The following is a 72089-nucleotide window of genomic DNA, read 5'->3' on the forward strand; positions in this document are numbered from 1 at the left end:
AAGTAAGAGAACTTCCCGGACAACTTTCCAGAAGCATAACTTGCTGCTCCGGTCACCAAATGGCACACCGTAAAGTATGGTTTGGAGCCCATCACCTCCGCTATTTCTAGAAATTTCAAATCTCAGCATCTCTAATTCAAATCATCAAGTTGGCCCAATTGCCTTTGGTGCACGCATCTGCAATCACTTTCTAAGTGGAGACCGTCCACTTTGGACGCACATAACTCATGATGTACAAGTCCGATTCACGATCTATAAAGCATGGCTGAAAATATTTATTGGAAAACATGTCTTGGAGACTTGAAAAACCTAAAACACTAGTACACAAGCCCGGAAAAACCAAACTTTATACATGAATTTCTATATGGTCACTCTCAAGACTCTGCAAGACTATGTACACATATATACATGAGGCTAGTTAGCAAGATTCTTGGCACAATACAATGGCTTTATGCTCATCAAAAAAATGCCTGACATAGCTTGACAACCCCCCCTAAGCTGCTTGATCATTCATGACAAGCAGAGGTTTCTAGGGTGAACAACTACTATAGCTCATTCCCAAAAACCTCATTTACATTTTCACATGTCTTTACATTGTCTTCCTCCATTGATAACATCTAATTTGTCACAATTTTCATCAAACGTGATAGATATTTCTTCAATCTATAGCCATTAACACGGTATTTATGTTGTGCACCACCCAAATCTGTCAACAACTGATATGTGCCATTGTCAAACTTGTTCACAACAGTAAAAGGACCTTCCCACTTAATTTGAAACTTTTTTTGAAAGGTATTGTCCAACTTACTATTGTATCACAACACAAGATCACCATTTTCAATTCCCTTATCTTTTACACACTCATTAGCCTTTATCTGAGATTTCTTTGACACTTCCTCATAGTAGCTCAAAGCCAAAACTCTGTCCAATTGCATTGTAAATCCAACAACCTTTTATGCCAAGTATCTCTTTGCTCTTCATCTCCCAATGACAACAATTTGAGTGCAAGAATCTCCAATTCAATTGGCAATAATGCTTCCTTGCCATAGACCAAGTGGTAAGGAGAAAACCCTGTCCTCGTTTTGATAGCAATTCTATAGGCCCATAATGCACAAGGAAACTCTAAATCCCAAGTTTTCCCATGTGGCTGGGTCATGTTTGTCAATATTTTCACCAACTCTCCATTGAACCTCTTATTGAGACCATTGCTTTGTGGATAATAAGGAGAAATTGTACAGGTGCTGTATATTGAGCTTTTTTGCATAAGAAATCAAATAGCTCTCCTCTAAATCTGGTTCCTCTATCAGAAAGTAGTTCTAGTGGCACACCAAATTTGCAACATATATGTTCATAGAAAAACTTTCCCATTCCTTACTCGTAATCTGTTTGACAACTTTAGCTTCTACCCAACGTGACAAATAATCCACTACTGTCAAGATGTAAGCATTCCTTTTACTAGTCATGGGAAAGGGTCCAATAGCATCAAGACCCCATTCTTCAAACACATCAAAATCTAGAATTGTCTTTCATAATTCAAGCTTCAAAATTCTCTTCCCCATTTTCTGACAAGATAAACAAGACTTGCACCAATGGTTAACATCCCGTTGAATACTTGGCCACACAAAGCCTTCTTGAAAAGTCTTATGCAACATGATCTTCATGGCACAATGGCCTCCACAAGAAACCTCATATTTTCTTCTGAATCTTGTAGATTTCCGTTTTTCAAGGCACACGATGCAATACTAAATCACTTCCTTTCATGTAAAGCATATCATCAAGCATTTTGTACTTCCTGGATTTTCTTATAAAAGCATACTTTCTTGCTAATAGTAGACCCTCAGGTAAAACACCCGCTAACAAAAAAATCCACCTCTTTTGATAACACTTCCCTTCCATAATATGAAGGGGCATTTGTCTTCAACACAAACACACAAGCCATCATTTCTTGGGAAGCATCATGAGCTTCTTCATTTTGAGACCTTTCAATATGCTGCAAACTCCATGCTTCAAACTTTTTGAGTAACGATTTCACATTGAAGCATAAACTTTTTAGTTTAGGATTCTTATTCTTCCATACTCCCAATACTTGCTTCACAAAACCAATAAGGCATCTCCTTTTATTTGTAGGCGTTTAGTTCCCAATTGTAAAGAGATGTGCAAGCCACCTTCAAGAGCGATGTACTCTGCTTCATTGTTACTTTTTGTATCCAGTTTTAGTCCTTGTTTTCTTACAAGTTTTCCTTGTGCATCATAAATGACAATTCCTCCAAAATCAGCATCATGACTTCTTCAATAAGAGCCATCAAAATACAATAGTGAAGCATTGGATATAGCAAGATTTTTTACCTTCTTCCTTTGCACCACCTCTTCCTTAACCAAAATAGGAGTCTCCTTATAAGTGAGTAAATCTGCCAGAGTAGCCCAAGTACTCTCTTCCACTAAAAAGCTGAACTGAAACTCTTGAAGTTCAATAATCCAATTCATCACTGTCTTCGATATATTTGAGTTATTAAACAGCTGAGGAAGCAATGAATAACTGGTGAGAAAAGTGAACGACTTTTGCAACAAGAAATGTCTGAATTGTCTACAAGCATAAACCATACTGGTCATCACCAATTCAATTTTTGAATAATCTCTTTCATGAGTTATCTTCACTCTGCTAGCATAATGAATAGGTTTCATATATTGATATTCCTTCCCCCTTTGCAACAACATAGCCCCAATGGCATCATCTCCCACTAATGGGTTAACATAAAATTCATGTTCCCAATCAAGAGCTTGCACAATAGGTAGTGTACTCAAAACTTCTTTGATTGTGTCAAAAACATCTTCACAATCATGTATCCACTCCAATGGACCATTCTTAACCACTTGTTGCAATGGATATAATAACTCTTATGCCAAAGGTATGAATCAAGACAGATATTTAACCTTCTGTATGAAAGCGGCCAACTGCCTGGTATCCTTTGGAGATGAGAGCAATAACAAGGCTTCCACTTTCTCTGGATCTACTTCAATCTCATTTTTTGAAATTACATGTCCAAGAAGTTTCACCCTTGGTTGCACCAAAGGACACTTCTTAGGGTTCAACTGACCCCCACATTCATCATACCTTGCAAAAGTTGTTTCAAGCTTTTTAACATGCTCTTTCCTTGAACTGTATACACAGAGATCATCCATGAATCCTTTGACAAACTTTCCAAGGAACGGGATAAGGACCCAATCCACTTTTCTTTCAAAAGCTAGAGAGAGAGAGAGAGAGAGAGAGAGAGAGAGAGAGAGAGAGAGAGAAGAAAACAAAGAGAAAGAGAAAGAGGGAGAAAGAGAGAGAGAATAAAAAACCAAAGAGAGAGAGGGGAGGAGAAGACGAAAAGAGAGAGGTAAGGGGAGAAAACAAAGAGAGAGAGAGAGAGAGAGATATTAAGTTAAGGTTTAAATTAGATTTAAGATTAGGTTAGATTACATTTAGATTTATGTTTATGTTGAGTCTAAGATTAGGCTAGATTTAAATTTACATTATATTAGATTTAAAATTAGGGAAAGATTTAAGATTAGCTAGCTATGTTAGATTTAACTTAAATTACATTTAAGTTTAGGATTTAACATTGGATTAGATTTAGGTTTATAGTTTAAGACTAGATTAGATTTAGATTTTAGATTAAGACAAGATTTAAGATTAACTATATTAAATTTAGATTACATTTAGGTTTAGGTTAGATTTAAGATTAGATTAAATTTAGGTTTATTTTGAGTTTAAAATTAGATTAGATCTAGATTTATGTTCGGTTTAAGATTAGATTAGATTTAGGTTAGATTTTAGTGCATGTCAATGAAGGCATTGCCCAAAGAGCAAACACTAGTTACATAACCTGCGTTGCATTTATTCGATCGAATAATGCAATTCATATCGAATAACTCGTCATTACTCACGTATTATCATAAAATACGTGGAATTTTTGAATAATTTATAAACTATCGATCGATACGATTATATAAAAAAACCTTTTGTTTGATACATTTTTGATCGATTTTGATTTTGGAGTTTTCTAGTTGTCACAGAGCTCACACTCTCTCATACTTTTGAGACGCATTTTATTCTCTCTATGTTTACGGAAATGAATTTGTTCAGGAGTTGCTAATTGATGACTTTGTTAAAAGTCAAGCAATGTCTTTTTATTTGATTGCCAAGCAATGTCCTCAATACTCATGTTTATGCGAATTCTCTTCAATACTTTATTTTGTTGCTACTAAATCAAAAAAGTGAGATATATAACTCAATAGGGAGGTACAATGAGAAAAAGTGAGATACATTATCATGAAAAGATGTTTACATTTTGCCATCTATCACAAGTACCAGGTCATTAACCTCTTCATTGTCTGAACATTCTGTAGCCACTTCCCACTCCATCTCATCATCACTACATCTGTGTTCCACCACAGTTTCATGAGTTTGAAGCACTCCAAAGTGTACTTCGATCGCACGTGTGGCTATCTTTGTGAGTGTTGAAGGAGACGCATCTTACAAAAGACGTACACAAGGTCTGCGGCACGAGCGGGACTTAAGCGATTTCTGCGCTTTGAGTGCACAAAGTCATAAGAAGACTAATTGCGCTCACAAATACCACTAGATGCCGCGACCGAAAGCACCCTTGTCACCATGTGTTGTAACTCAACTACGTGTCCTCCATATTCTTTCCACCATACTGGGCCTGAAATCTTTTTTACGCTATTAAGAACCCAAGGAGCTCCGAAATTTCCTTCCCTATAGGCATAATCCACCCTCTGCTGGAATGCATCCATGCCATCATCGTCTGGTAACAACTGTGAGCAAATGTTTCTAAAGTCTCTCATCACCTCTTTGTTGGAGGCTTGTCCGTTCATCTGGAACTTTGGATCCAAGACAAATGCAGCACCATGCAATGGTGTGTGCATTTGAGCCCATCGTTTTTCCACAAGATGCACGGTTTGTGATCTCTCTCTTGCACTATAGTGGTTGTATTCTTTGGTTTGATGCAACACCTCAGACATGATCCAATAAACCTTACCAATGACAAACTTATCTGTGTCAACAACCCTTAGTAGTTCCACATATGGCTTACTAACCCCAACAAATTTGTCAATGTTCCGCCAAAAGAGAGCAGATTGCACCAAGGACACACATGTTTGAGCTCCTCCACGATGGCTTGGATACTTGCTGAGCCAAGACTTGCAACGGCGATCTACAACAGTTTTTGTAAGAGCCGCTCGCACTTAAATGAGATTATTCAAAACATAGTATGATGTAGCGAACCGTGTTGCATAGAAGATTTGAAGTGATTTTTTTGAAGACTTGGAGCGAAACAAAGCATATGCAAACTGATGTTCCCGTATAAACTTGACTATGTGATTGGCGTCAATAAGAACCTTTTTATGAATGATAATTTTCCCATATTCTTTAGAAGTAAATTCAGGGTGTGAGCTGCACATCCAATCCATGTAATTTTTGAGTACTTTTCCATAATGGCTAAACCCGCTCCTTTGTAGTTTGAAGCATTATCTGTAACAATAGTTGTCACATTCTTTGGTCCACTCAATCGAGCAATAGCTCACTCATATACCTTTGTCAAGTACAGAGATGTCTTCTCTTTCAATGAGGTATCAACGGCCTCCAAAAACATTGCACCTTTGAGACAAATTACCATGACATTAATCAATGGTTTTTTCTGACAGCTGGTCCATCCATCGAGAGCTATGGTACAGCCAAACGCTGGAACAAAGTCAAGCACTATCCGCTTGAGAATTGCTTCTGTACTGCTCTTCACTTTGTCAACATACTACATTCACATTTTATTATAATTAGGATAGATGAATCCCTTTTTTGCAGTTGACATTATGGCATCTTTGAAAATAGGATTTCTTATGACATTAAATGAGATTCCACAAGCCATGAAGGCTTGTGTCCACTTTAAATTCAATTTGAGCAAGTCCTGTTGAGTGAATGTTGCCTGTAGATTCCCAGGCGTACCAGCTCTGCTGGATGTCCCGGGACTAGCATCTATCCCTCCCATGGCACCATTTGGAAAAGTGTAAGGACTTTGAGGTGTTTGGGTTGTTCCCATTGAAGGTCCTTGGTTAGCTCGCATGTCTTCTTGACCCACTCTCACTTCTTCTATATTGATAGATGACGTACCTGTCATGCCCTTCTGTCTCTTATGAAGAAGTCCTGCCTATTTTCATTTCTTTACATACCCTGCAAAATGGACCCATATGTCGTTAGGTGGTGCTCCATATTCTTTCACATTGGGACTAGTGCCGAATAAATGTTCTTTGATGCGAGTTGCGTTGCCGTGCCACTTATGCCCACAATGTTTGCATTCCAAAAACGAAATTTTTTTGCCTCTCTCTTTTTCCTCCACATACGACCACTCTTTTCCTCACACCATGCTTTCTAACTTCAACAAAATATATCCTACAATCAATAGATACACTATGATTATAATTTTTCACCATAATAGCGCAATAAGAGAGATAAAAGGTTATAGATATAATTTGCTAAATTGAAGTGATGAGTGAATAGTGTTAAGATAATATTTTAGGGAAGATCACCAATGGATATATCATTCTTGGCTACTAGGTGGTAAAGAGAATTTGCTCAAGACAACATAGATGAGCGATGGAGTCATCTCACATTCCACTATTTATGTCTCTTGGAGGTAGGAGCTACTGCTCAAACACAACCAATCGACCCTAAAATAACTGAGGTCTCTAATTTCTATATCAACATAGAGGTAAGATCATGAGCTCGATAACATCCATGTGACTCCCAAGTACTATGCATGACTAATATTCACTAGGAGGTAAGAGCTTTCGCTCGATCACAACCTAGTGAATCTTATAGATAATCCACCATATTCACTTAGAGGTAAGAGCATAAGCTCGATAACAACCAAGTGAATTCTACTTCATACCTTAAACCTCACTTGGAAGTAAGAGAATCATCTCATAACAACCAAGAGGCACTAAGTGGACCTATTCTATGCAACCAAGTGAATCCTACTTCATACCTTAAACCTCATTTGGAAGTAAGAGAATCATCTCATAACAACCAAGAGGCACTAAGTGGACCTATTCTATGTCTATATGGAGGTAAGAACATTTGTTCATGACAACCAAAAGACCCTACATGTATGTGTATATGTTCCAAAATGTATGAACTAACACTATTATTTGTGCACATATTATAGCTATGATAGATTTTAACCACCATCAAATATCACTTTTAGTATCTATTCTAAAACAAATAGAGCTAAGAGTATTCTTCTAATGTTTAGAATTATACATTCGCACTATAGCTAGGAAAATAGCCTCTAATGCATACAATTATTTATTTATCTATTCTTAAACAAATAGAGCTAAAGTATAGTCTCTATTGCTTAGAGTAATTTATTTAATCTTATCAATAGAGTTAAAGAATAACTTCTATTGTTAAGAATTACAAGTAATTCAAATCTATATCATTATTTTATTTTTAATGTATAAACATTATAATAATATTTTCTTAAAAAATCAAAGGTTTTTTAAGTTGACAACTCAACCTTTCTATGTCGGACGTAACCTGACACTTTGGTGAAGGGAATTGTAGCTAAAACACGCAAACTTGAGCTTTATATAGTACTATTATATCGATCGAAAATAAATAGATCGATTAATGTTATTGATCGAAAGCCTATCGATTGATTAAATATTGATCGATATGTAAGCAATAAAACGTTTTTTTGCAAAAAGCTGACGTAGCAACGAATAATACGCATGAATAAATCTTTAGAACGTATTAATCGACTATTATTCACGAATAAAAGGAATGTCGAAAAACGAATCATGCAACCCAGTACACAACAATATGTAAATTCCCATCAGAATCTGACACCTATTAACTCACACACTAACCATATTCAATTAGCCACAAATCACCATATGTTCAATTAGCTTAGATTTAAGATTAGATTTTGGATTTAGTTTTTATATAAAGCCTACCTTCGGGATTACGGTTAAAAATTCGAGTTAGGTGAACGGTGATCTTCCTCTCTACGGATGCGACCTTAAGTTGGAAAGCTTTCAACGGCATGATTGGAGGCCAACATGTAATGTGCTAAGTAATCCCTCTAACAAAGATCTTTTGTGAAGAGATGTTAAGATGTGAATTTGTACAGCTAGAGAAGAGGCAAAGGGATTTTTTTCATTGCATGCACTATCATGTAGACGTGGTTGTGTAGATTTCTCGTACCCACAAATATAGTCATTGACCAATAAAGACGAGATTATAACGTGGCGTGGTGGTGGCCGCGGTTGTTGTGGGGATGCCGCCGCTAATGCCTTGACACCACCTCATGTTCGACGAGGCGCTTTACCTTCCCCTTTTTTTGCCTACCCCCACACCAGCCACGACATCGCCATCTACGCCAGGTTTTGTGCGATTATCGGCCGTTCTTGGCTACACACCACTACTCACTCCTCCTGGAGTCACCCCAGTCAACACTCCTCACTTCGGGGCGCAGACTCCAGTGGAGACACCTGACGTCCGTACCCCCATCAACACGCCACTAGAGACCCTGCCAAGACACCCAGGTTCACGCGTCATAGGCGAGAGGGCTTGCCGTACTCCATCGACATCAGTCGCGGCATCATCTTGGATGATGAAGGAAAGAAGGTGATCTCGCGCATGCACGGTCTTTGATCTCAGGTGTTTAGACACTACATACGAAACACCTGGAGTGAAGTGCAAAGTGAATTAAAAGACAGAGTCATCAACATGCTGCATTACGAGTTTCCAGTGTCAACACGGGATGAGCGCTTTAATGAAGACCTGCTGAAGGTTCGAATGTGCAAACACTACAAGCACAAGCGTTCTAAAGTGCAAAAAGCAATAAAGCATGGGTAGAACAGACCAGATTGGTTAGCCAAAGAAGATCGGAAGAATGCAAAGCGAGCAGCGCGCGAGAATCCTGACAAGTGGAAGCAACAAAAGGAGGCAGCCAAAGCGCGAGTGGAGGCAGGGAGCTCGCACCGCTTGGGGAGTGGCGGGTGGGCATCATTTGAGGCAGATTTTGTATGTGTTTTGGCATTGCTCTTTAGGTTTTGTAGTTACGTATATTTGTACTTTTAAATTCTAACATAAAAAGGATTCTTTGTATGTTTTGAATAGTGGTCGATGACAGGACGTGACCCCACACCATACAAGCGTGAGTACGCAGTTAGAAAGGGCTTAAACGCCCTGATAAACATTCTGAGTTCTCCCGACAACATGTTTAGTATTTAGGTTTACTCTTTTCTATTTGTTGTATTGTTTTGTAAATTATATGTTTATACTTACAAAAAGCTTTCTTATTTTTTTTCTGCAGAATCCGACAGATATGCCGCTTGGACGCGATGAGACGTATGATTAGACGACGTCAGTCTAGCCGTAGCTAGATAGCATTAGTTTCCTTTTGTCATAGCATGTATAATGAGATGACATGTATACATCTTTTTATAACTATTGGAAAACCATGTATATTTTCTCAATAATGATAATGGTCTTGTAACTATTACATTTGCAAAGCTTAACAATCAAGTGATTTTGCCTATGATGTGTACAATTGTCATTGATTTACTTTCATCAATTTACTTTTGTCAGTTTTGTATCTTTGTTCTATAAACAACACTATGGATGATGGAGTTAACGGGTTATATTGTCTTGTGGGTGACTACTTTCGGTCTACACCTTTCATTTTCTTTCAAAGGTGAATCTGGGCTTATCTTGGAATATTCATTTAGGTCTACTCTATTATTGAAACATTCAATATAGTTGATGGGTAGCAGGGCAACCCAAAAAAATTTACTCTCTGGCGTCGCTATAAGCGTCGATATATACGGCTCTACAACGTCGCTATGAGCGTCACTATAGGTAGCCTGTAACCGTCGCTATAAGCGTCGCTATATAGCGACGCTTATAGCGATGGTTATAGCAACGCTCCTAGCGACGTCGGGGAGTATAAAAACCCAATGTATTTCCATCGCTAAAAATGTCACAAGTACACACAACCTCTTGTAGTGTCAATCATTGAAAATCAAGTGGTCTTGGATGGGCACACACACTCAAATTATGCCCAAATTTTTGGCAATTAGGCTTATTAAATGATTGAATTAGCCTAACATACACATCAATTACATGATTGCATACTCACATATCATCAATTCCATCAATTTCTATGCATGCACACACTCAAGATTAGGTGCATACACACTTGAAATTTTTGACAGTTTTTTCTCTCTTTTGGTGCATTACACACACACAATGAGTTTTATGCACACACATGAATTCTTATTGCAAATCAAGCTTAATCTTGACACACATCATTCATTAGTCGAAATCGACCATCAATTTCATTCCAAAACAATCAAATTAGGTGCAAAGTGTTGGTCAATTGATATACACACCTAATTTTAGCAATAAATTAGCAACACATTGGAATCAAATTAATCACCCAAAAATTGAAAGGAGTAGTTCAATTCACTTACAATTGATTTCATCCAAGCTAATCCTTGCTCCACGAGTGCACACACATGTGTGGCTCTTCCAAATTAGCCCAAAAATTGACCATTGTAGGCCAAAAATCAAACACTCAAATCATCAAATTATGCATAAATTATCACAATTAACTTGATTAAAGTGATGATTCCACCTCTTAAAAGGGGATTTAACATACTTTACACTTCAATGTTAGCGGTTAGGTTAGCAAAGTTAGTCAAAAATTAGTAAAAATTAACATGGAGTTAGTACAATTAGCATGGAAATGAATCAAAATTAGTGAGGGTTAGTATAAAATCAATAAAATTGGGGGTGGAATTGAGGGTTTGGGTTATTCATAACTCAAAATTAGCTTCAATTACTTGCACAACATCATTAAATCAAACCAAAATTGAGTTACACACACTCAAAAACCGAGAAATTAGTAGTGAAATTACTCTATTCTAAAATCCTATACTCACTAGCTTAGGTTATGGATCCTCGGCAACGGCGCCAAATGTTCCGGGCAATCATAGAATAGCTTAATCAACCTAAGACCAACAAAATTATCAATCCTAGGATCGGCAACCCGACTAGGGCATGGAAGCACGAGCATCGGATGTATCGAATGAGAGCTAGCAAGAGTATGCTCATCCAATGCAATAGAGGTTAGTTATCAAATCACTAACTCTAATCACATCATCAACCAAGCATCTCCTACACATATTAAGTCCACCAAAGTCCGACTTACCATAGACTAGAAACTCAAAGCACAATAATGATAAGCACACACTAATTGCATTCATGTTGGCCTCTCCAATCACCACATGGCATTCAAGGCACTTCATCAAAAGCTATACACACAAGGTGATTGGTGCTAGAGTTTCATAAAACCTATCCACACACAAGCAAACAATAAGGACACACACTAATTACAAGATTAAGAACCAACTTAATCAACCTAATTAGTGATGTTAAATATCGCAAATCGAGTGCTTATAGAAGGATAATAGTGGTTAATAGCAAGAAGTCATCACACATACTCAAACCTAGAATAATGAGAAATGTGAAACTACTTCATGACACATAATGGAATAGAGAAGAAGTAGACTAATGAGAAAGTAGAGATTGGATTAAGAAAGCGTTTCTAATTAATGGATTAGCACTAGCCTCTTAAGCATGGGCATTAAGCTCAAGGCTAGGCCATCCATAGAGTGAACACGAGAGAGAGAGAGAGAGAGAGAGAGAGAGAGAGAGGGGAAAAGAGAGAGAGAGAGAGAGCTCTCAAAAGTGGATCCTCAAGAGTGGATATTCAAGAATGAAGCCTCCTTGCATAAAGGCTTCCTTATATAGGCTTTCTCCACAATCCCTTCTACTATGGGTTTAAGTTTGAGTCCTCTAGCTAGCATATACAACTTTGGAACTCCCAATGAGCCCAAGACTTATACAAAGTGAGTAGGAAACATTGTGCACATCCATAGCATATCTCCCGCTTGATGCATAATCGGTGTAGCTTGTGTTGGCCGCTGCTAACAGGAACACGTACCATATCCTAGGCTAGAAAGATCTCATTAAGGATGAATGGGGGATCCTATGCTTAGATTGATGGATCACCGTAGAATTATACCATCTCAAGTCCAAAAATGAGTTAACAAGAAATATTCTGGAAACAAGGGAGGATGACGCCATCTGGTTTGATTCCGTTGAATGTAGAGATTTCAAGTCAATGGAGGAGGTATTTAATGAGCTTATCAAGTAACTCTCTCAAAGAGGGATAGCACACAATACAATCTTGCAAATCCATAATTTCAAGCAAAAAGAAGGAGCATCTATACGAAAAGCAGCTTTAAGTCTGAAACATTACGTAAAAAAAATTTGTGTGGAAGAGTTACCAACACAGTCCAAACCCATGTTGGTATTTATCTTAAGACTAAGGAATGTGGACCTTCAGAAGGATCTGCATATGAAGAAGAGCACAACTCTAAACGAGTTGACCAAAGAAGCCCTATACCTAGTAGACAATTGTGTTGTCTATAAGGAAGGTGATTATAAAGACTTAGATAATGATTCTTCTTAACATCGTAGTGGAGTCCACAAAATCAGCACAAAAGAGCAAGACAATTGTAAGTCAAAAGCAACTTATTAAAGAAGTGCTCAAAAGGATAAGCCCATTTGCTAAGTCATAGGCTAAGCAACCCAAGTGGTGTGCCATTGAGATAAAATAGACGAATCATGTGACGAAAGAGGGTTACTACAACAAGGGATATGTGAGAGAGCAACAATATGCCCCACCAACCCAGGTAGCACCTCCTCAAGTACCACCAATGCACAAGGAAAAGACCAAAAGATGCACCTATGATGATCTCAGTAAAGTTGTACATTTGAAGATGCATTTGAGGCTATATATGGCACACTAAATCCACCATGGGTTGCAAAGAAAGAAGAAAAATCCGAGGAGAAACCACATGACCAAGATACTAAAAGAAGGGAACCATAACTGCATTTATCAGTGTTGGTTGGAGTACCAAGATCGGTGCCAGTCCCCCCAATGCCAAGAAGGAGGCCTCTGGAGTACCCATGGTGTCCTCCTCTAGTGGGAGTTCTACTAAGTATGGGCCACCAAGTCCCCTGGTTGGACCATTGCCTAGGCCAACAACAAAGAGTGTGGTAGCAGCAAATGAAGAAGATATGAGAGCTGCCCACCAAATATTGAATAGAATCAGAATGAGGTCTCTCTCTATGTTGAGGAAAACAGCATGCTTAGGACGAGAGAGGAAAACTTAATAGGAGAGCATCAAAACCTCACCAAAGAACTACATAAATCTATCTAGAGAGTAGAGAGCAAAAGGCACAAAGCAAAATCCTAAAAGAAGTTGAAGCAGATCATGATACCCTCACCCTCCAAATGGCTGAGGTATCTAAAGAGATTTCCATCCTGCAAGAGGAGAAAGAGAAAATAAATGGAAGGCATCTTGTGATGAGCTGAAAGAGCTTAAAGGAAAATTAGAGCTCCAGGAATTGACCATACAAAGTCTAAGAGGAACCCTAAGGGCTACAAGAGCAAGTGCGGGAGCAGACAACCTTTGAAGCTCAAATCACGGCACTTCAAAAGGAATTGAAGTTGGAGAAAAGACAAAGAGTCCACATTGCAGAAGGCTCCTTAACAGCTGAAGAAAGACTCAAGGATGAGCAGCAAGAGCTCCAAAAAGAGAACAACCAGCTGAAGCACCAGTTGGAAATGTTGCAAGTCAATAATGTAGAAGAAGCCACAAGAAGATACGAGCTTATACAATAGCAATCAAGGGAAATGAGACAAGAAGTGGAGAGGAGCATGGATCCAAGGCGCAAATCCGGGTCCAAGTGACTCACGAGTCAATGCCCAACATGAGCCAATGGAGATTCCAGACAGCTATGAGGAACCCATATTGGTGGAGATACCTCCACAAATTCAAGAAGAAGGGCAAGAGCTGACAGTGGGGGACGAGGCCCGTCTCCAAAATTTAATAGAGCAAGCCACTAAAGAGGGTGTCAGAGTAGTTATAGAATGGGAGTGAAGGATGTTGCACTCTGTGGGTGTGCTAAGACTGACCAAGGGCTACCACATGGTAGTGCACATTATCTAGAGCCATTGAGGAGTGAGTAATCGGAGTGGTCCATGTCTACTTGAACACTTGCTTCCATCATCTCTCTTTGTTTATTCAAATTTGTCCTCAAGGCCGCACAATGGTCCATGGTTGCCTCTCACTACCGGCCCTTGTTTATCCAAAGTTGTTGAAAAGTACTTGGAGTGGTCCCTGTCTACTTGAATGCCTATGTCTGTCTATCTTTGTTTCTTGAAATCTATCTTGAAGCTACACATTGGTCCATGGTTGTCAACGTTCACTTACCCTTGTTTAGGTAGAGCAATCGAGGAGTAGTTGGATAAACCGTGTCAAGGCTTAGTCAAGGTTGTTCATATTTGCCATGTTTATCGAGAGTGTTTGAGTACTTGGAGTGGTCTATGTGAACATGAATTCCTACATCTATCTATCTTTGCTAATTTGTTGCTCTCATTTGCATGCCCTTATCTATTTTCTCGGAGTGGTCCATGTCTATTTGTCTGTGGTTGTTCATATTTGCTACCCTTGTTTACTAAGCACATACATCAAAGGTACATGTAATGGCCCATCCATGTGCGTGGGTGGTCAATCTTGTTTATCTAGAGCAGCTTATGGTGTGCTTAGAGTGTTCCATGTGTGCATTTTTGCATGCACCCACATGTGCACATTTATTCAAAGCTATCCTCAAGGGCATGTAGTGCTTTGTGGTTGTCCACATTTGCCTGCCTTTGTATGTTTTCCTTGTTTTTCCAAAGTAGTTAATTACTCCGAGTGGTCTGTGTGAACATGAATGCCTACATCCATCTGTCTTTGCTCATTCATATTACAGCTTGTCGCAGGCACCACTAGTCCTTGTTTTCCCTCTACATAAACAAGGGTGTGATCTTCTTCAACTATCGGGAAAGAAGAGTTACTTGTTGTACTTTGACTCTATAGGACTTACACACCCATTTGAGTATCTCAAGAGAGTGCACAAGTATCCTTGCATTCATCGGAGTTGTTTTTCCTCAACCATCTACCTATGTCATTGTACTCTCTCTTAATGGTTTTACGTTGCTATCTTGTAGTGGCCTAAAAAGCCTTGCACACATGATGAGCGATGCTAATACCCAATGCTCCTTGACCATGGGTGTTTCAGTGCTTGAGCTTAACAATAGGTTTGTGTTTGAGCCACTTAAGTGGCTTAGCACCTGATTCTATAAATTTGGCTTTAAGAATGGCTATTCCTCAAAAGCCTGTGAGCGTATGATATTTTTGAGGTTATATTAGTTAGACGAATGAATTGGTATACCATGACCACCGAATGTTCCAAAAAATTGTGGCCAATACCTGGTATGTAAGCCGTTACCTCAAATTTGGAGGTTAATCGAACCCTGGCGACTTTACGTAGGGCAGGGTTTTTTCGGTGTAGTTGTGAGATAGTCGACAGCTATAACGTCGCTATACAAAACCGTACGTGAGATTCGCATCTCATACAGCTCCTTGTCATTCAATTATTGTTGGGGGGAGAACTCTTCTCAATCGATTCGACTACAAGTACAAACATTTACCCCAAAAAAGTGAAAATTAATTTTCTAAAAATAATAAAATCCACAAAATTGGCTTTTAAATTTGACAGCATACACGTTTTTGAGGCTTGAAACAAGTTGATAGTCTTTTTTCTAAAAATAGTATATGCATAGATTCTCATTGTATACATACCCATGTATTTTTCAAAAAAGTTTCAATGTGCTTTGAAGGTTTTTAAGGTTTTTTGTTAAGGTCATCAATGCTCCATAGCAGCCAAATGGCATCGATTGTGGGTTTTATGTGATGAAGTCTTCCAGGTACAGTCAAGCACCGTGTGTGCTACATCTAGGCCATCTTTCAATTTTACTCCTAGATCAACCATCTATTTAAAACTTCTTTTTCTTTTAGTGACCTAATTTTTGGAGGTCTCTTAGGATGGCCAAGCCGGAATTGGCTGACAACGAATTGCTTCAAGCATGGTGGCGAGCTCAAGAGGCAGTTGCATGATTGGTTCATGCAATGTCTCGCAAAAGTGTGAAGCTCTGTCTTGACTGGTCTGACTAGTGTATGTTGTGCCATATTTTTTTGTCTAAACCTTGAAGGTTAGTCACGGCTACTACATAGTCTACATGTTGGTGTATCGCCTTGAAATAATGAGACCTTGTTTTGGATCTAGATACAGCAATTGCCATCTAGTTTTGTGTTTTTGGGACAATTGGGCATGTCATCATAGTGTTGCCCTTGGCATATTTTGTATCCACATATATGCCACCTCATTATACTCAGCATCATGTAGACGACCAACTCTCACCTTTCTATAAAATTCGGCTACTTAAAGCTGTGAAATAGTCCTTCTTTGCTTTTACTTAAATAGCAATTGGGAAGTAGTCATTGTTTGCTTTTACTTAAAGAGTGGGGTGTGAAGTAGTCATTGATTGCTTTGCTTACATTGCATGTTTCCAACTTACACAAGGTCATGGTTTTTTATATGGCAAAAGGATATGTGTACTTCTTGAGGTTGCCAAACACAACTTGTTTACGGTCGCCTTGTCTACTTGTAACTCAAATTTTTCAATATGCCTTCCCTTATTACACACCGCCCTCATCCATGTTTAATCGTACATGTCTTGATTTTACTAAAATCTATCTCCATTCACTAAGATTAAGCTTATATCCATGGCTATTGTTCACTCAAATCTGGCAGCCTTTCCTTGTTGTTGCAGACCATCCTTGTCCATGTTTACACGTACATGTCTTAAACCAAAAGCCATCCCCATTCTCTAAGCTTCATGCTAGCACTAGAAAAAGGCACATTAAGGGAAAGGAAACATTTGTGATGAAGTAAGACTTGACCCCTACCCCTCCCTCCCACAAGTCGAGCACCAATAGAAGGCAAGGCTTAGCCTATTTACTTTGACAAGTAGACTACCCTAATGTTGTATTTAGGGCCCAATTGCTCGTTGTCTAGATTTTCAATTGACACCACTTCCAATCCTCCCTATGGGGCTTTGGTATCTTCATGTAGACAGCGAGGGAGACCCTAAACCGTGCAATAAACAAAAAATGGATCAAGTGAGATCAAGATGCGTAGAATGCTAGCATAGGTATGACCAAATCCAATGCACCAACATAACACAACCCTAAATTGTACAATGACAATTTGGTGCATTCTTGATGTCTAAGAACCCAAATACACACAAGTGAAATGGAATGACATGCAAAACAATGGAACTCATGCCACTTTCACCACGAGGAAGCATTACAACAAGGAGCGTATGGTCAGATCCAATGCACCAACATAACACAACCAAAAACTGTCCACCCACAATTATGGTGCACTTTTATCGTTTGAGAACCCAAATACAAACAAGGAAAGAAGATTTCCATGCAAAAAATTTGAACTAATGCCTAGTTGCCACGAGAAAGCATTGTCAAAGAGCTCCTATGTATGCATCCTTGCTATATAATATAACCAGAGGAGAAGCTACAAGCACTGGATTATGCATATAGTATACTATTGCCCACATATACACAGTGCTTATGTATGCCCAACAAATATATACACCCGAAACAATGGAGTATGCGCATTCATGTTTGCACGAGGCTCATGTCCAAATAAACATTGATACCAATGCATTGCCTCATAAATCTCTCTAATTATCACAGGTTCTCTAATGCCTATAATTCAAGGAATCTACTTAGTTGCATGTGTTACGCTGAACTCTCAACCACCGAACAAAGTTTCTAGACAACAAGCGCACTAGAAAATAACATTGACTCCAAGAGTGAAAAACATTGCAAGCAATTCACGTACACAAAACCGGGTGCTTTTGTGATGCAAGGACCATTTCAAGTGTTGAGCCATCTGCCAAACAGATTGTGAAGGTTCTCTTTGTTGTCACAAGCTGGCTTTTTGTGCAATCGACAATCCTCCCCTCAATGTTGTCAGTGAAAAGTATAACACGCCAATGAAGAAGGTACAACTCCGAACTAGCTGGCACTTTCTTTCGTGATGGAGGGAGCAATGCATGGCATGTGTGCAAAATATTTTTACTACAACAATGAGAACAAGATATCCGACTTTTCCTCTAGAAGCAGACTCGGCTGGTTCCACGTTGATGCTTGTGCCTTAAAACACTTGTAGTAGAGGCTCATCGTCACACCAACTACTTGAACACCTCATGATCAAGCCGTGTCAGAATGACATGATCTTGGATCTATCTAACTGCGCCCTTTGCTAGCATTTCATTCTCATTGGGGACAATCAAACTAGAGATGTTATTTCTTGAGATGAACAACTTCCTTAGAATGCCACCGATCTATTCATCAATGTTTAATATGTCTCCCCCAATCATCGTGGCTTGTGGTGCCTCTATAGGCGGTGACCCTTGTTCCTTGGCTCCACCAATGCATTGTACATCTACTACCTTGGTTGAGTGCATGCAAACTATAAAGGGTTGGGGGAATAGCTCAGAGGCGAGAGAAATGCCTTTCAACTATTAGTCGGATCACATAGAGGTGCTTGCACTCTAATTCCCAATTTGTACAATCATCGTAGTTTCATTGCATGCTCATATGATACCACTGCAATAGAGAAGACATGCTAAGGATTTTGAAGTGAAAAGTGCTCTCATCTATCACTTCAAGCGTGGAGAAGTCACTCTCAAATCTTTTGAAGATTGCTTGACATGCTGCCAATCTAGGTATGTGTTGCTCACTCCAACCACATCGGCTGAAATGGCCAAAACTTGTTGAAATAATAGCCAAAAGGCATGAAAAAATGAGAATTAGGTGCAAATGCAATAAATTTTAGTATTGTATACTGCCTCTTACCAATTTCCTGCTTTTGCTACAAGAACTCAAGCATCGAATTTGTGAATCTGCGATAAGCGTATGCAAGATAACCAGAATTGACATGATTATCTTTGCATCAAGCAAAGTATATTTGATATACTGCCATAACCTCTCAACCAGGTTTGTAGTATCAACATTTCCATGTGTAAATAATACCCAAACCTCGCCCACCTTCTCCACTACATACACGTTGAACCGCACCAATCAATAGGAGCAAGGGGATTCTCGAGTTGTCTCAGGAGTCCTGTATACACACAAGGTATTGCAACATGTCAATATGCAAGGGGGGAAGATAGTAAGTACTCACATGCTAGTACATTCGAAACTTAGCAAAAAAAACTCTCCCAAATTTGATGCAAAGAAATTTGAGATGGATAAGGTGCCTTATCTGTCAATGGTTGGCGGACTTATGTACGCAATGGTTGCTAGGAGGCCAGATATTGCCTTTGTAGTGGGAGTCATTAGTTGATACAAGTCTAACCCTGGTAAGAAGCATTAGGAGGCAGTGAACCACATCCTTCAGTGCTCCACCTCAACACATTTTTGCCAGCATAACCCTCCCTACCTGTCGAGAGCTCCACGCAAGCGCTCGATCCATGTTTACTTTTTAAATCCTTGTTTACTTTCTGCTCCTTTTAAAACATATGGAGTGCATAAGTGAAGGTTGAGTTTAGGAAATGAGAAGCCCCATGAAAGTGGAAACTCAAAAGATATTCCATGCCCATCTAAGGAGAGTAGTTTGCATTGTGTGCATTGATACATTTCTATATTATTACCTTTCCTTTAGCGTTTTGTTCTCTTTAGAGTTTCCTTGCACTATTTGCACTATGTAGGTAGTGAATTTATTATTGAAGCCAGTTAATCCTTTTTGAGGTGGTTCATTAGCGATCATCACTATGAAGGTTGAACTGAAAAATGGAAGCAAGTGGGAAACACGATGCAGCACATGGGGGCGAGGAGAGAGAGAGAGAGAGAGAGAGAGAGAGAGAGAGAGAGAGAGAGAGAGAGAGAGAGATGCCAAGTGCTAGGGTGAGCGTAGAGGCATTTAGAAAGATCTCTCTTGGGTGACACAATAGACAAGTGCTCAAATGAGTTGATTAGGTCTGCCCAATCTTAGAAAAATAGAAATCCTTACAAAATATATATGGAGTGCATAAATGAAGGGTGAGTTTAGTAAATGAAAAGCACCATGAAAATGCACCTTTCCATGCCCATATAAAGAGAGTAGTTTAGTTTGCATTGTGTGCATTGATACATTTCTAAATTATTCCTTTAGCCTTTGTTCTCTTTAGGTAGTGAATTTATTATTGAAGCCATTAGGTATGTATCATAAATTGTGGATTAGGTCCCCACAAGTTTGGATAACTTAAATACCTTTTAAAACGTTGAATTGTAAAGCAAAGGATGATAATGTAGATAATGACAAGCCATATAACATTGAAAAATCACATTCGTTCTACTCTCTTTATAAGATGTGTAGCATGCATGCAATGTGTGTCTTTCTACACTCTTCTCTTTCCTTCAGCTTTCCCAACGTTCACTCAACTTTTCCTTGCACTATGGATCTATCAAATTTAAGTTTTAAGGAGCCATTTAGGTATAACATTAGCACTTATTAGTGGATATTAACATTGGTATAACTATGGCAATAAGTGCAGACTTCTATTGATGAGATACCTCTATGGACCTTAGAGGTATTTCACGGTCGTTTTTAGCTGCATGAGACAACTCTTTTGTCCGGGTGCCAAGTTATGGCACCCATTGTACATCACCACCTGTGTGTGTGTGTGTGTGTGTGTGTGTGAGAGAGAGAGAGAGAGAGAGAGAGAGAGAGAGAGAGAGAGACTATCCTCCATTATTCTTTTTCATGCCTAGAGATAAAGAAAACACGTGAAACATGTAATTGAAGCTATGTACATTATGTTCTTCACAAGAGAAGGGCAGTTTACAAAAGCATGAACCATGGAAGTTCATTGGTAACCTTGACTTGGTCAAGAAGGATAAGGCCACACTCTTTACAGCTATTAATTTGATACCATAGTCTCTGTCTGCTTTACAAATCCATCACCTGTCCATTCTTTATCCGATGCCAACCCAAGACGGACTGCTTTTTTCTTTTGTATAGCTTCTCGTTGTCGCCGAACTAAATCGGTATGTGTGGTGAAATATTCTAAAGATGCCCTGTCACAAAGTAAAACCTCCATTGCTTTGGTACCATCAGCTTATATTATAGAAAGAAAGTAGTATTAGCTAATTACTACATACCCTCTGAAGTCTTCGATACTTTCGAAGTTATGCCTCTCCATAAATGCTTGAAGTTCGGAGCACAACTTCTTCACATGACCATAACCATGTAGCATCACCCCAGTGCAAACCTGTCAACATTTAATTAAGCCAAATGAAATAAGACAAAGAAAGATGTGGATAATATGAAGTAATGACTTCCCAACCACCACCTGTACAGTATGAGCTCCTAGTAAGATAAACTCCGCTGCATGATTCCCAGTCTCCACTCCACCAATACCAGACAAAGACACATCCTGCCCGCTAAATTCTTTCTTCATCATTTGCCCTATGGCCATCACTTTTGCCAAGGCTATGGGTCGAACAGCCTTCGATGAGTACCCACCTGGAGTAGAGTACCTGTTCATTATACTTTATATCATCAGCATTCGTACTATGACATGGTTGAAAAACATATTGCCCTGCATAGTATGTAGTTAGCTAAATGTTCATGATCACCAAGTCTGTTTACCCTTCCACTGATGGTTCAGGTCGTAATGTGTCGAGATTGATGCCCATGACACTCATGATGGTATTGATTGCAGAGACGCCTTCACATCCTTCCTGAAGCGCAATTCGCGCTGGCTATTCTACCCCAAAAGAAAAACACAAAAACAATGATCATGTTCTGCAATCATTCTGACACATTTCCTTGACTAAACCGAAATCAAAGATGTGAAAAGCATTTAGATATACTTGATCCTCTGACTTCATATAAATGTGGCCAGATAAAAGAATGTAAAGTTACCAATAATGTCTTGGCTTTAAATTTAGCAGTTTCACCCATGCATTCTGGATGATAAAACACCAACTCCAATCAGTTGTAAGTAGACTTGCTATCTACTGCAGGAGAGGTGTGCAAGCTACAATGATTAGACATGCTTAGCTAAATGTCGACGGACCTAGTTCACCTTCTCTTGTATATGTGCATAGTCGAGGATGAGTATGATTTCACGGGCACGGTAATGTCACTAGATTTAATCTCTAGAATTGGCCATTCTAAAGAGAGAGAAGAAAAAGAGTGCAAGGATCAAGATTACAAAGATGGTTGTAAGGTGCGTCCTAGGGCCTTAGGATGCTGAAGCAACCTTCAAAGCAATTAGTCTAAGGTGAATCACAAGACCATAATTGACCTGTCCTCAGTCATTATGCCACAACCATTGTAAATTTTATCTTGCAACCAAAATAAAGTGAAAATCTAGTATTGTACCACAGTAATAATACCATCTGCCAACGGCGACAATCCCACTTCCACCATCTTTGCAATTGTAATTTAAAACGTGCTAAATTGTATAAACCCACCACCACTCTCTAGCCTCTGGATCAGTGTGGGCCAAGCTAGAGCATCTAGCCATATGGCCATACCATGCATTATGTGTGGCCAGGACCACCTCTTTGATTAGACAAGTAACGTTTTGTACTAATCAACTTTAAGTGGCTAGTCTCCTTCGCCTATAAAAAGAACCTCTTGGCACACTGTAAGGAGATGAAAAAATGGGATGAGAGAAAGTAGTACAATTTGGGGAATGCAAGGTAGCACAAACGCACTTCGAGGCTTCTACACTTGCACCAAGTGCGGCATTGAAGGGTTGCCTATTGTAAACCGCATGCCATGATTGTGAGAGCACTCATCCATGCACTACACCTTGAGATTTGGAGCACTCGTTGTGTATACCTATTAATAAGGAAACCCTAACTCTACGTCGACAGGCCATGCACAATATGGCAAGGTGCGTCACTGCATCCATCTCTCTTCCCCCGCACTGTTACGGCAATATGATATCCATCAATTTATGATTAGTATTCTCTCTACACTTTTACTTACTCAAGCTGTCCTATATTTGCTTGTGATATTTATATACATGATGTTTTGTTTGTGGTTTGGATGTATGTAAATCCTTAGCACCATCACTCTCTCGCGTTGGAAATATAATATTATGTTTTGGGTGTTGTTTGTCTTGAGTGCTTAATGCTAGCATGATGGGGTTGTGCATTTATGATGAATCTCTCTCTCCCTCACTTCATAAGTCTGGATCTTAAGGAAATATGTGGTTGAGCTATTACGCTCTTAGTGTCCCTATTGCATTCGGTATTGGATGATAGGCCTATTGTATCCTAACCATAGAAAACGCTACGTGGTGTCCCCCATTTGCTAGGCGAAGTTGTTCATCTTGGACCCATAAGGTGGAGACAACAGGGCGATCGTGTGCAAAGGCCAGGCTACCCCCCAACTAGGTTGCAATCATCAGGTGGGCAATTGAATGTAAATAAATGTCACATTGCAGAGAGCCAAGTCACTCTATGGAATGATGGTTCCTTTAACTTTCCTTGCAGAGAGGGAATGAGAAATAGAGGTAGAGATGTGTGTGTGTGTGTGTGTGTTGGGGGGGGGCGGGGGGGAAGAGGAGAATGACACCTAATGGGGTCCCAATCAACCCTCTCAAGGGTCCCCACACCGTTGCCAATGTGGTATTTACTTTAGATTGCGTAAATGGAATGTACACACATGCAATACCTCAAGTGCAAACTCTACTGACTTGAATGGTGAATGTCACCACGGTAACTCCTCAAGACGAGGCACCTCCGGGGCTGATTTGATGCATCTTTGGATCCTTCTCAATGTGAGATTGCGGATGGCCACCAAGGGATAGATCTGGGACCGATGTGAGAGGAATGAAGGGCTGAAAATTGGCTGCAAAAACACAGATCTGGCATGCAAAACGCAGCCGATCCGTCGGGAGAGACACGGCAAAAAATGCAGCTGATGATGGACGCAAATGATGGACAGTGATGTGAGCACTCGATGCGGTGAGGGAATGGCTAGGAGAGAGGTTCAATGTGCTGCCAAAAGCTCCAGGCTGCAGTAGACAGATCCGGGGCTCTTCCGGCGAGGGAAAGGGCTGAAAACACTGGATGCTATGGTTGATCCGGCGCGAATGCTCGTGATGAAGGTCCAAAATGCCAAGGGGCTAATCTGCAAAAACGTTGGGCTGATATCTGGCACTAGCTCATCTGATCCAAAACACTAGCTCTACTGCTCCCTTTATAGGGCAAAGATACTGTCCACCAACCCAACAAACTCAATCATTAAATGATTTAATTTATAAGTTTTCGACCACGGCTAAGTTTCGGGTGAAACTGTCACACATCTGTCGATCCAGGAATCCGATCGACGCGGGGAATGGCTCGTTGGATTCCTCTAACCTAAGACTACATGCATGTCATGCCAAATGCCCGCCGTAGTGTAGCGACATCTGTCAAAACGTGTGTACAAACCATTTATGCAAGAGGGTTCCAAAACAGGAAAACCTACTCTAATGGACTCGTTCGGACATGCAAGTCCTACGAACAGGCTCGCAAAATTGCCAGCACAAAATTGCCGGTACTAATCCTCCTAGGATTCTAGACACTCCTATCTAGGAAGAAGAGGAAAATTGGCTCTGGAAGTCAATGAAGCATGTCCATGTGGCACACAAAGCCATGTGCACGTGACATCCCCTTCTACTTAAGGTGAGGTACTGGTACCAAACTCCATGCACGCCATAAGATGGTCTCGAATGAAGTTCGTTCTAGATGATGTCCTCCATGGAGATTTTTGAGAGATGCTCCCCTGGGTGATGTAGAAATGTCCAAAACACAAGGATGGTGATGATGCATTTAGTTGCAAACAGTGGACTGTCTCTTGGACCAATGATGCCCTTGTTGGTTATCGGCAAACAATAACCTTTGCTGCCCCAACTCGGATAGTGTGAACCAAATTGCAAACCGGATGGAAGCTCATAGTGCGAATGGCTGGATATGCAAACGCTGATGCCCACGAAGGTTATCGGCCAACCTATGCTGTCCCTACCCGGGAAGATTGGCGAGAGCAACGCTGAATGGAAGATGAAGAAGGATATGTCCTTCAGAATGCCCATGAACCATGGCAAGTCCTCTGTATGATGTCTCATGAAACCGCCAAGTAACTCCTCAAAGATAGAGGCTCCTCTTGGGGGTTCGACTAGATTGCCGTATGATGGAAGCTATAGATGAATCCTCATCTCTGCAACGGATGTGGCTACGAATGTAGGTTCATGATGCCTGCAAACTCCCGCGATGGCTGCCTCGGATTTGGCTCCGGATTGATGGCCACCGATTACTAAGAAGATGCAGATGGTGTGAACCCGATGTGCTGCCAAAGATGTGTACAGATCGATGACGATGCAATGCCTCTTCTGGAATCATGGAATTCTCCAAGCAGATGGGAGAGATGGTTGTGCAAACAATGTCAAGACTCCAAAGCTAATAGGTTGATTTGGATGCCGTCTTCCTTTGTAGTCATAGGCCGCTAACAAATCCTCATACTCGCAATCAACATCTTCATGTTTCCAATGCATATCCTCAATGATGCAATCTGCCATGTCGAAGAAGTTATGACTACTAATATCCATGCTAGGATTTCTTTATGTCAAGGTGGTCGAGCGCCCACACCAAGTCAACTACCCTCTCGCAGGCGCACCACAACTGTAACTCTTGGGGCTTGATATACAGTGTTTGCATTTCCAAAGCGCGGTCCTACGCGCAATGACAGGTACTGCACTTCCCTAAGTGAGAGAAGCGTCCTTGGGAAAATCACTACAACACACTCAAATGCTACAGAGAAAAACAAATTTCAAAGAGTAGCAGATCAATACAAAATCTGTCAGGTGCAGTGGAATAGAATAAGGATTTTGCTCAGATCTAGTACTCCGCACGCAAACACAAGGGACACATTACTTCACTTGAAAGAACCGAACTGAACTGAAAGAAAGAGAGACGATGAGAGCGAGAAAAGAGACGACACAGGGATGTCGGGTCCCAACCTTCAAGGGCCCCCTTGCTCTATTGCCAGAGCAAGTACTTTCTTTATTCTTGCACAATGCTGATACAATCACTAAATGTTGAGATGTTGATGCTAATGGGTACTGATGCTGCTAAATGTTGGGTATTCGGTACTGAGGTACTGAGGGGTAATGAGGTATTGAGGTTCTATGTCGAAGACAGGGAGGTCGACGACAAGGTCTATGTCGAAGACGATGAAGTCGGCAACGAGGTACTAATAAGGGTCTTTGTCGGCGACGATGAAGTCGACGATGGTACTGTGTCGAAGACGGTGAAGTCAACGACGGCTCTATGTCGATGACGGTGAAGTCGACGACGATTCTCTGTCGAAGACGGTGATGTCAACAACGGGGTCTATGTCGAAGACGATGATGTCAACGACGGGTACTGCTGGTCTTTGTCGATGACGACGACGATGGTGTCATCGTCAAGTCCAGGACTGCAATGACGATGACGAAGGTGTCGTCGTCAAGATAGGGCGATGATGATGGCGATGGAGTCGTCGTCAAGATAGGGACTTCGACAACGATGACGATGGCGACGACAACGATGGTGTCGACGACGTCGGCGTCAAGGCTGAAAACTGAAAACTGAAAACGCCAGGCTGATCTGGGTCTTCTTCTTCTTGAGAAAACGCTAGGGCTCCTGTTGAGGTGTTGCCTGCCTGTTGGGTGCCTGCCTCCTTGTGTCCCTGCTTCTTCTACTTCTATCGAGTGCCCAATGGGTTTCTTTTATAGATCTTTAGCAATTCGCCCTACCTACTTTTCCAACAAACTTACAAAAAATTTTCCAAAAGTCACTTTTAATAAAATGACTTATAAGAGGTGGTTCACGCGGTAAAATGCTTGCATGATGAAATGAGTGTTCTTGTGCAAGAGAGGGTATGCAAGTGTGGCTGGCCTGGACATGCACGTCCTGCTAGAGGCTCATAAAGGTGCCAGGCTGTCCTAAGCTAAGACTCATGCTAGACTATGGCAGAAGCATGTCCACGTGGCGCAAGTGAAGTGCACACGTGACATCCCCCCTGTTAATAGTGAGGCACAACTGTCGAACTTCTATCTGTACTTCTGATGCTGACTGATGAATGGTTCTGATGCTCTGGATGCATCACAGATGAAAATTCCTCTAAAACCAAGGACAGACAGTACTGCGAGTGCTGTTGGTGATGCAAACACCGTGTAAGGGTCCAGCCTTACTACGATTGCCGAATATCAGCCTGGGCTCTATACCAGATTGTGTTGACTCTGCCTGCTGTAGCAAGAGTTGTTCCTCGAACACTGACTGTGGTGAAAACATTACCGATGCTGATGGCTTGAGGTTTGGTTCCGGAGTCCTTTTCAAAGGTCCAATGACGAGGGAAATGGATGCACGCTACATGCGAATGCAGAAGAGGTTAGGGATCCTGTCTCCAACTCCTTCCATATCCGCATACAAAGCTCGGAGAACTTGGTACTCAAGATCTGGGTTTTGGTGGATCCGATGTCGATCTTCCTTCAAAGGCATGGCAATGAAGAGGGGATCTGGTAAGTCCATGGTCGGGACTCAAAGATTCTTCTGGAAAAAAAACTGGGCGAGGTTCCTTGGATTCTTGATGGTTCTTTGGTACTTGGGTTCCTTGGATTCTTGATGGTTCTTTGGTACTTGGGTTCTTGGGTTCTTGAGTCTTGAGGTTCTTGGTTCTTCTGGGGTTCTTCTGTAGGTTTCTCCCTTGAGTTCGCGAAGCCGAAGCACGCACAGAGCTCTGATACCAATGTCCGATGCAGCGGAAGAGAATAAGGATTTTGCTTGGATCTAGTACTCCGTACACAAACACATGGGACACTTTACTTCACTTGAACTGAACTAAACTGAAAGAAAGAGAGACGACGAGAGAGAGAAAAGAGACGACACAGGGATGTTGGGTCCCAACCATCAAGGGTCCCCTTGCTCTGTTGCCAGAGCAAGTACTTTCTTTATTCTTGCACAATGTTGATACAATGACTAAATGCTGAGATGTTGATGCTAATGGGTACTGATGCTGCTGATGTTGGGTATTGGGTACTAAGGTACTGAAGGGGTAATGAGGTATTGAGATTCTATGTCGAAGACGGGGAGGTCGACGACGAGGTCTATGTCGAAGACGAGGAAGTTGAGAACGAGGTACAAAAGGTCTTTGTCGACGATGATGAAGTCGACGACAGTACTGTGTCGAAGACGGTGAAGTCCGCGATGGTTCTATGTCGATGACGGTGAAGTCGACAATGGTTCTCTATCGAAGACGGTGATGTCGACGACGGGGTCTATGTCGAAAACGATGATGTAGACAATGGGTACTGTTGGTCTATGTCGAGGACGACGACGATGGTAACTGTGACAATGACGATGACAATGGTGTCGTTGTCAAGTCCGGGATTGCGATGACGATGACGAAGGTTTCGTCGTCAAGATAGGGATCTACGATGATGGCGGCGATGGAGTCGTCGTCAAGATAGGGACTTCGACGACGATGTCGATGGCGACGACGACGATGGTGTCGACGACGACGGCGTCAAGGCTAAAAACTGAAAACGCCACGCTGATCTCGGTATTCTTCTTCTTGAGAAAACGCTAGGGCTCCTGTTGAGGTGTTGCCTGCCTGCTGGGTGCCTGCCTCCTTGTATCCCTGCTTCTTCTGCTTCTACCGAGTGCCCAATGGGTTTCTTTTAAGATCTTTAGCAATTTTCCCTACCTACTTTTCCAACAAACTTACAAAAAAAATTTCCAAAAGTCACTTTTAATAAAATGACTTATAAGAGGTGGTTCACGCGGTAAAATGCCTGCATGATGAAATGAGTGTTCTTGTGCAAGAGAGGGTATGCAAGTGTGGCTGGCCTGGACATGCACATCCTGCTAGAGGCTCACAAAGGTGCCAGGCTTAGTCCTAAGCTAAGACTCATGCTAGACTATGGCAGAAGCATGTCCACGTGGCGCAAGTGAAGTGCGCACATGACAAAATCACAAAGCTCTGATACCAATGTCAGGTGCAGCGGAATTGAAATGATGAAGATCTAGGTTTTCTACTTCCACAAATCCTTTACTTCTTTTCCATGCATTAGTAAATCCTTTTAACTTGAATGATGGTTCCTTTTGCTTTCCTTGAAGAGAGGGAATGAGAGAGCACGGTAGAGATGTGAAGGGGAGAGAGAGAGAGAGAGGAGAGAGAGAGAGAGAGAGAGAGAGAGAGAGAGAGGAGGAGGAGGAGGAGGAGAATGTCACCCAATGGGGTCCCAATCAACTCTCTCAAGGGTCCCCCATACCGTTGCTGATGTGGTATTTGCTTTAGATTGCGTAAATGGAATGTATGCACATGTAATACCTCAAGTGCACACTCTACTAACTCGAATGATGAATGTCTCTGCGATAACTCCTCAAGACGAGGCACCTCTGGGGCTGATTTGATGCACTTTTGGATCCTTCTCGATGTGGGATTGCGGATGGCCACCAAAAAACAGATCTAGGGCTGATTTGCACTCCCGATGTGAGAGGAATGAAGGGTTGAAAACTGGCTACAAAAAAGTAGATCTAGCACGCAAAATACAACCGATCCGTCACAAGAAACGCGGTCAAAAACGCAGCTGATGATGGACAACGATGTGAGCACTCGATGCAGCGAGGGAATGGCCGGGAGAGAGGCTCGATGTGCTGCCAAAAGCTCCAGGCTGCAGTAGAGAGACTAGCAATAGCACATCTAGGGCTCTTCCGGCGAGGGAAAGGACTGAAAACTGAAAACGCTGGCTGCTATGGTTGATCCGACGCGGATGCTCGTGATGAAGGTCCAAAACGCCAAGGGGGCTGATCTCTGGCACTGGCTTATCTGATCCAAAATGTTGGCTTTGCTGCTCCTTTTATAGGGCAAGATATTGGTTATAAACTTTTTAAGACTTAGAGCAAACTGTCCACCAACCCAACAAATTAAATCATTAAATGATTTAATTTTTCTAAATTTTTTACCAAGCTAAGTTTCGGGTGAAATTGTCGCACAACTATTGATCTAGGAATCCAATCGACGCGGGGAATGGCTCGTTGGATTCCTCTAACCTAAGACTACATGCATGTCATGCCAGATGCCCACCGTAGTGTAACAACATCTATCAAAACGGGTGTACAAATCATTTATGAAAGAGGGTTCCAAAACTAGAAAACCTACTCTAATGGACTCATCCGAACATGCAGGTCCTGCGAAGAGAGAAGATGACCCTTGAGCAATAATTGAATAACTCAAGAGAGTGCTCATAAAAAGGACGCCCTCTTCATACTCTCTAAAATAGGACACTCAAGGCTAAAACACCTGACATTTTGTTGGCCCGTTCAAACCTACGGATGAGGGCTCTTCTCCCCTACTAAACATGTGGATATAAATACTATTTTTCAGTATTTATCTCGACATACTCTTATGTTTAAAATACGACACTCAAAGCTAAAACACCAGCACCTTTCCTCAGCCCATCCAAACCAATAGATGTGCGCACGTCTGCCCTACTACCAACCCTTGACAAAAGATTAACTTGTCTACCATCCCCCTCTATATCACAAGAGGTACTCTTGCAAGTTTCTATAGACGTTGAGATGAGCATTGTAAGAAAGGAGACCGAGGAACTAAGAGGAGACTAAATAGAACTCTCACATCATCAAGAACAGTCACTCCTCCCACCCAACAGCCTGCAAACTTACAACCACATTATCACAGAAGCAACCATGCTTAAGCAATCCCACTTATTGATGGCAGTTGGTCCTCGTACCTATGAGTAAGTAATTAGCAAAACCAGCTACAAATTCCCTCTAAAAGTCCTTCATCAATTACATACAAAAGTGAGATCTGAAAAAGCTTAGTACTCACCATTACTAAGGCCGCGCCAACCTCTCAAGCCTATGCCAGATGTTTTCAAGAAAGAAAAAGAACAAGGTGGTGGCAAACTGACCTCACTAGTTCTAGGAGATAACCTACTCACCCTATAGAAGCTCTCTGTGTCACGCTGACACTCCTTTTCATGGTTTCTAAAAATGAAGCTCAACCTCTCATGATGTGGGCACTCTTTTCATCCATCTCTGCAACTGCCTCCGTATTCCCCTTCAAAAAAAAACCGTGATCCAGACTAAACAAAGGTTTAACGATCCTCTCATCGGTTTTAGCCAGTATGAAGGATGAAGGACCACCAATGACTTGTGCAAGCACTAGCTTAAAGCATTCTGAACGTGATGTCAAGCAAAAAAGAAACCCAAAATGTGTGTATATTCAACACCCACAAGTGATCCACAATCTAATAAAGCAATATAGCTACTCAGCAAACGTACACAGAAGGATGTGCACAAGTAAACTGTACATTCAATCCTCACACAAATATAAGCATCATAGCATAGCATGCAAAAGACAATTATAACTTCATACCTGTGTAATATCAGTAATGTTTGGAGTCATTTTTGCCCAAACTGGCACAGATGCCTTTGCATTAATCCAGCCACAAACTTCTTGAAGAAGCTGACAATCCTGTCCAACCGCAGCCCCCATCCTACGTTCTGGCATTCCATGGGGACAAGAAAAATTGATCTCCAATGCATCCTAATGGTATTCGCTCAAAAAATCAGTTTACTCAATGGCCATTTACTGATCAACCAGCTAAATCAGTATCAACATACTAGAAAATTACAGCTGCAAAGTAAAGAAGGAATCTATCTTACAACTCCTGTTTCTTCCACTCGTTCTATAATCTCCTCCCAAGCATCTTTATTATACTCTTCCATTATGGAAGCAATAAGTATGCGGTCTGGGTACTCCTGCTTAAGTTGTCGCATTTCTGCCAACATTGTTTCAAAGGGACGGTCACTTATAAGCTCAATGTTCTCCCATCCAATCACTTCCTTTGGTGTACCATTAGAGGCATGAAGCCTTGCATATCGAGGAGTAACATTAATCACCTTCGAAGAGTCCAAGGACACCTGCAGAATGTACTTGGTTATGGCCATGAATTTTAAAGACATGCAAAGTAGTAAAAAAAACAACAAAATCAAAGAATTTGGTTTAGCACATGTGAGGGCCCCATAAGCTACCTACCTAGTTTAAACAAAAAAACATCCTGGTTAGACATTCAACAGATTATTGAGGCTGATTATGTTACTTCCTTCAGGGGTGTCAGTACATTGTAAAAAGATTTGGAAGTCATGAGAGTATGAAGACATCGAAGAAACACGCAAGTGATATGTACCCATAATTAAATGGCCAAACTAAAGAGTTTACTATATGTTTTAGAACATGTAATGACACTGCCATTAAAAGCATGATCAAGATAAAGTATACTTCTCCATCAATAAAAAAAAAGGTTGGTAGAAAACTTACAGTTTTGGCAATGACAGCTCCCCACCCCTCATCAAAAGCACGCTTCATGACAGTGTAATTGGTGCCAGGAGGGCCAGAACCGATGACGAAGGGGTTGGGAAGGTGAAGCCCATTGACGGAGACACTGAGATCGGGACCGTCTGATGCTTGAGAGGCTCTTATCGTTCTTACAAAACGAGGACATCTTGCAGAAGACTTGGGGACTCTCAGTTCGCTGCAAATCTTGGTTCCGCACAGATGCTGCACATTAAGCTCAAGCCCAGCCATCGTGGAAGAAAAAGACGAGGCGATCTCACGGAGAAGACGCAAGAATTTCAGTTGATGGCGATCTCGCAGAAGCAGGAGCAAGGCCAATGACGTCAAGGTGGTTCTCTTTCGACTCCCCTACATCCTGTAAGAACGAAAAGCAACTTTTAATTATGGAATCTGTGTCACTTAGTGAATCAGAATCAGAATAATAATAATAATTGATACAATGTGAGCAAACTAAGGCCCTGCTCACACTGTGGCAAGAGTGTGCAACCTTGTTAACGGCATTTGCAAGCCTACCTTTGGCACAAGGGCCCTTAAGTAAGATTTTGGGGCCTACACGAGTGTATGATTGAGTATGCAGTGATGTTTGCATAAGAGCATGATCAGTAAAGGGTGTCAGCCAACACCATTTGACACTCTTGTCACTAATGCTAGTCCCAACTGTAAGAGTAATTCTTATTGTGAGTTTTGAAACTTGCAAGCTCCTCATAAGGAATGAGATTGAGAATCTAGGCGAACATTGTGTCTCTTGAGGTTAAGCCCGGCTTATTCCCAAACCATGGAGAGGCCCTCTAGCTCATAATCTATGCATCGCCATCCATAGGATAGTTTTAGGTATACCCATTGTAGAAGGTGGGAACCTGCTTCTAGAGATGCCTTTCCCCGCTGGTTTACCTAGACAAGTTACCTCACGGAGTTACAGTCAATTACTCAATGTTGTGTGACTCCAGTACGGACAACCATAAATAGAACCCACTAATCCCATTTTGGGGATTCTGACTCTTGTACTTCTTGGAACTCTAGATGCTAGGCATCTTATAGAGCTTAGGAGCACGCAGTGCTAACCTAGCACCTTTGTATCATTGTATTGCCCACATTAATCATTCCAGAGCATTGTTCTCTAACTCTAGTACTTCAAATTACTATATGAATCTGAATACACATCCAATCGTTCAATCCACTTGTCTATCATCTGAATCTGTTATTTCCAGTTTCTTGTCTATCATCTAGAATTTATTATGTTTTCTATCCTCTGTATCTGTCATCTGGTCCTCTGTGTCTAAATCTGTCATGTGGACATCTAGAGTCTGAAGTCTGGTCAGTGACTATGATTTGAACTCTGGAATAGATGTCAAAGTGATCCAACTCATTCCATTTTGGCGATCAGATGATGAGCTAAATCTCTTGACAGGAACCAATCTCCCAATTAAAGCTCAGAGTCAGTCAATCATTCACAATGCATGTACGACGTTCAGTAGCACGAGGAAGGAGACCTACTACAATGTTTATAAAAAATTAGGACCATATCAATACAATGGCAGAGGAATCAAAACAAGGATACATTGATGAGCAGTTGCACTCTCAGAACGAGGAAATAGAAGGAATTCCAAGTATCGAAGGTGGAGAGCAGCGAAGAACATCTGAACACTCAGTGCATTCTCGCAAACAACATTCAAAAAGAGTTGAAAGATGCTCTGAATCACATAATTCTTATCATTCACTAGAAAAGGGTAAGGCCAAAGATTAGAGTAACGCCAATGATGCAGCCAGATTCAAACATAAGTGATCAAATTCTCAGATAAAACTTGTTCGAGGAAAATAAGTTGAAATGATCACACAGACTAATGATGACTACAATGAGAGATGGGAAGCAGACTTGGACCATCATGACAAGCATAGACATCGAAAGAGAAAATAAAATCACAATGATAGACCTAGATGTTCGAAATGGGATTCAAATCATCATGTCAAATTCAAAAATGGTGAGAGGTCCAACGACCTAAAAGTAGCATTGTTTATTTTCAAAGGCAATCACAAGGATGACCTAGACCAGATTTATGTGGAGAAAATTAAAGAATTGAGTAGATAGCTAAATGTTAATCCTCATGCACATTCCTATCACCTAAGACGGACGCCGTATTATTTATTTGGTAGAGTCAGGTATCGGGCTTGTCGGTCCAATAGGAAAAGGGTAAGAGTGATCGCCGCGATGAGAGGTGCACTCTAACTGAAACATTCAAGGGATTAGTTGGCTAATCATGGGCACCCAAGTGTGAATGGGGTGAGCTCATATAAAAGTCAATCTAAACCTAAAAAACCTCATTCCATACCGGCTAGCGTTAGCATGTCACATCCGACGTCTGCTATGCCTAGGGCCACACATATGAACTTTGAGCCACCACATGGCACAACATCGTACCCAACATGGAGCCCAAGGGCTTCCTATCCGCCAAGCCCAATGCCAATACCTACTCCATATGTAGTCTCTGAAGCGCCTTCACCCACGGTTCCTGCTCACTTAGGTGACTTGGCAACATTTGCTCAAGCTATTGGTCAGTTGATTGCTGAGAATATGTGTAACACGCCTGATAGAGAGCCTAGAAGTAAGGCAGTACAAATAGCCAAGCTAACAAAAATTTAGTGGAGACGGGGATGTGAGAAATCATATCGAAGTGTTTGAAGAAACATGTGATTTTCTAGGAGAACACAATGACCTGCATAAGAGTAATGCTTTAAGCCTAACCTTAAGTGGGAAGGCAGGGGATTGGTATAGAACCCTAAGGGTGGAAGAAAAAACGATTTACCCTACTCTTAGGAGACTGTTCTTGAAAGAATACATATGAGAGGGAGTGCTTTAGGGAGTAGCTTCTCAACTCCAGAAATCCCAACGAGAGGAAGGAGAGTCAGTGAGAGACTTTATTAGTCGCTTCAAGCATTTGAATTCTCGTTGTAATCCAAATGAGCGCTTCAATAATAATCAATTGCTTGATAGATTCATTCGGGGATTACGACATGAGGATATCTACAATGGCCTAGTCATTAGAGGTATCACCACTTGGGAAGCAGTCACCACCAATGCGATCCACTTGGAGGATAATTTAATGATTCAAGGAGAAAGAGTGTCTGTTGAGTCTAAATCTATTATCTCACAAGGATCGGGGCATCAACCAATGACCCTAAAGCCTATATATTGCTAAGGAGCCAAAGATATCTGAGATGACTTTAGTAGATCTCACCAAGGCTATTCAAGAGAGTCTTAGAGACAATCGTGCTCCGCAAAACAATCATATGTATCCAAAAAGGGAGCAACAATTGTGCTCAATATGCTATGGACCGCATAGTACCAGTGAATGCCCTACCTTTAGAGTAAAATTCAATGGGAGCTGCAATGCATGTGGGAGGTATGGTCATCAAGCTAAGGATTGCATAGTATTTAAGCACGCTATGGCCAATAGACCAACCTTAGCATGGACAGACACACCTCGAGTGCTTGCATTGATGCCGGCCCCACCTCTTGAACAAACAGCACAACACATGGTCCCTAGGGCCCAAAATGTTGTTCAAACAACACCCTTACTACCTCCAGTGCTACGACCGCAACCACCACTTCCGAGAATCACTTCTGTGAATCAAGTGGGTTGTGAGTCATCTATTGCTTGTTTGGAAGGTTGTGAGGAAGATATAGACCCTAATGTTGCCTATGGGATGGATGTGCTTGAAGAAAGTCCACAATACTACATGGAAGACTATTGGGGACAAGTCAAACCTGTCTATCAAGTAGCTGCTCTTGCTGCAAGAGGCCAAAATATCAATTACACTGCTAAGATACCACCTCTTCAATGCTATGAGTGTGGAGGTCCACATCGTGTAGCCGAGTGTCCTATTAGGCTACAAAAGAACGCCACACTAATGCAAACCAATCAAGTGAGCACGTCTACAATGCCGATACTCATGTGTAATCGATGTGGTATAGATCATTTGATTGCCCAATGTCCAAATAATCCAAATGCACCGAAGATCACGCCATTAAACTTGATTGAGGTTACCGAGGAGCCATCACAAAGTACACATGTGGTACAAGTAAACGCACTCACACGATCGATGCTCCAAAAACAAAATTATATTCTTGAGGAAAGAGACACGGCATCAATTGCCCAATCTTAAAAAAAGAAGAAAACACGAAGGAAAAGATCGCAAAAAGCAGCGAAGTCAGACCCCAGTTCAAAGACCAACATAGCCTAATGGTGATGACCCCGTATATATGAACGACGCTGAAGAGGATTCTGATTCAGGAGAAACCATGGAGACCAAAATGACCACTAAGATAGAAACCCAACAAGGAAGATCTTCATGAGCCACAATGGCCAGGATCCAAGAAGAAGATAGGAACTTATCCAAACCCTACAGAGGAGATCGAGCGAGTCAAGCAATTAAGGACTTTGGTAGAAGATACCCAAAGGGATCTAGAACCAGCACCTAGGCACATCCAGATTACAGACACCGTGTTCCCTACGCAACAACAACCTCACCAAGTCCATAGACCCTTAGACATACCTAGTGTGATCCAAGAAGAAAGTGACTTAAAGTCATGGGAAAGTGGGCATACTCGCTTCTTTATGGAAAGAATGTTTACAGAGGGACTACCTGATCCTATCGAAGAAATGGAGATCCCATCTTCCCCATGTCAAGGGACTGAAGTCCAAAAGGTGCCGTTAAACATTGCCAAATTGATGGATTTCATGTCTTCGGAAGTTAGAACCACCATCATGTCCAAACTATATAAAGACCCTGAGCTAGTCTCAGCTATTCGAGCCTTCCTCAATGGAGAACTAAAGTTTGGGCTACCACAATTTGCACAGATGGATGGAGTTGGGGAGATGCCAATAGAGGAGGAACACTTAGATCCACAACCCAACCTAGATGAGAACCTTGTTATAGAAATACCTCTTAACAAGTTGGGACAATACTTTGAGGGTGATGAATCCAATGCGACCATACCAATCACTACTAAGGGATTAACTGTGAAGGGAATCCTTGATGGTGGCGCTGGGGTAGCATTGTGACTAAAAATTGATGGGAAACTATGGGAAGACCTCACCTTGTGACCACAACCATAGTAGTGAAGATGGCCAATGGGTCTATTGTTAAACCTATTGGGATGCTAGAAGATCTCAAGATCAAGGTCTTTGGACATAAAATAAGGATTACCTTCATTATTATGGATTTCTCCAAACACACTATGGCATTGGAGATGATCTTAGGACGTCCTTTCATGAGGGAAGCAAAAATGGTGCATGACTGGTCTAAAAACCATGTCTACTTGCAGTTTCAAGATTCTGTCATTCGAGTGGATCTTGTAACTGGTCGAGCACATCCTCTAGGACACTACAACACTACATGGAGATATCGACGCGCGTATATCAACGAAATTAGCGGGCGTCTATATACGCGTCGCAACGTGCATCGATATACATGTGGAAAGGCTTTATTTCCCACGCGTATAGCGATGCAAAAAATTTTGGGGGAAAAAAGCGAAACCCGCGAGCAGCAGGGGCCATTTTCGCATGCGCTCTGCTCAAATCTTGGCCTCCACCTGCTGTGCAGGTATTATGCCCCCCCCCCCCCCCCCCCCCCCCCCCCCAACCCCTCTCTCTCTCTCTACATCGTGTGTGTATGTGTGTGTAGGAAAGAGAGAGAGAGAGAGAGAGAGAGAGAGAGAGAGAGAGAGAGAGAGAGAGAGAGAGAGAGAGAGAGAGAGGTGTGTGTGTGTGTAGGAAATAGAGAGAGAGAGAGAGAGAGAGAGAGAGAGAGAGAGAGGTGTGTGTGTGTGTAGGAAAGAGAGAGAGAGAGAGAGAGAGAGAGAGAGAGAGAGAGAGAGAGAGAGAGAGACGAGAGCGAGAGAGAGAGAGAGAGAGAGAGAGAGAGAGAGAGAGAGAGAGAGAGAGAGAGAGAGAGAGAGAGAGAGAGAGAGAGAGAGAGAGAGAGAGAGAGAGAAATGTGTGTGTGTGTGTGTAGGTAATCAAGAGAGAGAGAGAGAGAGAGAGAGAGAGAGAGAGAGAGAGAGAGAGAGAGAGAGAGAGAGAATTAATGTATGCTTAGGAAATTAAATTAAAGAAAAATAATTAAAGAGAGAAATGAAATGAAATGTTATATTAACGTCTTCGAAAGGCCAAAGTGACCTATGAGACATGAGACAAGAAAGTTACAATGTGATGGATCTGATACAAAGTCAGAGTAAGAAGATGACAAAATAAAATATTATGGAATCCTAAACTGCTGGGTATGGACTAAACGGCTAAACCAGCTAGCTGGGATAGGTAGATCATAGGAGATCCAGCAGCTATCGCTGGCGGATCTTATCAATCTCCTCCATGGTCAGTGGTCTGACTGGGCGTTATGCATGTCGAGCCAAAGTGACCTAGCTAGATCCTCTGATGCAGCCTCTGTCGATGTTGTGTAGTCCTCCGCAGTCGTGGACGTCTAGATCTCCCTAGCTCAGTCGCTCGTTTGATCAGTAGAGAGATAGGGAAGTAGAGAGAGAGAGAGAGAGAGAGAGAGAGAGAGAGAGAGAGAGAGAGAGATAGGAAATAGCTAGAGAGATAGATAAAGAGAGTTATATATATATATATATATATATATATATATATATATATGTATATATATATATGTATATATATATATGTATATATATATATATGTATATATATATATATATGTATATATATATATATATGTATATATATATATATATATATATAGAGAGAGAGAGAGAGAGGTAGGGAAGTGAAGAGCGAGACAGAGAGAGAGATAGGAAAATAAGGAAATAGAGAGAGAAAGAGAGATAGCGAGAGCGAGATCGAGAGAGAGAGAGAAAGAGAGATAGCGAGAGTGAGATCGAGAGAGAAAGAGAGATCGAGATCGCTTTTTTGAGCAAGAACCATGTAAGGCTTTTGAATCTTTCTCAATTTGCTCATCCATCTCCACATTATCTTCTGGCTTGGACATGGAGGCCCCGTCCGGTTTACAATCAGGTAGAAAACTTTCATTGGGCTGAGAACTTCCATGGCTTGTGCATGTGGTGAAAAAAACACTAGGATGGGCATAATATCCTTGGAAAAACCTGTGCAAAAAATTGCAAACAGACGGAACATTACAAAAATGACAAAAATGGTCATGCTTTAATATATGATTCATCAAGTGCGGCATTGGAAAGCTTTCTCTGACAGGCTACCTCGGAATGGAGGCAGGTGGGTTCGTAGACAGAGAAGAAACTATGGAACTAAAAGAGGCAAAGGGTTTTGCCTGCTACATGCATTGCCATGTACACCTGGGAGTGCACGTATGTGTCTACCCATATAGGATTTGACCAATAAAGACGGGATTTTGACCCGGTGGTCTTGATCTCCGTACACCTCTGGACCGAGGTGTACGGAGATTGGGCAAGACTAGAGAATGCGAGGTAGTTTACATTGTGAGGAGTATATATATATATATATATATATATATTAAAACAACATCCATAATCATTGTAGATGGCAACGTCATCAACTAACATGGAGGAAAAGATTGCATGCTCGTGCACGCTCTGCAAGTATCAAATCCTGCGCAAGCGTAGGATATGTAATGAGCATGTGCACAAGTACGGAGAGTTTGCTAGAGAAACCGTACAGAATCTGCGATACGACTCCTACGAAACGGGCATTGATTTCCGCGACTTAGCACCTACATCTGAGAGAGAGAGAAAAAAGATTATGCGTGAAGGTCCGACCAATATAGAGCCACGGATGGAAGCAGAAAAGGGCTTACAGACAGAAGACGACGGCATGGAGGAGATGATGGATGCCTTCTTCTAGACAAGCGAGGAGAACGCGAACGAAGCAGCACCAGAAGCCGTGCGCCTATCTCCTGAAGACATGTTGAGGAAGTTGGCACGTCAACCAATCTATGAAGGCGCCAAAATATCTATGCTTTGTACTTGTCTGGCGTTTTTGAATCTTAAGTCAATGTACGGGTGGTCAGATGCAAGCGTCACTGCTTTGTTTAGGTACGTAATTTACAAAAGAGATTTTCTGATTGCAACGGTGATGTGCTCGGAGAGCTTTTTAATTTAATGTGGCTTAAACAGGTTATTGCGGGAGCAACTTCTCCCGGCTGGCAATGAAATGCCCCCCTCCAAGCCAGATGCAAAGCAACTTCTGACCTCAGTTGGCTTGGACTACAACAAGATTCATGCATGTCCAAATGATTGCATTCTTTTTTGCAATGAATTCGCAGATTGTCTGTCGTGTCCTAAGTGCGGAGCAATGCGCTACAAACAAGATGCAGTTGGCGAGACAGTGCCAGCTAAAGTGTTGCGGCATTTCCCTATTATTCCTAGGATAAAAAGCATGTTTCATTGTGGTTCCATTGCAAAGTTGATGCGATGGCATTCTATGAATAGATCCACCGACTCAACATTTAGGGTGCCCGCTGATTCGAAGGCTTGGAGGCACATTGAAGATACCTGGCCACATTTTAAGAGTGAACCACGCAATTTGCGTTTGGGCATGGCAATGGATGGAGTCAATCCATTTGGCTTGAGAAGCTCGTCATGGAGCACTTGGCCTGTGTGCCCTATCAATTACAACCTCCCGCCGTGGCTTGCTATCAAGAAGAGTCATTTGATTTTAAGCTTGATTGTACCTGGTAAGTTCAAGGCAAAAAACATGGATGTTTATCTAGCTCCACTAGTTGACGAGCTCCAGGAGTTATGGCATGGGATCGACATAGCAGATGCGGTTGAACCAGTAGGACAACATCATGCAAGGATCCATGGACTTCTTATGTGGACTATGCATGATTGGCCAGGATACGGAGAAGCTTCTGGTAATGGTTATTGATTTACAAAATTCTTGCTATTCGCAAGCCCTTTGCCTTGGCCTGATTCATGCTTTGATATATGCAGGACTAACAACTTCGGGATACAATGCATGTCCAATTTGCGGGCAGTCTTTGGATGTGCGCTATTCTACCTCTCTTCGAAAGACAATTTATCAAGGCCACCACCGTTATCTTCCAGATGGCCATCACTTGCGCGAAGGCCAGCTTGGTCGCGTCGAATGTCGTCCTATGCATGTACAAGAGTGGCGTCGCCGATGGGAGCAACATGAGGGGCAACCTGTTCCAGGAATGAAACGTTTGTCCATTCTCCATATGTTGCCGTACTGGGGTGATCTACTAATTAACCATTTGCTGGATCCAATGCATATATTCAAGAATGTGGGAGAGCTCCTCTCGAAGACAATCATGGGAATGAAAGACAATATTCGAGCTTCACGAGATGATTTGCAGTCGGTTGGAAAGATGCCAGAGCTGTGGCCTTTCACCAATGCAGCTGGTCAAACAAAACTTCCAAGAGCGCCATGGGTATTGCTAAAAAACGAAGAGCGACAAGTGAAAAGGGTGATTTCAGAGTTCAGGAAGCCAACAGGATATATGCGATGTCTCAAGATAGCATTCACCCGTGACGATCAACTGTCAGGGTTGAAATCGCACGACTGGCATAAGTTCTTACAATTCATTCTTCCAATTGCGATCAAGGGGTGTTTAACGGAGGAAGTGCGGACCTGCATATACAAGATTTCAGAGCTAGTGCGGTGGATCTCTTCCAAGGAGATACGGGAGGAATCTATTGTAGTCGCAAGGGATAACTCCATTGAGGCAGTTTGCATGATTGAGAAGTATCTACCCACGAGCTGCCTAACTATCCAAATGCACTTGCTCGTCCATGTAGTAGATGAGGTTGCAGTGGCAGGTACAGTCCACAGCCGTTGGATGTTCTTTCTAGAGCGGTTCATGAAAACACTTAAGGGTTTTGTTCGCCAAAAAGCGCGTCCAGAGGGGAGCATGGCAGAAGGATGGCTGGTGCAAGAGTCTCTTGTATTGACGACCGAATTTCTATCCGTTTCTGACCCAGAAATGCCTCGACTGTGGAGCAATGAGGAGGATGCAAGAGTGGTGGGAGAGGAGCCGCAAGGGCAAGGGGTAATGGTTAGTTTCATGCAAAAGAGCAGGGCCAGTGCTAGAGACACAAATGAGAGCACTAGCAACCTAGATTATTGTGGTCTGGTGTCAGATATCCTGAAAGTAAGCTTCAGGCGGTTTGAGATGTTTTTGTTGGATGTGAAGTGGTTCAAGGTGATTACTTCTGGTCGCAATGCAACGGTACGCAGAGATGGAAACAAACTTGTGCAAATAGATTCTACAAAGACTTGGACAGATGCGAGCGACACATTTGCTCTCCCCGAACATTGCGATCAAGTGGTCTTTGTACCGGACCCTCGAGAGCGACAATGGTGGTTTGTGGTTCAGGTTGCTCCAAGAAATAAACAAGTATTTGAAGGGCAAGATCTCCTGGAGGAAAGTCAGCCAGACGACGTCCATACTACTGTGACATTAGATGAGATGGACCAAGGTATGGCAGAGGAAGCTGACAGATATACGAGGGATGGCGCAGAGGAGCCAGAATTGACACTTGTAGATGAAGATGCAATGGATGAAGACAATCTGCCAGAACGAGTTGGGACAGAGTTATGTTTGCAATTAGAGATAGACGATGATACGATGCAAGATCTTATCGATGATGCCTCACTCGTCGAGGCCTAGGCCTGTAAGTGTTTGTGTGAAGACTTTGATTTAAAATTAAGCTTAAAGTTAATTTAAACAACTGTGTTCTGACGCTTTATTTTACTTTCTTTGTGCAGGACTTTAGTATGGCAGACGAGATTCCAGATCCTGCTTCCATGAGTGCAGATGCATTCATGGGCTTCATTACACGGATGACGCCTGCTCAGATGGCACAGGCTTCTCAGTACTGGGTAGCCAGAGGCACGGGTACTACGCCTCCGGGCTTCACACCCGAGGCTTTCAGGACCGGCTCGCCGAAGCCTTCGGGCATCCCACACGAGACGTGGCTACAGATCAGGGAGGATGAGCGGACAGCGGCCACGCGGTTTAGACAGCAGCGTGAGGCCGCGCAGGTATGACAGATGACTAGGGGGACATCTCATCTTGGCAGCGGAGGCTTCGACACCTTTCGCTATGAGTTTGTGAGTTTCTAATCCAATCTTAACTATGGCGTTTTTTAAAACGCGATGAATCATGTATTCTTATTACTTTGATTTTTGTATAAACGCAGAATCTTGCGATGCATCGAGCTCCATCACGCGAGGAGGAGTCAGATGGATATCGAAGAGGTATCTATGAAGTACTGAATGATCTTGAAGCTTCAGGAGAGCTTGTAGACTGGGAGGCCTTACAGTCTCGCTGATCGCTTGAGGTGAGACATTAATATGTGTGAGTTGATTTAATTAAGTCAGTATATGTGAAGTAATATCAATACTAATTTTGTGAGTTGTCCTATGTGCAGGTTGCGACGCCTAGTCATTAGTGGACCAGATTTCATCTATATGCTTTGTGAGACACAGACACGCTTCTGTGTCTCTTTTTTGTACAAACAGTTAGTGTTCAGACAGTTATTGTGTCCCTTATGGTTATGATTATTGTCATTGTCATTGTATAGACAGTTATTGTTTCTCTTTCTGGTTATTCTTATGGTTATTGTTAATTTTGTTTATGGTTATGGTTATTTGCATTATGGTTTTGATCAAAGTGATTATAGCTGGTTAAGGTTTTAAGTTATGGTTATGCTTTTAAGTTATGGCTATGCTTTTCAGTTGGTACGGTTGTCTTTCATTGGCCTTAAATCTCATGTGAGATCCTACATAAATAGCATGTAGGAGGCGTATACATGATATGGTTTTTTTTTTTAAGTTTATGTAAAAACAAAGAAAACTCTGCCGAAATTTCTGCGCGCGGGAGCATGGTTGATATTTTGGTGCTACTCTCTTTCTGGTTGCGCGCGGGAGCATGGTTGATATTTCTGGCTGTGGATGTGTCCATCTTTTAACTGGGCATAGGCCGGGCTACCTGCCCTCTGCCCAAGAAAAAAAATTTCTGCTATGGTCGTCGCTATATGCGTCGCTATGCGCGTCGCTAATAGCGACTGGTTTCATAGCGACGCGAGCGACGAGCAGCGTCGATATATGCGTCGATAACACCTTCTTTTGTTGTAGTGGGAAACAGGTTTTATAATTGATCATAGATCTGACACCACAGTTCACTCGGCCCCATTGCAGTATTGTTACATGTGTAAAGCGGACACTGATGTTGGGGAAGATTCTCCTTATATGGATGTACTACCTGGGATGACTGAGTCTGACAATGTGGATTGGGTCCACCTAGCAGCAACCATAGACACTTGGGGAAACAGGGGGATGACCTGGGTAACACCCAAGGGGGATGAAATGGCTACAAGCAATGCATATAGCTTCTGACAAGATTCATCCTAATATAACGAATAAAATATACAAGTGGGTCCCTAAAGCTTCTTTAGCAACCATAGTTAGTGCTAAAAAACAGAAGCCTTGTAAGAAACGTCCCACTCGCTCCAAGAAATATAAGGAAACATGGCGTTGGATTCCTAAACGACTATTGGAAGCCCAAGGCTACTATCGAGGAAATGATCAAATCTGGGTGCCAAAACGTAGATTGTGCTCTTACTTGTCACGTGACCCATGTGAGCCCAATCCCATAGCTCCAAAACGAATCGACAATCGCGGAAAGAAAAAAATCACAGAATGCTACACACCCGCTCTAGAGCTAGTTTGGGTACCAAAGAAAGAACAATTTGTTCCACCTAGCTCAGGAAGGGGGGAGTCCTATGAAGCTTCTAGCTCCTCATGTAATGCATCCATAGAGGTCAAAGCTTCTCCATAGCCTCCACCTACAATAGTGGACCTCCATAAAGCTACAAAGGAATCCACACCTCCCAGTGTTCAAGAATCACCTAATGAACCACTTCAAGTTCGATCCTGGGAGAGTACCTTACCACCCTTGCAACTCGGCGAGGCACCTAACGTAATAGAAAACTAGTGGCAAAAATTCTCACCTATTACCAATTGGAACAATTGGTTTCAAAGGGTGACGAGCACATTTCAAACGATATGACCTACCCAAGGAAGGGAGGAGTGTTTGTTGACAGTCATCATTCACTCACTCCCCTCTCAACCTTGCTCCCTGACCTCTCAATCTCCAAATCTTAGGGAATGTATATATATAGCCTTATACTCACAAAAAACAAAAATAATAAAGAGCAAGAGCAATTACCAAACAAGTATGCACAATAAAAGTCAAAACATTGACCCAAACCTACACATTCACATCCGGTACACTGAAACAAAAACCTATGTCATAAAACACCTTTGATCCTCATCACTCAAGTGATGGAGGGTAGGTAAGATTAGTACGATAGGAGTGCTTTTGTTTTAGAGTTTAGTGATTAGCAAAGTTCTTTCTTCCCACTGATGTGCCTCCTAGAGGTATTCTTTGTGTTTCCTCGTGTGTATAGGAACGTGTTGTTGTGGTTAGGATTTGGACCTTCATGGAATCTTTCTCTCATCCACTTTTCAAATCAAGCGCGATCATCAACACAAATAGGTGTTTCTTGTCCATTAGCATGGCTCCTTATCTTTTTTGCATCTATGTTTGTCTGCTTTAATTGTAATTGGTAGCATAAATATTCAATGCATTCGCTTAGTATCAAACATTAAATTCAATGTAATTTTTTGTCATAATCACTTGTCTATAGGTTTAAAAATCAAGTAGTCCAACTAAGCTAGTTTGACCAAGCTAGGTGTTAGAGATCTTCTCCTAATACCATGGGGAATGCCTTCCTAATAATCAATGGTTACTTAGGTTCTTAATCCGATTTAGGCAGCATTGTGAGAAATGTACTAGGGCTTTCTAGTGGGCTTAGTCCCTATTGACCTTGAGCTTAAGTATTATAAAGGGAGTTTACCAGTGTGATGAGCCTGGGGAGGGTAACAATGTTATATGAGCCCCCAAAGTTCCAAAATTAAAATGTTGAAAAAAAAATAAAAATAAAAAATCAAAGTGCCACCATGTAAAATCTTAAGCTGGAAGAGAAATCTCACCTTGATTGGGTATTTCACTCACATGTATCGCCTATGGTACTAGAGCCCTAGAGGTTCCCAGTGTGGGCGCTTTTTCTTGAAAAGCAAAAAACCCAAGGCATACAAAATAAGCACACACGTCAAAATTGAATCAATGTGAAAAGACTTTGGGGGGTCAAAGAAAAGTAAATCAGTCAGGCGATGATTTCATGAGAAATTCCTTTTATCGTAGCTTAACTACAAGGTCTTCCAAGTATAGCCTCTAGTCAGCCCTCGAACATGAAATACTTGGCTCTCGTGATTAAACAAACTAATTGATCAGAGAAAATTAAGAAGCTTACCCATGGTATTAATAGTCGATCTTTAGTGCCTTTAGATCGTTGAATTAGGACCCCGAACTTGTTTAGTTTTTTACCTTCCCAATTGTTTATGCGTTTGATTATATTGCAATTTAATGTTTATTTCTGACAAATATTTTAGAATTATGCTACCAATCAATTTGTCTGCCTAAAACTGCATATGCTTTTTAATTGTATATGAGAATGCAATTACTGTGCCAATGTTGTTTGATTTTGCAGTGTGACTGAAGAAGGCTAAGGACATTCATCTCAAATGCTCTTCCTCCTCGACGAACGAGATTCAACTCAATAGCTTCCGAGGACGGAATCTACATCAGGAAGGGGGGCATGTTAACCTTCACGCACATTCCTATCACCTAAGACGGACGCCACATTATTTATTTGGTAGAGTCAGGTACCGGGCTTGTCGGTCCAATAGGAAAAGGGTAAGAGTGATCGCCGATGAGAGGCGCACTCTAACTGGAACATTCAAGGGATTAGTTGGCTAAGCATGGGCGCCCAAGTGTGAATGGAGTGAGATCATATAAAAGTCAATCTAAACCTAAAAAACCTCATTCTCTCATTTGTGCAATTGAAGAGTGCTCTTGTTCCATCTCCATCTTCTTCTTCTTCATCTCCTTGTATGTGTGTGTGTATGCGTGAGAGAGAGAGAGAGAGAGAGGGAGAGAGAGAGAGAGTGTGTTTGCGATTGAGCATTGCGATGACGGCACGGCAGCGGTGAAGCGGTTGAGCACGGCGCAGCGATGGCTCCTTCTTCTTCGCAGCAAGGAATCCTCCACGACAACAAGCGTAGAGCGGTGAGTGACACACCATCGCCATCTTTGAGCTTACTAGTTTAGGCTAGTTGCGTGCTTGGAGCCATTTGTGGCTCGCACACAGTGTATCGGCAAGTTCCTTGCATTGACACGTGCGACAGACGCGCACACTAAACGAGCCACCCTCAGAGAAGCATATGCACGCTTGGATTTTGAGTGGATTTAGAAGCAAGAAGCTTAGAGAACATGAACTGCGAGCACCTACAAGAAATTTAATAATCTAGTACAAAGAGCTATGAAACTGAAACAACAAGCTAAGAAGGAGAGGGGTCGAAGAGAAAAAGCAAGTTCAAGTTTCAGTGAGTCTTCAATTGAAGAATCGTCAACCAACTCTAGTTCTTTGGATGATAAAGGAGTCAGAGGTTACATCCAAACCGAGAAGAAGGGAGCGTGGAGCAAAAAGATCAAGGAATTGTCCAAGAAAATCTTTGAGGTCTATAGGCCTAGAGCTCCAATGGGGAAGTAGAACCTAGTGCACAAAATGCAAATCCAAAGAACATTGATATGATGAATGTTTCCACCATATTAATGCATAGCTTTTGGGCACTTGTGAAACAACTCTAAAATTAGAATCCATCACTTCAAAGAGGGGGAAGATGTTTCCATGATAGCATTGACCAATCCAGAGTAGGAGAAGGCATTGGAAAATATAGAGAATAGAGTCAGTACTGGTGGGATGGCTGGAAGTGGGAGGCACCAAACTTTTTATGGACAAGAACGGGGTAGAACTATTTTTTTCAGGAAAAATTCCAGTCGTTACACCTGTGGAAAGTATGAACACTTTGCAATACAATGTTCAGACAATACATTTATATCACTTCAAAGAGGGGGAATGTTGGAATTAGGGTTGCAGAGAAACGCACACAGGTTGTTGGAGAAGATGAAGGAAGCTCAAGGCACACAATAGAGAGTGTCTTACTTAGTGTGCAATGGAAAGAGAAACCTGAGAAAGAGGTACGGCAAGTCAAGACTGACTTGATCAAGGACATTAAAAAGGATCTAGGGAGAGAAATATTCAAAAGGAACAATTTGAATCTGCGCTCATGGTTTTTTACGGGTAAAAGATAGAGAAGACCAATAGAGGCATGGTGTTGTAAGGAGAGTTTTCTAGTGGGAAGGTCATCCAGTTCTTATAGCAGTTTTAGAAATGAGCAAGACAAGATTGGTCCAAAAGTTGACTAATGAACTAGATGACATCAGAAGAACGTTACCCGAGGTTGCTAAGTTCATAAGGAATCAGAGATAGAAGGAATATGGAGTGATGGTAGCAACATGGTGTGATATTAAGGACGACAAGATATCAATCATTCAGATTGACTATGAGGTGAGAAAACAGTGGGAGCCACTATCAGGAGTCATTCTAAATGGGGGTGCTGGAGAGAATATATTGGGTGAGCATATTAAACAGAAGTTGGGAATCACTAAAATGAACCTTTCAGAATAAGGATGGCAAATCAAAGGATAATACAAGCTACTAGCCTAGTTAAAACCTTGTAGATAAAGGTAGGGCATGAGAAGTTTAAAACTAACTTTCTGGTAATGGACGTACAGGGTTCCTATAGCATGTTGTTGAGCAAACCTTAGCTCAAAAATGTTGGGCCCATACATGACTATGCTAGCCAGACATTGACTATACAAGGATCAAATGGAAGAATCCTAGTCAAAAATCACACTAGAAGTTGGAAACAAGCCATGTGACCAAAGGAATTATGTAAGAAATATAGAACCAAAAAGATAGAAAGAATGCTAGCATCAATGAACATCTTTCCCGTTGCAAAAATAGATATGAACATGTTATTACTAGATTAAAGAAAGGGATGGAAACAAAGAGAGCAATACCCAAACAGCTTCACTGAATCAAACCAAGGGGAGAGATCAATTAATCTAGATGATAGAGCTTCAATTGAGAGAGTGGATCAGATATCTTGGGAAACATCAGATGGGAACCCAATGGGTACGAAAAGATCAACAGATAGAGCTGACACAGAGTTCAAGAATCAAAGTACAAGAATACTAGATGGTGTTAGTCAACTAGTACCTGAAGGGGAACAATCTAAAATCAGTTTAGATACACTTGATATTGAATATTTAGCAAGAATTCAAACAGAGAAGGAAGCTAAGTCACTAGCCAGAAGAAAAGGGGGAGGGACATCAAACCGGTTATTACCAGATGATTAAGAAATAGAGGAATGGAATGTGGGATCAAAGTCAGATCCTAAGGTCATAAAGATCAATAAACACATGAAGATAGAAATTAAAGATAATATGAAGATGTGTTTGCCGAGGAGGATATGAATCCGAAAGATTCTAACCCAAAAGTATGCCAACATCTGATACCGTAAAAATCAAATTCTCAACATGTCTGATTATAGAGATACTAGATGAATCAAACTATTCAAAGAAGGTCAAAGAAAAAATCAACAACCTTTTGAAGGCGGAACTTATCACATTGAAGTTGTCGGCAGTGACTCATTGTGGTGGTTCCAAAGAAGAATGGAAAACTCAGGGTTTTTGTTGACTAGACAAAACTAAGCACTCAAACAATCAAAGACCCATTTACATTACCTTTTACAAACATGATGCTGGATATGAAATATATAGTTTTTTGGACGGGTACAATGGGTATAATCAATCAAAGATAGCACCAAAAGATTGAGCAAAAACAACATTCATTATTGAATGGGAAGCTTTCATGTATTTAGTTATTCGATTTGATTTATGCAATGCTCTAGCAACCTTTTAGTGATGTATGATGGAGATCTTTAGCGAGTTCTTGCACAAGTTTATGGTAATTTTTGTGGATGACTTCACAGTCTTTTCATAAGAGGACATGCATCTCCTATTTCTAGAGATGGTTTTTGAAAGATGCAAAGAAAAGAGGATCTATTTGAATCCCTATAAGTTAGTATTCACAGTCTGGAAGGGACAACTACCGGGACATGTCGTGTCAAAAATAGTATCAAGATGGTTGAAGATAGAATTTAAAGTGTCTAGTAGGCCAGAGCACCAATGAATGTGTTTCAATTCAACTTGTTTCTGGGATACACTAATTTTGATCAAAGTTTTATTCATATGTTCACAACAGAATCCTTTCTGTTATACGAACCAACCTAGAAAGGAGTTAATTTTATCTAGACTCCTAAATGTGAATCCACTTCCTAGTCTCTAAAAGAAGCCATTAGCATGAGGTTGATCCTTTGCAAGCTAGACTGGGATATCATTTTCCATGTGCATGTGGATGCTTCTGGCATGGCGATGGCGGCTATTTTTTCTCAACCAGATGGACAAATTGATTACCTTGTGTACTTCACTAGTTGAAGATTCACTAAGGAAGAACAAGGGTATGAAACTACAGAAACAGAGGCACTGGGAATGGTTTTCAATGCCACAAAGTTCATACATGATTTGTTGAGATAGCTATTTCACTTCTATGTTGATCATGAGGCTTTGTTTTATTTGATGTGGAAAAACCAATTGTGGTGCAGAATTCCTATCCAGAAGCACAGAGGGTATCTCATTGACATCCTTAAGAGATAAACCACTCAATGCTATATTGTTTCAAAAAATGATTGTAGCCTTGCCTTATCTGAGTGCGTGCGTTCGTTCGGGCCTTGGCAGGTGGGGGACAGAGGAGCCACATCCAAAGTGGTAGGATGTGTAAGATATCTTTGCAATATGGTGGAATATTAGATGACTGGTCATCGTCCAGTAAGAAGGCCCTTATTCTCATAAGTTTGAAGTCTACTATCATAGCGAGTTCTCTATATAGACTGAGTATTAATGGAGTGTTGAGAGGGTGTGTATCAATGCAAAGTAGGATGCAAGTAATTACTGAAGCCCACACTGGGAGCCCCCGATGACACTTTTCCATTGACATTACATACAAGAAAATTTTTCAAGTTGGTTTATGGTGGCAGAGTATGAGATTAGATGTGAGAGATATTTGCAATTCATGTGATTTTTTACCAAAGAATGGGCAAGCCAATAGCAACAAACATGACTTTGACCACTATTCAACCATTGGGGATATCTATGAAGTGGGGTTTGGATTTCATGGGGCCTTTTAAGAAAGTCACACCCAGAAAGAATAAGTACATAGTCATGGCAACATGCTATGTCATTAAATGGATGAAAGCAAAGGCACTACCTAGCAATACAATCAAGTCCATATTTGATTAACATACGAGCATATTATATGTCAATATGGCTATCCTTTGGAGATAGTTTTAGATCAAGGAGCTCATTTCATAATGATATTATTTAGATCCTGACTGAAATATTTTCCATCAAGCATGGAAAATAATTTCCATCAAGCATGGAAACTTAATTCGTTATTATCCTAGATGCAATGGATAGGATGAGACTGTCAACAAGACTATCTTGACTAAGATTGTACAGAAGGAACCCCACAATTGGGATGAGAAGCTCCAGACAACACTATGTGCATATCGAACAACATACAAGATTACCATTGGTATGACACCATTCACAATGGTATATCAAATTGAGTTGATTGTACCAATGGAATTTGTTGTTCCCACTATCATACTTGTGTTAGAATATGATATGGATTCTAATTGAAATTTGAAGTAGTGACTATATAAATTGCTGCATTTGAATGAAATCAAGATGAGAGTGATGCTGGAACATCAGGTGGTCCAACAAAAAAGGAATTACTAGCATGATAGTAAATTTAAAGTAAGGGAGTTCCAGAAAGTATATCTGGTTTTGCTTCGTCAGTCGTGGTTAGGACTCAAGAAACCCGATGTGAAAATAGCATGTTCAGGACCCTAAGAGGTCAATTGGGTGAGACTGAAAGATTTATCTAGACTAATGTTACATGGTGTATATAATGGGGCCAAGATAAAGCTTTACTATTCAACACCATAAGAACCCCCTATACATCAGACATGTCATATTCAAAAAATGAAGTTATGAATTTATTCTTTATGGGATCTAGTTTGGGTAAAAGAAACATGGATCTTCATAATGGTGTTGATTGAGAACTCATCAGGTATCCAACTCAAAAGAGTCATCTAGAAAAGAGCCCAATATCTGAATCAAACAAAGCACTAGAATTTGAAGTACCTAATGATAATTGGCAAAGTATCAAAGATCAAATATTTTTGGGAATCAAGACGATAATGATTACAAGGATTGGCGAATGCATGCATGACACATAAATAACAATTTTTCTTTATCCAAAGCACCAAAGGAGTGGGGAATTCATGGCCCAAATTAGAGTGACCATGCGACGAGTGCGCAGTCCTAAGGCCATTTCAACCCCTACTATGAGCATAAAGACTTTGCATAAGAGCTTTCACTCTGCAAAACCAACGCCTGTGTGAGTAACCCTCTCCATGCTTGGTTTCCATTGCTAAGCTCATCAAGCGAGTTCTTCTTCTCAATGCAAGAAACTTCTTTGACTTCACCAATGGTGAAAATCTCTATCTAAGCTATGCATGTAGTACTAGAAGAGAAGCAACAAGAGTTAGATGCCATAATGCAAGAGCATAGCAAAAGAGTGGTAGTAAATGTCCATATCTTACAAATCCACTTAATTGTTGCAAGGATCTCCCACATCTTCAAATTACCATTTGATTAGAAAGCCAAACCATGTACATCTGATGAAATCAATGAATTCTTGAATGAAATGCTAGAATCCAAGAGAGAGAAAAAAATAGGTGACCAAGGCATCTCCGTTTTGGCTTTGCAACACAAAATAGGATAGAAGTTTGTAGTTGAGGCAATTAGTCTAAAGAACAATCCTACCTACATATTTGAGAAACTCTTCACCATGCTTTTGTCAGAGCCCTAAATAGTGAGTGCCTAATAACATCAAGCTCAATATTGTATCAGTGTTGTAACACAAAGAGCTAAAGTGAAGACAAGACATTTATTCAAGGCATGGTATGTATGTAAATTATTTTATTAGATGACTTATCAACCTGAAAATCCTATATAGTGACACTGAAGCCTACAAACCAAAGGAATAGCAATTGACACTCACATGACTAGAAGGGAAACCTGATCAATCTACACTAGCCACAAAGAAGCATGGATTGGAGAGTGACCAGGCTGAAGGATTTGGAAAAGTGAAACCAAGTTGTCAAAAGAATACCGGGACCAATTTCCAAGACCAAGAAAGCAGAAGAAAAGTTCTAGGTGACCTCTAACAAACGAAAGGAGCATCAACAACCACAACAATAGTACTGCCAAGGTACTAAAAATTGCTATTGATTTACAAATAAGTCCAACCTAGACAAATGAAATGCCAGAGACATCTAGACATACCAGTATGAAGCAAACAACCACACCACAAATGTAGTGCAAAAGGGCCCAAATAGACTCCAAGCTCTACAAAAGCAATGGCTGGTTGGGGATATGATAATTAACACTACACGGCGGATAATTGTCCCATATAGTGGACCAATGGTCAGATGTGAGACTACAAGTCAAGATGTAGACACCATATAGTGGACCAATGGTTAGATATGAGACTACAAGTCAAAATGTGGACACCATCACAGATGGTTTCATTGCCACAACCCCAACAAGATGGAACACTATTGTTAATGTTGTAGGCCAAATAATGGAAGTTCAAGCCATCATTAAAATGGATATTGATCACCTCCAACAATAGTTAGAATAGGAAACCCTCAATGCCAAGAAGTATAGGGTAGATGTCCTCAAACTCAAAGAAATCTTGATTGAAGAGGAAGTCACTTTCTCTTAATGAGCAGCTATAGTTTTGATTTCACAATACAAATAGTAATTGAAAAATTGCATCCGATTACATGCCATCATTACAAGCAAATAAAATATTAGTAAATCCATGTGGAAAGCAAGTGTCAAAAGATGCAATTTATTGTTATCAATGTCAACAAATACTCCAAAAATGGTTATGTATACCACTTGAGAGGGAGGCTCCATAGGCGGATAGTGATTGAAGAAGTATATGTACAATCCAAGCAATTTCTCTATAAGCTTGCATGCATCTTTGGTAACTACCCTGATATAGTAGTATTCATGCTCTATTAAGTTTTTTAAGATACATTCATTTGGCATCATTCCCTCTACCTATGGTTCTTAAGAGATGGAAGGGACAACAAGGGTAGCAGGAGAGGGAGTTATGCAAGATGAATGAGTGGGAGGGATAATTACATGGATTCCCCACTCTTGTCAGCCCATTATCCATAGCATTCACATTGTACATGAGATAATCCACACCATGTATTATATTTTGAAGGTGATTACCATGATTTGACCAAAGTGGGATCATCGTAGCTAACTATGGGGTGTGTTTCATGGGTAGTGTGTGTGTGTGTGTGTGTGTGTGTGTGTGTGTGTGAGAGAGAGAGAGAGAGAGAGAGAGAGAGAGAGAGAGAGAGAGAGAGAGAGAGAGAGAGAGAGAGAGAGAAAGAAAGAGAGTGTTTTTTCCTTTTGTTACTTTGAATTTGTGATGCCTTATTTGGACCCTCCACCAAATGTGGGCATTACTAAAAGGGAAATTTCTCAAATAAAAAAATGGGATGAAGAAATAGAGTAACAACTAGCAGCTACCCCCTATCTTGATATTAAAGATTTGTACTTCTATTGATATTCAGAAAGTTGTAGAGGTTCTAGAGGAGACCATTTCCTCACCAAAGCCGTATCCAAGGTCCAAGATTTGAGATATGGTTGAGCTAGAGCAAGCACAAATTACTTGGTGGAAAAGAACTTTGACTCATGTTGACAACCTTTCCAAATTGAAGATGGCCCCTATTGACAAGATAAATTTTCTCAAAGAAGAATAGCATACGAGGGAATCAAAGCAAGCCAAACCCATGGAGTCTATAGATCACCCAACCAAGCTCGAGGAAGAACATAAAGTTTTAGAGTCTATATAAAACAAACTAGAAGTCATGATTAATTAATCCCAATGAGAAAATATTCTAAACACACAATAAGCTAGCTTTGCATTAGGAGATGAAAATATGTAGATGCTTGCTCCTTGTATACAAGAGAGATGGCGTATAGGGCTAGTACAAGACGATAAAATTGGGAGACTAACCTCCCCTCTAAGAGTGGGTGGACCCTACAAAGGAGTGGATCCATTTGGCTCCAGTACAATGAGACTATGCCACACAATAATCATGTGACTCCAAATGACTAGCACATGGCTATTTTCCACATAGCTCTAGGTAAAGAAGAGATGCTAGAAACCAAAATACAAATGAGATAACCAAGAAAGAAGTTATAGGACAAAGCCCACTTACCACACAACCCTCCCTTATGATTTTTTGTCCCATGGCTATCCCCTTCAATTATCCAACACTATTAATAGTCTATCACCTTTGCATCCAACTCCTTCTCTCGATTAATTATGTTACTTGTAACAACCATTCTTGTTGCATAACTATGGGATTTACTTGAGAGCTTTTTTTGGTGTTCATTTAGTCTCTTTATAATTGAGAAAACATTGATTAAAATTTATAATCAATAAAAGTTTGACGTATCTCTTGACGAGTAAGATCAAGTTTGGTTATGCCACCTGAACCTTGAGATAAGATTATTTAGGTCATCTAGATATGCGATATTCTAGAATATTGATCATGCCATCATTTGGCAAAGATGACATTTTAGATATTTGAATATGGGATGATAAATTAGACATCCATAGCTAAGTACAAGGCTCTCCACTTTTGTAGTATAGCTACCAGCGAATATATTGCCTGCTCCTTAATATGGTTACTAACCACTTTGAATAGAACACATGAAGGGCTCCTTACTATGGCATTTGAAATGCTTTTCTAGAAAATAACACAAAAAATAAAGCAAAAATGAATATGCTTGAGATATCAATACCTAGTATGTTCCAAACATTGAGTACCGCTTACTTGTGTCCTTTTTGATTTGTTAGACCTTAACGCCCTTTTCCTTTTGCCGCACTTTGAGATATGACAAATCTTTCAAGTATGTTGATTATTTGTTCATCTAGGTTGACACTCTTGTTTTGTATGTATGCTACCTTTGTGTATGCATATACATGAACACAATTTATTTTATATGTATTGTAAGTCCTTCTTAGATCAAACTTAATTAACTGTTGACGTTAAATTAATAGCAGCTTTGATAAATTCACATAATTTTCTTTGAGAAAAAGATTGAATAAAGCAATTGATTGTATAATTCATGCAAAGCTAAGTAGATAATGTGGGCTTGTGTCCTTCTCAAGCTTGTCGCATGCATAGCCTCGAGACACATGTGGACTTGTGTCCTTCTCACACTTGCAGCATGCATACCCTCGAGACACAAGTATTCGGAGAGAAGCAATCAGATAAGTCCTCTTCTACTTAGTTTAGACACTCTAGCATAAGACCATACCAAATTTTTTGAAGCGTTTATTGATTACATTAGAAGAGAACAAATGAGTTACACAATTGTGGAATTTCATAAGAGGAAATGATATTCCACTTTGCATCCCTTACATTAAATACATACTCACATCAGACCATAGATTACCATAGGTGATAGTTCCACTATAGATGTCTCCCCTTATTGATGATAAAGAAATTTTGATTCTTGAAATAATTCTTGACCATGACCTCTCCACTTCCTACAAGAATAATCAATTTCAAAGTTAGTTAGTAAATATCAAACCATGTCTTGGAGCTTTGCTAGTGGATATTAGAAGCAAAATCAAACCCATTTCACCACTACTTGTTGATACTTGCTTATCACTCCCCTAAGATCATAGATTCACTGGTTTAGGCAATGATCCCCTTTCATTGCAAATTTGTTGGTTAAAACAACACTTGGTGCATATTCACTAGTTTAGATAGCATAACCATAGTGTATAATTATCAACATAGGCCATGGTAGTGAAAAATTATTGGTTCGGGTAGCACGACCTTGCCAGTTTGCATCATATGCATTGTTCTAGATTCTCTCATTTTGGCAAAACCTATTACAAAAGAATGCTAGCAACCATTATTGTCAATTTAGTTTTGGTAGCAAATAATGAAAATTGTCCTTTAACATGTAATGGAAATGAGTATTTGGATATTTTTATATTGCTTATTTGGATTTGGCTCCATTGATGGTGCCTTGAGGATTGATATAACTATTATGATCACATGGGATGGTGTTGTTTAGCAGATGAATGAATGGTTAGGTGTAGGATGCATTGGTGATGGCTTCATGATTAGATTGTGTAGCAATATCTTCTATGCAAATGGCATGCACCAATTTTTATTAGAGCTGTTAATTTTTTGTTGTAAATCAAGTCTTTAGAAGGATAGCTCTTGTTATTGCCCAATGTGGATTTTATCCATTTTGAGCTTGACTTTTTATCTATAAAACACTGTAGAAGGAAGAAGCTCACTTTTGCATGGGGGAGATTGTACCTAGTGTTCATGTTGCTCTTCTCCTCTCGAATTGAGCATTGCATAATCAATATCAATTCTTTCTATAATTCAATTGAGATAGCAATTGAGAGAATAATCATAGCTGATCAAAATGTTGGTGAGAGATTAAGAGAGGGATAACATTTCTCATTGCATTGGCAATGTGCATACAATGTTCTCCTCACCAGCTTCCATTTGAATCCCCAAGCACTCAATTTGAAGTTCATTTTCACAATCAAGAGTGTGAAAATAATTTTTTGGCAACTTCTGCATCAAAGCCTACTCTTAGGATCTCTTAACACACAAGCTCATGAGGAGCCACTTGGTTAGGGTATATGTCATTGTATAAGACGGTCTTTTTAAAAAAATGAACGGTTTTTCAAACGAAATGCTATCAAATTTTTCACAAATTAGATGTACTTATATCTTGGAAAGCATACTTAGAAACCATAAAGATAGGGCTGCCCTTATGGCAACATCTAGTACAATATCTAAAGAATGCTCAACTCATAAGTTTAACCATTGATGACAAACAAGGATACAGAGAGACAACTAGGATGAGCATCACTCGCGATGTATTTAAGCTACAACAGATTCGGGACAAACTCATGGCAGCCCATGAAGGAAAAAAGCGAACCAAGCCAGTAGCAATTAGGGACCCATCTCCAAACCCTATAAACCTATAAAAACGTTCACAGACCGTAATCGACCCTACTTACATAGACAAGCCAAGGAGAACATAACATATAACTAGGAGTAAGGTTGGGGTCCAAGGGTGTGATAGCGATAACAAGCAGTGGGGATTGCTTGATATACCTGTCACCCATTTAGTGAAAATTAATTCTAATTAATTGTACTTGTGGTTGGTTGGCAGGGTAAAGATCCCCGCTTTCATCTACTAGGAGTTCCGACTAAAAGCTCCTAATTTTTCATGTATCGAAGTATCTTGTAATAAGTTTTATATCAAAAAGATTGTACTTTGCTTTGGTCTTTACACAACATGTTAAGTGCAAACAATATTTAAGTTTTCTCAGTATACGATTCTAAATGATGGGGTTTTTCAATCAAACACACACAAAGCATTCTTATATTCATGGAGGTATATGAATGATTTGCTGTTTGTTAATAATCCATTTATTTCACAATGTTTAAATCACCAAAAACCCTTGTCCCAAGAGGACCCCTTTACAATTTACCCTTTGGACATTATTGGGATTAAAGCCACACACAAGAAAAACCAAACCACATATTTAAATACACATATCCAATTGTGCGATTCAATGAAGGAGAGTATGTAACATACACCGCATGAAAAAAAGATAAGTTACCATGCTCTAATGTGTCGTTTATTCATGAAGCTAGTAATCGGCCAAAAAGGATGGCATACAATGTATGCATATCACAAGTTCTTCCCATATTATATAATGTATCCCAAGAAACGTATGCGGTAACATATTTAAATAAACTAATCTCTATGTTTGTAGAAAATGGGTTCAAAAAAGAGAAGATAATTACATGTATTACTAATTTCATCGAGGGAAATCAATTCCCAGGCATTAGATTTACCATCAATACCTTAAAATAGAGAATTGGTAGAGTTTAGGTCCACTTGGTGGCCTATCCTCCACCAAGTGCACCTTTCCTCAGGGATGGGGGATGGCCACACACACACACACACACACATACACACACACAATGTATGGAACATAGGATGCATGATAACCAACACACTGGGATAGTACACACATCCACCCCCACTCAATTACCAACCCACACACCCATGCTTATAAGGTCAATCCCTTGCTCTGGGCTCAACACTCTATACTATTTTTTTAAAGATCTGCTCCTTGCTTACCATACTCGACTCAATGCCTGCTTATGTGAAGTATGAATACATCTTTCGAGACACACACACACACACACACACACACACACACACACACACACACACACACACACACACACACACACACACACACACACACACACACACACACAAACATGCAATAAGACGACAAACACGAGGCGATATTATGGACACACAACACACACGTGCTTACATATTACCAAAGTTTTTGCTAACAAGTTTTTTTCTAAACATGACACAGGCAACAACATCATTGACGGATGATTGATAGAAGAATGGATACCTCAAAAGCAGGACGAGATGATGGATTTCAAAGCCAGAAACCCCCCCTTTTTTTTTGCTTATGATGGATTGCAAAGCCAGAAACCCTTCCTTTTTTTGCTTCTGGCATAGACAAGCCCCTTAATTTGTAATTTATTTGGTAACTTGGCCTCCATATGCATGTAGGCATCTTTGACTGTATCCAGTTTTCATTGAAACGGAATATAAAAACACTACAAAAACATACATAAACTCGTTCTAATTCACTTACTTAATGAGTACACGGACCCAAAGGTAATCACCGGCACAACTACAATGTAATGGCTAAAAACGTTCACTCTACAGTAATTGGCTCGCTCATGAAAGAGTTGTTAACTTGTGTTATATCAATTAGTAAATTGATAATAAGACTTGATGCCACTCACACAGGACGTAATTATAAGGCCAGAGAACCCCTTTCGGGGTTTATTTTTCATTTGTAAATATTGGCATGGACAAGCCGTGAGAATTTTAAGGTTGTTATGTAACCTGGTTCGAAGCTGGTATACCTTGAGACGTCCAAACCCCAAATAATCCGGTGTTAAAAGAAAGAGTACACGGACAAAAAAAAGGGATACCTACACGTAAAATGAGTAAGTTTTGAAGCACTACATTTTCCTATGGCAAATGGATAAGTGGCCAGTATATACATAGAAAAAGGTTTTTTTATATAAAGGCTTAAAAATACCAACTTGCATAACAGCTTGTAGTATTAGATGAGCCGAATGCCAAAAGTGGCAAAGTAGGTACTGATAACGATGAGAGACTGGCTTTTAAGGCACCGTTCAATGGCTTAGTATAAAACAAGACCAGCGCATCAGTTCTCAGATGCACCCTTTTTGCAGGATTGTTGGCCAAGGCAGCAAGCTTGAAAGAGTTGTGCTATTATCAGTAAGCCATAGCACTATTCACAACTCGTTTTCTCTCTCTCTTTATCTCTCTCTCTCTCTCTCACACACACACAAGCCAAGGCTACAGGGCGCTATTCACAACTCGTTATCTCTCTCTCTCTCTCTCTCTCTCTCACACACACACACACACACACACACACACACACACACACACACACAAGCCAAGGCTATAGGGCAAACAACACATGCACACACACGGTACGGATACCAAGCAATACGGACAACCATCCACTACAAGGCATAACACAAGCAAGGACAAGAAGCACTGAGTAGGATACTACCACTCACTCCAAGGAAAAACGTTGCGGATTATCTGGTTGTGCGACATAGCAAGGTAAAAACTGAGTTTTTTGGTACTATGTCATATTAATTGCCGATGAGAACATGCACTTGAATAGTGAGTAAAATAACCGAGCCAGAAGGCACACTGTGTGATTCACGAAAAAGAGTCTGTATACTATTGGAATTCCATATTAAAATACATGTGTTTAAAGCACTATATACACAAAGCACATGCATACACACTCCATGTGTTTGTGGAACAAACATGGTACGATACACACACACACACACACACACATACACTTATGCAAGAGTATAAGAGACAGCATTACACTTAGGATGGTACTCACCAACATGCTCATGGCCGGACAAGCACATGCAAGCATATGCATATTATAAACAGAGTAACAAAACTACACATTATTAAGCGAAAAATTCTTTTTTTGATACCATGTCTGGAGCAGTATCGATACCATAACGAGGGTACCGGTTTCAAGTGGTGCATTACCTTGAGCACTAAGTGAGAAAGAGGAGCACTACAGATGGATACTACAAGCAACAACCAGGTGATTTGATACAAAAAGCCTCAAATACAATTATGTGTAAGCACTAATAGTAAAAATAAAAAGTCTTTCTTATTAGTTTTTTGAATACTATTTAGCATGAAAATATATCAAAGATGTATACGACAGCCTCTTGTGAGGACAAATGTCATTGTGTAAGACTGGATGTTTTTGAAAAAATAAAGGTCGTACAAACAAAATGCTGCCAAAATTTTCACAAATTAAGTATACGTATAAAGTATCGTGCTGACTTGAAACCATAAAGATAAGGGTGCCCCTAAGGCAACATCTAGTGTAGTATCTGAGAATGCTAAACATGTGTAACCATTTGCTTTTTTTAATAAAAAAACAAATCTAGCTTCAATGATTGGAAAGAGGGTATATGACAAGCTCCTGTGAGGATAGATGTCATCGTGTAAGAAGGTTTTTTTTGAACAAAGAAAGGTTTTACAAACAGGATGCTGCCAAAATACTCACAGATTAAATATACTTAGAAAGTATCATGCGGATGTATGAACCACAGAGATAAGGGTGCCCATAAGGCAACAGCTAGTGTAAGATTTAAGAACGCTAAACTCAGGCGTGTAGCCATTGGTTTTTTTTATTACTACCTAACATTAAGAGGTGTGAAAGAAGGTATATGCCAACTTTCTTTGTGAATAGATGTCATATAAGACTGCTAAATTCTGGAATTGTTAGTGAGAGTTTTGAGTACAATTGTTTTTGTAAACAAGGAAGGTTTTTTTTCCTTAGTTACTTTTCTTTAAGACTACTATCTAGCATAATAATGGGTTAATGATTTGAATGGGGATATGTGACAACCTCTAGTGAGGACATATGTCATTGTAGAAGACGGTTTTTTATATATAAAATGGACGGTTTTTCAAACGAAATGCTGTCAAACTTTTCACAAATTAGATGTACTTATATCTTGGAAAGCATACTTAGAAACCATAAAGATAGGGCTGCCCTTATGGCAACATCTAGTATAATATCTAAAGGATGCTCAACTCATAAGTTTAACCATTGATGACAAACAGGGATACAGGCAGACAACTAGGATGAGCATCACTCGCGATGTATTTAAGCTACGACAGATTCGGGACAAGCTCATGGCAGCGCATGATGGAAAAAAGCGAACCAAGCAAGTAGCAATTAGGGACCCTATCTCTAAACCCTATATACCTATAAAAACTTTCACAGACCGTAATCGACCCTACTTACATAGAAAAGCCAAGGAGAACATAACATATAACTAGGAGTAAGGTTGGCGTCCAAGGGTGTGACAACAATAATAAGCTGTGGGGATTGCTTGATATACCTATCACCTATTTAGTGCAAATTAATTCTAATTAATTGTACTTGTGGTTGGTTGGCAGGGTAAAGATCCCCGCTTTCATCTACTAGGAGTTCCGGCTAAAAGCTTCTACTTTTTCATGTATCGAAGTATCTTGTAATAAGTTTTATATAAAAAAGATTGTACTTTGCTTTGGTCTTTACACAACATGGTATGTGCAAACAATATTTAAGTTCTCTCAGTATATGATTCTAAATGATGGGATTTTTCAATCAAACACACACACACACAGAGTCGTCAGCCGTCAACCTATAGCCAACCAATGTTCTATCTCCCCAGCGCTTCAGTAGGAAAGATTCTCTCTCTCTCTCTCTCTCTCTCTCTCTCTCTCTGTCTCTCTCTTCGTCTTGGTAGGCAAGATTCTTGGTGCATGCACCTTAATTTGTGCAACTCAACTTCATTTTTGGTGCAATTTAGTTTGGTGCAACTCGGCTTCCTTTGAAGCAAGGCTTATTAAGAGGATCAAGCCATATATTGAGCTCAATTTCCGTTGCATTCCAGTGCAGGGGAGTCCACTATGTAAAAATTTCATATAGCACGTGTGAACAAGAGGTATTGCAATAATCCCTTACCTGTATATTTTCAAGTATTGTATGTACCCCTTATGTATGTATTTTTGTAAAAAAAACTAGTCCTTATGTATGAAAATTTTCAAATTCTAAATTAAAAAACCCTTTATGTAAGTACTTTTTTTAAAAGGTACCTAATTATAAATCCCTTATTTTTTTTGCACATGCTATCTTACATATTTCCTAGTGGACGCCCCGGGATTCCAGTGCATCAATAGCATTGAGAGAGAGAGCTTACCGGCACCATCTTGGTATTGAGAGAGAGAGAGAGAGAGAGCGCTCCGCAGGAGGGCATCATTGATGTAGCTCACGGTGGTGTGATCAGACGATACCAACAATCTGAGGAGAGGTGCAATTTCAAACAAAGCAGCGGGTATGTGTCCAAGCGATGCCGAGAGAGAGAGAGAGAGAGAGAGAGAGAGAGAGAGAGAGAGAGAGAGAGAGAGAGAGAGAGAGAGAGAGAGAGAGAGAGAGAGAGAGAGAGAGAGAGAGAGAGAGAGAGAGAGAGAGAGTTTTGTAGTGTGCACTATGGTTTTGCTTAAAGTAGTTGAACTACTGCATCAAATTAATGCTGCACTTGAGTTGTGCCTATCACCTTCCACTCAAGATTTACAATTGGCACGCACTCAGAAATACTACGTAGGTCAGGCACTCGCAACTTCAACCTGGCCCATGCTATAAGCTTTGATGCTCTCAGATCCTTGCGAGCCTCTTCTGTTTCTCATTTATTAGTTGCATGCCTTTGAAGCCTTGATTCACATATGCATCCATAACATGGAAAATGTGTACACTTAGAGGCTTTGACACATCAAACTTAAAGGAACCAGCCAATGGGTTGTTCCCGTTGATTGATCATTGCGCCTTCCCTCGGCTTCATCTCCAACATGTCACCAACACATTTGCAGACTTGCATACAACTTGCAAGAGGATTGGGTGGTATGACACACACCTGCACACCGAGTTAGGGTTTCACATCTGCACGAGAGCTATGAGCAGAAGTGCTTCTGCATTGCTTATAAGTCATCCATCATTGCCTTCAAGGATTATGGCCGTTGAAGAGGGGGAATGGGGAACACACCCAACACAGACACACAAGAGCCTCTCTATAGCTTAGGGTATCCACATCACCCCTATCCTCTTGGAAAACACCTTCAAAAAACACACTCTGCCAAATAGGCCGCCGCCTGCACACACACGACCTGGGGGGTCAGAAAAACGTTTGTATATAATGCCTAGCTCTCTCAATTATGAGGTATGTAGAAAATTGCACTAGCTTGTGCATCATTTGGAATTGTTGCATTGCTTCTCACTAATGGAAGAGCTGCTCATTCATGATTCAAAACACCTATAGATGCTAATAGCCACTCTACATGTAATGTGAAGGTCACTAGCAATCTTGCAAAACTACTAAAGCGAACTATTTTGATTATTGTATGGGACGAGGTCCCCATGATCCATCACATGTTTTTGAGGCTTTTGGTAGAACATTGCGAGACATTATGCAAAAAGATGTTTTGTTTGCAGGTAAGACACTATTGTTGGGAGGTGACTCTAGACAGATTTTGCAAATTTGACTGAAAACATGCGTTTGGTGGACTCTGCCACAATTCAAACAGAAAGAGGTGCAAAGTGGGTACTTTACATTGGCAATGATGATGTGCATTTGGATGCTAGCAATGGCGATGTCATCATTCCCGCTAACAGATGAAAGCATGTTAACGTGTCACACTACGTTTGGTGGACTCTGCCACAATTCAAACAAAAAGAGGTGCAAAGTGGGTACTTTACATTGGCAATGGTGATGTGCATGTGGATGCTAGCAATGGCGATGTCATCATTCCCACTCACGGATGAAAGCATGTTAATGTGTCACACGTTTTCATGTCACGGACAATGCTAACTAGCACAATTTGACATATGCTAACTAGTATAATAACATGAGCTACATCTTCCAGATCTATGACGTATGATATATCGGTAGAAAACTCTTGAAACAAGGAATCCAAATGTACAACCTCCGAAATTTTTTGATATTATTTGAAAAAAATTTACCGGACGCCCAACTTTTTAAGATGTGCTAACTTGAAAATGCTAACTACCACAAAAGGCACCACACGTTAACATGCTTCACCCTAACATGCTTTTGGAAGGAAATTCTATGGAAAATTTGATATTTGATCACATATATGGGAGCATGTCGCGTGTTGATAATTTTTCTAACTTCTTCAAAGAGTGTGGCCTTCTTGTGCCAAAGAATAAAGAAACTGATATAATAAACAGTCTTGCTTTGAGATGGTTACCAGGTGTAAGCAAAGAGTACTTGCATGCTCCCTTTGTTCAAATAAGGACCAAATTCACCACTTATATACCCTTGAGTTTCTAAATACCTTAGATCTTGTGGTCGGATATCCACCACATGTACTAAAACTAAAAGAGAATGCTCCAATTATGTTGTTACATAATTTGGATGTGAGACGTGGTTTGTGCAATGATAAAGGCTTATATGTAGGGAACTCTATGGTAGAGTTTTAGAAGCAGATATAATCATTACATGCAAGAATGTTGGGGATATCGTGCTAATACAACGAATTGATTTTTGTCACCACAAGCTCCTTGGGCCTTACTTTTGAAATGAGATGACGGCAATTCCCTGTAAAGCTTGTATTTGGAATGACTATCAACAAGGCACATGCACAAACACTTGGAATCTTGGGACTATACTTGGCATCCCCTGCTTTTAGCCATGGGCAGTTGTATGTGGCCATGTCTTGCATAAGATCTTCAAATGCTATCAAGGTTGTGTTGAGAATAGAAAGTTACAAAGTAATGATGGGTTGTATCACCTTATGCAAGGACTCTAAATATTGTTTACAAAGAGGTTTTGCAATTGACAACCGGATCATCTTCGTATGTTGCTGCCTCCTGAGAATAGTGAATTTTTTGTATTCATTTCATAGCTTTACAATTCCTCAGAAATAATGGCATTTCAATGTACTTATTGATTTTTCTTTCTTTTGATGGCAGATGGATCCTCGACGTGCCATTTCATATGTTGTCGGTCGTGCACCTCAAAATGTTCAAAGTAAGTTTTTCTTGTGTGCATATTTTGGCATCGGTTCTTATTCTCATCATCATCATATACATTTTTCTTTGTCATTTTAGATCCCTTTCGCTAGTGTAGACACACATATGCACATACAGTAGTTCATGTTTTGGAGAACTCTGGTGCTTTCGGGTAATGTAGTCTTTTGTGAGTGTAGCATTACGCCTACAATTGTTTCGATATAAATGTGCCAACTAACAATTTGTATTTTCAATTGTAGGAAATGTTGCACATTTTCACATGTACTTATTGACCTTTATGATTTAACATTATACCTTGGGCAGTTGTCATCTTTTACGCTTGGATATTACCATGTTGCATTTGAACACAATGAGAATGGCCGTGACCAAATAATTGCCACAATTTGGTTTGTTGGCTTTTATCTTCCTATCAATGCAATGCTCCAATTCATAGGCTCTGATGAGCAGTACCGACTCAAGGTATTTACTCAAGTCGACACACCATGCCACGTACATCATCAACTGGTAGAATTTGGACTTTAGAAGTTTAAAGCATGCACTAGCATCTATAGGAGACTACGATTTTGATTTATTAGTATAAGGTTTTGGTATGTGAGGAATGTACTAGCAAGGATGCTTGGTGATGCTCTTATTGCACCTTGAATTTGAAACAATTTTTTTATATTTGATTTTCCATGGTCATGCCGATTTTTTCTTGAGATACGTTTTGAGTCAAATTGTGTTTATTGATTGTAGTGATGAATCTCTCAAGTGTGATAGGTAGTCCCAAATTATGTTGACTGCAAACCGGCCCATAGAAAAACATACAAAGACTTCTTCCATATTAAAGAGGCAATTCAAACTTTACAAGGAGGCCATGTAGCCTCTATATAATTGATAAGCCATCACCTAGAGCATAAATATTCATGTCATGTCTCTACTGTAACCATAGTTGTAAGTGCCTATGCCATGTCTCTTTTGTACTATAGTTATAAATGGAATATTGTAAAGTCATGATAATTCTGTTGATATTGTGCAATCCCATCGGGTTTGAATTTTTGCGAGCACCCTTGCCCTTCAAATTTCATGTGGTGTATATCGTTTTGACAGCTTACTACTCTTCTTAACGAAGTAACTCACATTTTCACATGTTAAGAAGGCATTAAATTGAAAAACTATGCAAGCAAGTAAAAAGAATAGTAGATATTCCATCTTGACTCCCATGATTAGTTTTGGATCCTCCTTGCTCTTTGCTCTCTCTCTCTCTCTCTCTCTCTCTCTCTCTCTCTCTCTCTCTCTCAAAGAGAGAGATAGAGGGGGGTTGGATAATGAAAAGAGGATATATGTTTTATATTAAAATTAAGATGCTTCGATGGAAGTAAGGGAGGATGTCCCCTAGCTTCCATTTCTCAAATTGTCACTGAAGCTGTCGAAAGTGGTGCTACCCCACACTCTCAATTGCATCCCAAGTGATGGAAGATCCTGAGTGTCCCTATCTCATCCTGATGTTGGATGCTTTGCACGCCACTTTCTAGCTCTGCACAGTCCACTTCGCTCACCTCCACCACCTTGAAACCCTACCAGTATCACTTGCAACACGAGTACATGTAACACTCATAACAATAGCACCATCAACACCATTGGCACGAGGCCTCTAAGCAATAATGAGATGAAAAAGAATTATTATTCTCACGACCAAAAAACAGCAGAATAGATTGGCTCATAGGCCAGTTTGTAATGCTAGTTAGAGATCACAGAGACAACTTCCTCTTATGGACTTGGCTACTATTAAATATCAAAGAGAAAAAAAAGTGATAGGTGATACTAAAAAATGTCGCTACCTTTTCAACAAAATTCAGTTCATGCAAATGATTAGAGTTGTGGCTCTACTTCACAGCTATTAGATGGAATCTACATTGATTGTCTCACAATTACCTCCTTTTCAAAGGAAACAAGTGAAAGGATCACGACAACTTTCAAATCGAGCTTAGTCATGAGTTGCTTGAAAATCGAGACTAGCTAGCTGCAAACCATGGTAAACGGAAGAAAAACTGATGAAATATGTGAGAAAGTCGCCCAAAATTTTTGCTAATCTCAAAATTTTTGCTGGTATTTTCGGTTTTCTTCTTTGTGAGGAGGAAACTCGACTAACACCCACTTAATAAAAGAGATTTTTTCGAACGTTAACACTGACCGAAATCAAGCTATAGAAAGCAAGAAATATAAAGCTATGTGAAGTTGTGAAATGAAAGATGAAATAAAAAAAACTAATGAATATATGTGTGTGTGTAAAATTTATTAAAATTATGCAAGGTGAAGCTTCAATTCAACATTCTAAAACAATAGAATGCAAAAGAAAAAGTAAGTATATATATATATATATATATATATATATATGTGTGTGTGTGTGTGTGTGTAAAATTTATTAAAATTATGAAAGGTGAAGCTTCACTTTAGCATTCTAAAACAATAGAATCCAAGGAAAGTAAAGACATGTCTTGATGTGAAATGAAAGACAAGTCTCCATCGTACATTGAAATCAATGAAAGTCTCCTTAATGCAACACAACACTAAGGGTTTCTTTTATAAAGCCAAAAATTGTGTTTCCCTCCATCTAGTCCTACTCACGCGTGAGGTAGATACGGGAGGCTTCATACCCTGATCATGAGAGATATGAGCACTACGGTGCATGAAGAGGCTGAGAGCATCAAGATGCATGCCTTGGTCATGCGAGATGAGAGAGAGAGAGAGAGAGAGAGAGAGAGAGAGAGAGAGAGACTGTGCATGGAAGTCTCTTTTTGCTACGTCTGCACGGAGAAGTCCAGTCTGGATGGAGCTATAGGTGATACGCTTCGAGTCCTTAGCATTGAAAGCGTAGCGAGCTTGCGAGTCCAATAGCAGAGCATGTAAGTGGGCTACATGTGTGGCAGGGAGTCCACAATGATGAGAGTCAAAGCATTGCTTGGTCGAACGAACAATGAGCGAGAGGGGAGGGTGAGGACGATGATAGAAAGAGGAGTGCAGGGTACTAGGGACTAGGGCGCAAGGGTGAGGTTGACGATGGCGACGAGAGTAGGACTAGAAGGCGATGTGAGGGTGAGAGATATGTGTAGGATATTGAAGCTAAACCTTATTATTTCTAATGTGTCAGGTAGGTAGTACCCATTTCAAAAATAAAAACCTTATATTCTCTTTACTTGGTGAGCCAAAGGCTCTCTACCCGCTATCTGATCCCACAAGCAACCACGTGTCACCTTGTCACTGGAAGCTTTTCAAGCTAGCAAAAAGCTTCACCAAGTAAAAAATAATAAAAACATTGCACCTTTCCTACGTAAAGCACTGCGCGTTGTTCGCACGCGTCAAGTACAACACCTTCGTAGATGTCAAGTACAACAGTTCGTGCAGTTTGCAGGTTCTCAGTTTGCAGTTCGTGCAATTCGCAGTTTGCACAAACGCAGTTTCGCAGGCATCAAGTACAGCAGTTCATGCAATTTCCAGGTTCGCAGTTTGCAGTTTGCACAGTTCACAACTCAGACAGGCTGTTTCAATTCGCAGGTTCCCAAAACCAACAGGTTTGTTGACTCGACTCCAGATTATGCCAACTGACCATTGATTGAAATCTGATATCTTCTGTTTCAGAAGAGCTACAACAGACCTGTGCCATATGTGTGTGTGTGTGTGTGTGTGTGTGTGAGAGAGAGAGAGAGAGAGAGAGAGAGAGAGATTCATGCCCGTAGTTGTTTACATTTATGTGAGCTTAACTTATAAGATCACAAAGTAAAGATTTCAATCAAGGCAAGTGGCTTAAGACTAGATAACTCCACTCATACTTTGATCTATAATGGTCTCTTTGATTATCTCATGCTCATCATGTCTATCCCAATCTCTATCACAGTGTCGATCACACCTTAAGGCTGGTTGCAAGCTAGAATCAAAAGTACTGCTGAAAAGTTGACTTGAAAAGCATTTTGAAAATGATTTATAGCAGCACTAAAAAGCGGAATCCAAAGTTGTATAAGGAAAAGCTTATCAAGTACTTCATTATCAACGACGCTTGTCATGTTTAGAACTTTCACATACTTCACATATTGTGTTTCAAATCTTGAAAGGCCTGCTTCCGTCATACTCATATCATAATGCACTCACCTCTAGAAGAGGATTCAAAGATACCAGACAAGGACAAGAAATGTGCAAAGGGGAAAAAAGAAGGAAAGGGAAGAATCTACCTCTTCAACCCCTACAACCAAGAAACAAACAACGCATGTAGATGGATAGTTATATGGAACCAAGGAGAAAACAACAAAAATAAAAAGATACTCTCCATCAGGGGGGGGGGGGTGTTTAGACAAAGGGGTGGAGAGTGAAGTGAGAACATCTCTAGCAGCACGCGCAGTTTCAAAAGCTGAAGTAGACGTAGAAGAATCTAACCCGTGCAAAAGAAGGCCGATTGCAATTTGCCGATGGGGCAAATAATGACACTGTCTTATTTTTCCTTGTGAGTGATTTTTAGGGGTTTTGGGTTACGTATGGCTTGTGAAAGATGGAACCGTTTCTTGTCAGTCAAATACAATAAGCTTAATCAATATGCTACATGCCCTGTATTTATCCTAACGTGTATTTTGTGTTTGGTAGGGAGAATATATACTCACAACACTGGACATTTTGATTGCACATGCGTAACTCCAACTGGATTTCACTGCAAGGTTCGTTTTCTCCGTCCAACTCCCCATGACTATGCGTTTGCTTGGTGCAACACATAAACGCTACGGGGCAAGGCACGGCTTCCGTTTCTTATAATTTTTGGAGAGACCACAGTGCCAACTCTCCACCATACTTTTGTATGGCACTTCTGCATGCCGTGCACTGTATACTTAGAATCTTCAATTTATGGTGCTTCATTGCAGGATGAAATGTTTAACTATTCACATTCCTTTTCTGTAGCTTGAGTCAAAGATCGGCGTGTAGCTTGGAAAATCCGAAAACATCTGCACAACATTTCAGGTCAGTATAGCACTTCATTTCAAATTGCAAATCCATTGATGCTTTATCAATTTGTTTGTTTTCGAATTTTTTACGTTGCTTCCTTCAATT

At 40.5% G+C, this 72089-nt stretch overlaps 1 protein-coding gene, 1 long non-coding RNA gene and 1 pseudogene across 2 annotated transcripts; 1 reads left to right on the forward strand and 2 right to left on the reverse strand.

The window, feature by feature from the left end:
* Positions 1 to 4344: 4344 nt before the first annotated feature.
* LOC147453735 (uncharacterized) lies at positions 4345 to 6176 on the reverse strand (annotated as a pseudogene).
* A 14689-nt stretch (positions 6177 to 20865) lies between these two features.
* PYD1 (pyrimidine 1) lies at positions 20866 to 32887 on the reverse strand. The gene is made up of 7 exons (XM_086515834.1): positions 32480 to 32887; positions 31825 to 32082; positions 31535 to 31705; positions 21743 to 21855; positions 21444 to 21630; positions 21253 to 21362; positions 20866 to 21168 (listed from the first exon to the last, which is right to left on the reverse strand). The coding sequence occupies exons 1-7, from the start codon at positions 32744 to 32746 to the stop codon at positions 21012 to 21014; spliced, it is 1263 nt and encodes a 420-aa protein (XP_086371960.1). The 5' UTR covers positions 32747 to 32887; the 3' UTR covers positions 20866 to 21011.
* A 10373-nt stretch (positions 32888 to 43260) lies between these two features.
* On the forward strand, positions 43261 to 44037 carry LOC147453737 (uncharacterized). Its single transcript, XR_015188750.1, has 3 exons — positions 43261 to 43599; positions 43689 to 43829; positions 43920 to 44037. It is a non-coding gene; the product is annotated as an uncharacterized LOC147453737 (long non-coding RNA).
* The last annotated feature ends 28052 nt before the right edge of the window (positions 44038 to 72089 follow it).

The sequence above is a fragment of the Adiantum capillus-veneris genome, chromosome 7, assembly GCF_014529385.1.
Source record: "Adiantum capillus-veneris isolate H3 chromosome 7, ASM1452938v2, whole genome shotgun sequence".
Taxonomy (NCBI): domain Eukaryota; kingdom Viridiplantae; phylum Streptophyta; class Polypodiopsida; order Polypodiales; family Pteridaceae; genus Adiantum; species Adiantum capillus-veneris.

What these genes read in the sequence shown, in the direction of transcription:
- PYD1 (XM_086515834.1), bottom strand. Translation starts at nt 32,746, where the DNA reads ATGGCTGGGCTTGAGCTTAATGTGCAGCATCTGTGCGGAACCAAGATT. An exon ending in GAGCTGTCATTGCCAAAACT is followed by an intron (nt 32,083 to 32,479) that starts GTAAGTTTTCTA and finishes TACATTCTGCAG; the next exon opens with GTGTCCTTGGACTCTTCGAA. An exon ending in AGTATCGAAGACTTCAGAGG is followed by an intron (nt 21,169 to 21,252) that starts GTATGTAGTAAT and finishes ACTTTGTGACAG; the next exon opens with GGCATCTTTAGAATATTTCA.